The sequence below is a fragment of a genome, unplaced genomic scaffold, assembly GCF_019419815.1.
Source record: "Pyrus x bretschneideri cultivar Hongxiangsu unplaced genomic scaffold, Pyrus_bretschneideri_v1 Contig18, whole genome shotgun sequence".
Lineage (NCBI taxonomy): Eukaryota > Viridiplantae > Streptophyta > Magnoliopsida > Rosales > Rosaceae > Pyrus > Pyrus x bretschneideri.
In genome coordinates, this window is record NW_025999479.1 from 640895 (window position 1) to 712983 (window position 72089).

General features: G+C 36.1%; 2 protein-coding genes across 2 annotated transcripts; both read left to right on the top strand.

The window, feature by feature from the left end:
• The first annotated feature begins 23395 nt into the window (after positions 1–23395).
• On the top strand, positions 23396–27869 carry LOC125476164 (probable Histone-lysine N-methyltransferase ATXR5). Its single transcript, XM_048581936.1, is given in 7 exon segments — positions 23396–23949; positions 23951–24002; positions 24121–24207; positions 25794–26023; positions 26135–26235; positions 27003–27215; positions 27378–27869. Coding segments are annotated over 7 exon segments (1146 nt in total). The 5' UTR covers positions 23396–23646; the 3' UTR covers positions 27538–27869.
• An 8205-nt stretch (positions 27870–36074) lies between these two features.
• LOC103933958 (50S ribosomal protein L17) lies at positions 36075–39603 on the top strand. Its single transcript, XM_009343657.3, has 6 exons — positions 36075–36233; positions 36331–36385; positions 36748–36798; positions 38054–38145; positions 38228–38305; positions 39273–39603. The coding sequence occupies exons 1-6, from the start codon at positions 36178–36180 to the stop codon at positions 39415–39417; spliced, it is 477 nt and encodes a 158-aa protein (XP_009341932.1). The 5' UTR covers positions 36075–36177; the 3' UTR covers positions 39418–39603.
• Positions 39604–72089: the final 32486 nt, after the last annotated feature.

Genomic DNA, 72089 nt, shown 5'->3' on the forward strand with positions numbered 1-72089 from the left:
ATTAGCAAACTTTGCTAATCCCCGGCAACGGCGCCAAAAATTTGATGCGAACTAAATAAGCACACAAATTAAAACCCTCTTGTGACAATTGTAGTATATGTATAAGTAGGGATCGTTCTTAACCGGGGATTAGGAGGGATTGCAAAATCACTTGGAAACTGACTCAAAAACGTAAAATAAAGTTTAAAACACTAAACTAGACTCAAAGAATGCAAAACTAAACACTTGAAACACTGAAACAAACCAAAAGACTCAAACAGCACCCAAAACACTCAAAACTGCCTTAATAACACTTTCGGGGCAGTTTTGAGCACTTTGACTACTTTGGACGAAATTGGGTAATAAAATGAATCAAAACACTTAGAAACACAAACTAAGACAATTTCTAACTAAATTGGACACTAAAGTAAAGGGGGATTGAGGTTTTGACTAAATTAAACTAAATGCACAGAATGTAATTAAGGGCAGATTTTAAATACGAATGTGATGAAAATATGGATGAATGCTAGCTAGAAGGTTCTTCTCCACACATGTTACACTTGCATACAAAATGATTTTCAGTTGGTCTTTCGATAAATTATGAAACTCAACACCCCGGGTTAATTAGGTCCGCTTAAATTAACCGTCAAGTTCTCCTTAAGTTAATGAATTGGATGGATTAGCGCAACGCAATTCAAAACATTCTCCAAAAGTCCTTTACGTGAAAAGCACAATAAAGATACAATCAAAGATCATTAAGCATCATGAAAACTATAAGTGTTGACGAGGCATTCGTTACTATGATGAGCATGAAACTAGTGCCAAGAATTCATTCAAAGCGATTGTTTATAAGCAATCTCCACTACTTGTGAATATAAGTTCATAACTATTAGGTGAAACTCACTTATATTCTAGCGTCATATTCATGCATGAAAGTTAAGCGTGCACTCTCAATAAACATACATAAATAAGTTATCAATCAAACAGTTAAACAAATTGAATCCACAACTCATGAAATTCCAACCAAAGGTAATCAATTCATATTGCAAGCATAAATATGGTTTCGAATCACCCCCTAGCTAACTAGGGATTTAGCCTCTCATGTTCACAAAAAGAGAAATAAAATTGAATTTAAACATAATGAACAAAGGATTGATTACACCTAGAACGCCCAACGAATCCACTTGAATTTCTGCGCGTCTAGGCTCCTCTTTCTTCTTCTCCTCTGTGGCAGAGATGGTGTGTGGGGGTTTGGATGATTTTCTGGGTTGGGGATGGATTTAGGGTGGTTTGGTGGTGCGGCAAGGGTGGTAGGAAGGTGTATGAAGGTGTGGAAGGTGGCTGGAAGGGTGGAGATGGCTGCGGCACAAAGGGAAGTGGCTGGAATGGAAGGTTATGCACGGGTTGGATGGTTCTTGGGTGATGAATGTGGCTTGGGTGATCAATGTGGCTTTTATAATGGGAGTGAATGAATGGGATAGCATGTGAGTGATAGCTAGGGAGCATATATGTATGATGGTGGCTGAATTATATAATGAGAAGTGAATGAATAATGTTCTAGTGGTTAGGCAAAAGGTGCAGCTGATGATGGGGAAAATGGATGGTGGCTGAAAATTGAAAGAAATGAATGGAATGACAGCTAGGGAGTCAATGATGAAGAGTGCATGAATGGAATGACAGCTAGGGGGTGAATGATGAAAGGAGTCACGGCTATGGTGGGAAAGGTGTGGAAGATGGCTGGAATTGGTGGTGATGGAGGGGGAAGGCTACGGCAATGGTGTGTAATTGGGCTAGGGCCATTGTTTTGTGTCCTAAAGTGCCTACAAGGCCTTCAAAGTGGCTAGAAAATACGGACGTTTACGTTTAGGAAAGGTTACCAAAACGGGAAACCTAGGGTTAACTTTCCTACTTCAAGTAGGAATCCTTGTTTGAGTAGGATTCCTCGTTTTGGTAGGAATTCATCGTTGGAGTAGGAATTCGTCGTTGGAGTAGGAATTCATCGTTTCTTCAAGTCTTCAACTCATTCATTCCTCTTTCGCTCCAAAAGACTCCAATTTGCATCTTCTTGCACACTTTGGCCTTATAATCTGAAAATACACAAAAGTGGCCTTAAACACTAAAATAACTAAGTAAACACAACATAAATGCACGAGAACAAGCTAATTAAGTCGCATGAATATGCTCCTATCATTCTTGCCCTAATTTCACCAATTTTTTGTCCACTTTTGGGGAATTTCTATGGTGACTGCTTCGAATTCTGCAAATTCTTCTTTTCCAGCTGCTTCATCCGATTCTCCAGGCGATGTTTCTCATCCGTCTGTTACCTCCATCGCTTCAATCACTGCTCAGAATATCACTAGCATGGTACCGACCAAACTTAACCGTCAGAATTACATCACTTGGCACAGCCTGTTCATTCTTGTTCTAAAGCGATTCAAGCTTTTAGGGCTTGTTAATGGTACTAATCTTTGTCCACCTCCTCTTGTGAGCGATTCGTCTGGATCTCGAGTTCCTAATCCGGCGTTTGATCTTTGGTGTGAACAAGATCAAATTTTGATGATTTGGATTAACTCGATGTTTTCTGAAGATCTTCTCATTCTTACGGTTGGTATGGATGATTCCGGATCTTTCTAGCAATCTCTTGAACATCGCTTTGCTGGTGCCTCTCTCACTCATGTTCACAGTTTGCGTTCGAAGATTCAAACTATTCAAAAAGGAGATTCTTCAATGTCCGATTATCCCAACTATCTCAAAGAGATTTTTGACAAGCTAGCTGCAGCTGATGATCCAATCTCCGAGTCTGATCTGGTTGCGTATACACTTTCTGGTCTCTCTGATAACTATGAGTCTTTCATTGATTCGATTCAAACAAAAACTGAATCAGTAAACACTGATGAACTGCATGGCAGGCTTCTCAGTAAGGAAATTTCTCTTCAAAAGCGCAAGACCAGGGCTTCTTTATCTACTACACCTTTTCATGCCTTTGTTGCTCATCAAGGTTCTTCTGTCCCTCATTCCTACTGAGGTAATTATCATGGTCAATTCTCCGATCAAAATTGCTTCAATCAGAATCGTAATTTTGGTGCCAATTAGAATCGTAAAAATAACTTAGGGAGCATTCTTGGACCTAGACCTGGTTCTTCTTCTAAAATCAACTTCTCTGGTGCAATCAATAATAATTCTAATTCAGGACAATCCTCATTTCTGTCTGGCCGTAATCTTCAATGTCAATTATGCCTTCAATTTGGTCACGAGGCTCTTACTTGTAACAGACTTTCTCAAATTGCTTCTCAGAGGTCTCAACTTGGATCACCCATAGGCATGACTGCTGCAACTTCTCTTCCCATGAGTTATTGGCTGGCTGACAGTGGTGTTTCTCATCATGTCACTCCCAATCCAGCTTTTCTCAATTTTGATATCCCCTACATTGCAGTGAACAACTCTTTGTCGAAGATGGTAAAGGTCTGTGCATTTCGCATACTAGATTTGCTTTACTTTGTACAACCAATGCTACTTTTAAACTCAATGATGTGTTGCTAGTTCCTCAAGCCTCTCATAACTAGGGATGGCAATAGGGCAGATTGGGTTCGGATGTGCCATCCCCATAACCAAACTCATTTGTTTTCCCCGTACTCATCGTAAAAAACCCGAACGGGTATTCCTTGTAACAGAATCCGTCGGGTAACGGATTCCTCATTGGGTAACGGTTTTCCCGTAACTGTAAAATTTAACTGATTAAACAGTGATAAGGAGAGAAAGATAGAGCTAGCTGTTAGTTCTTTACTCTTATCTTTTATATGTTACAATCTATTTACAGTGTGCCTTTTAAAACGTATGACTTGATCTAGTGGTTGTGATGGAAGTTCTTTGAATATTTAAAGAACAAAAGAATGAGCTTCTGTTTGAAAATTTGTTTAAGAAAAATATTTAGGAAGAAGAGAAAGACAGAGAGATTAATGAGGAGAATGAGAACCTGAATTTGCAGGAGAGTGTAATGAGGAGAATGAGAGAAAGACTTACAAGAACCTGAATTCGCAGAGCACTTCAGGTTCTTGTACGACAGAGAGTGTAATAAGGTTCTTGTAAGCCTTGCATGATTCGTAGGAATGTTTCAACTTCAGCTAATGTCAGTAACCTTGCTTCGCAGAGCACTCCTGCAAATTCAGGTTCTTCAAAGAGTCAACGAACTAACAACAACCTCTTTTTTTTCAGTAATAAGGAGAGTGTAATGAGGGGAATGAGAGAGAGACAAAGAGAGAGACTTGCAGAGAAATGAGGTGAGGGAGAGAGCACGGCAATAAGAGAAAGGTGAGGGATGAAGGAAAGAAGATGGTGGTTTGGTCCTTGTTTTGCATGTGTGTACGAGTGCGTGTATGGTGCTCGAGGAAGGGAGAAGCACAGAGCACAAAAATAGGACTTTTGTAGTCTCAAGACTTTTGCATGTGTGGGTACGCGTGTATGTGTGTGCGATGCTCAAGACTTTTGTAGTCTCCCATGTAGTATTAAAGAACTCAAAGGTTTTAAATATAATAAATATTTATATTTTTTTATTAAAGAATGAAAACGGGGCAGTGTTGGGCATGGGTTCGAAGCGGATACCTTAACCATAACTGAACTCGAAAATTTTACCCAATGGTTACCCATAACCATAAAAAGACCCAAAATTTGCTCCTCGAAACCGAACTGTTCGAGCCGATTACTTGCGGGTATCGGATTTGACGGATTAAATTGCCATCCCTACTCATAGCTTGCTGTCAGTTTACAAGTTTGTGTATGATAATTGGTGTTCTCTGACTTTTGATCCATGTGGGTTTTATGTCAAGGATCTAAGCACTGTGAGGATGCTTTTCTAGGGCCCCTATGAAGGTGGCTTATACCCTTTCTACTGGAACGCATCCAATGGCATCTCTGGGATTACTATTTCTCCTCAAGCTTTAATGATTGATAAAACTGATATTCATACATGGCATAAATGACTAGGACACCCTTCTAGCCCTATTTTACATACTGTTATCAATAAGAATCAATTACATGTTATTGGTTCAGTTAGTAAATCTTCGATTTGTTCTAATTGCCAACTGGGGAAGGCATCTAGACTTCCATTTTTTTATTTGCCGTGTACTTCCACTAGGCCCTTTCATTTACTTTATGTTGATGTATAGGGTCCTTCACCCACACTTTCATGTATTAGATACAAATTCTACCTTATTTTGGTAAATGACTATACTAAATACAGTTGGCTTTATCCTATGCTCTATAAATCTAATGTGTATTCAGTGTTTAAAACTTTTGTTTCCAAGGTCCAAACTTTATTTGAATGCAAGATTCAATGTCTCAGATCCGATTCAGGGGGTGAGTTTTTAAGTAAAATGTTTCAAAATTTTCTTAATGATCACGGTATTACTCATCAATTAAGTTGCCCTCATACCTCTGAACATAATGGGTGTGCAGAAAGGAAGCATACACATGTGGTTGAAATGGGTAAAACCTTACTCTCTCAAAGTGGGTTGCCTCCTTGATTCAGGGTAGAGGCCATTCAAACTTCTGTTTACCTGATCAACAGATTGCCACCATATAATTCCACCTTTAGTCCTTGGGAATTGCTTTTCAATGCCACTCCTAGGTATCATACTCTAAAGCTTTTTGGGTGATCTTGTTATCCTTGGTTACAACCTTATTCCTCCAACAATCTGGATGTCAAAAGCAAGCAATGTGTGTTGTTAGGTTACAGCCTTAATCACAGTGGTTATAGGTGCCTTGATTCGGTGACTAACAAAATTTATGTTTCAAGACATGTGACTTTTGATGAGAAACTCTTTCCTTTCAATAATGGTGTCTTTTCATATTATCATTCACCCACAGTGCATTCATCAACGAGTACTTCACAAATACATGCTCTAGTTACTATCACTATTCCAGTTCTCTCATCATCAAATGTTCCAATTTCTTCACCAACAAGCATCTCAGCTACTTCATCATCACATCTCTCCTCAGCCACCACTCCTAGTCCAGAGATCTATACATCTACTTCTGAGCCTCAACAAGTCCCTATTCCTATAAATGCTCATCCTATGATTCAAGGGCAAAAACAGGGATTCACAAACCTAAGGTTTTTACTGCAACAAAACATCAACTTCCAGCTACTGTTGATTCTTTCACAAGACTTCCTCCTACTTCAACTACATTTTCGCAAGCTTCTAAGAATCCAAATTGGATGGCAACCATGCAGGATGAATTTCAAGCTTTACAAGCTACCAAAACTTGGGATATGGTTCCTTTTGATCCTAGCTACAACTTGGTCGGCTGCAAGTGGGTGTTTAAGATCAAGTACAAACCCGATGGCTCAATTGAACGATATAAGGTGCATTTAGTAGCCAAGGGGTTTCACCAACAAGAAGGCATTGACTTCTCTGAGACATTTAGCCTTGTTGCAAAGCCTACAACTATAAGGATTCTTCTGTCCATAACTGTCACATATGATTGCTTTGTTCATCAACTCGATGTGAGTGATGCCTTTTTACATGGTTCATTGAAAAAGACTGTCTATATGGTTCAACCCCCTGGCTTTGTCGATTCCACTTGGCCAAATCATGTCTGTAAGCTTAAGAGGTATCTCTATGGTCTTAAACAGGCACTAAGGGCCTAGTATGATGCTTTCTATTTTGCCATCTTAACCTTGGGGTTCTCTCCATATTCTTCTGATACTAGCCTCTTCATCAAACGAGATTCTTCCATTACTTTTATCTTGGTTTATGTCGATTACATAATCATCACTGGCAGCTCTACCTCAGTGTGTCAATCAATCATTTCTCAAATGCAGACTATGTTTCTTGTCAAAGATTTAGGTGACATTCATTATTTTTTGGGCATTGAAGTTCATAGGACTACCAAGGGGTTATTTCTGAATCAATCTAAGTATGCATTGGATCTGCTTTCCAAAACTGATATGGTTGGTGTTAAACTATGTTATACACCTGTTAATTTTGCAATGCTTGATAACTCAGGCACATTGCTCTTTGATCCTACTTTCTATAGATCCACTATTGGTGTCCTCCAATATTTAACATGGACCAGACCTGATTTAGCATTTGCAGTTAATCAGGTCTGTCAATACATGCATGCATCAAAGGCAATTCATCTGCAGGCAGTTAAAAGGATCTTTCGATACTTAAAGGGTTCAATTGATTCTAGTTTATGGTTTACTAAAGGGTTTCAGTACTTAACTGCTTGGTCTGATGCAGATTAGGCAGGCTGTCCTATTGATAGAAGGTCCACCAGTGGGTATTATGTCTTTCTTGGTCTGAATCTTAAATCTTGGAGTGCAAAGAAACAAAACACAGTTGCTAGGTCATCTACAGAGGCCAAATAAATCCCTAGCAAACACAGTTGCTGAAATTACTTGGGTGTGTAAAATTTTGCAAGATATTTCGTTTCTTTTGCTGAAAACTCATGCTATTTTTTGTGATAATAAAAGTGATATTACCCTAGCCTTCAATCCTGTCTTCCATGCTCAAACTAAACATGTAGAGATTGACTCACTACATTCGTGAAAAGGTTCTTTTTGGACATGTCAGTGTGCACCATGTTGCTTCTCTACATCAGGATGCAGATATCTTCACCAAATCCTTATCTGCTGATAGGTTTGTAGATTTGACTTATAAACTTGCAGTTAGATCACCTAACTTTAGCTTGAAGGGGTGTGTTAAGGATAAAGAAGGTCCACCAGATTAAATCTTTGCTTAGCTGTTAAGATAGAATTGTTAGCTCATAGAATGTGTTAGAGTTTGTTAGTTGTTATGGTGACTCAGCCAATATTGTAAGGTATTTATACATGTGTACTCATTCATTTGGATATATGAAAATACATAACTTCAATTACTTTCTCTCTCTACAATTTCCCCCTATCTCTACCTTCAGTTTTCTTTCAGAATCTTGAGTTTCTACAGCAACTTCAAATCTCCCTCTTTCTCAAATTCTATGGGAATATGAATTTTGGATACACTGGGTAGATTGCTACCGGTTGTGGATGTGGAGGTGGAGGTGGATGTTGGATGCGGGTATGGGTGTGGCGGTGGCTTCTTCATCTTGACGGAGTCTTTGTTGACTTTGAGAGGGGAAGGGCATGGACCTTGGAGTTGTACCTCCTTTTTGGGTGCTGGAAGAGGCCTTGTTGGGTTTATATTTTTTCTCTCTCTCAAATTATGTGGGAGTATGAATTTTGCAAAGAGAGAGCAAGTGGCAGTGGTGGTGGATTAAGGTAGGGGCTGATCAACGAGAACTAATTACTAGGAAGGAAGACTATTCTTTTGTTTTATGTTTTTTCATGACTTGATGCATATACACTGTTGATTAGGGTTTTTTATTTAGTGGTGGGAATGCTTATCCATTTACATAGTTCTATTAAATGAGTTTAAGTTTAAAATGGGTAAATTCTAATTTACCACTTCAAGTTTAGGTGCAATTGCAACCTTATGCAACATCTTTAAAGCATTTCATTCACATACATTACTTATTGTTTCATTTCAATCTGATACAACCGTTAATCAAACTGTCAGTTTGATTGTTATGTGATGACGTGGTAAATACAAAAATCTATATTTGTACTAATATGGCAGTCAACTTTGTCCACCTAAAATTAAAAGCAATTTACATAAAAAAATTGGGCCCACTCCCTACTAACCCATCCATCCTCACCCTTTTTCCCCAACTTCATCTGTCTCTTAACTCTTTCCCTCCCTCATTCTTCTCCGACCAACTTAGATAACAGCCACTCCCACACCTGCTTCTCCCAACAACCCTTCTCGACTCAACCTCTTAGATCCGTCGTAGGACCTCTCGCAGTCCTAACCCCTTTCATCATCCAGAAACTTCAAATCAGAAATAGAAATTTTCGACACCATGACTCCATTGGATGGCTCAAACAAGTTGTTAAAATGAGGAATTAAACTTCGTGCACCATGACCCGTTGTATTCATTAACGGGAAAAAGAGAACGGAGAAGCTCGAATTTCTCATTCACGACAATGAATCCATGGCCCCATATCTCCGACTTCAACATCTACAATGATAAGAAGGCCGTCAAGCGCAACACTTTTCTGGGCAAAGTCAAGATGCTAGGAAACACTTTCGCCAAATCGGATGCGGCTGAACTTGTTTACTTCCCGCTCGAGAAGCGAAGCGTGTTTTCTCAAATCTGGGTGTTCAAAATTTCCAAAGCCTTCCCACCTTCTTCAATGTCTCCAAAATCTCCAGAGCCGTCCCACCTCCCATGGGTTTGATTTCTCCTAATGATTCATCTTCTTCCTTGTTATAAGGATCCAAGACCCTTGCTTCCTTTTTTTTTTATTTTTTATTAATTTATAATATTTTGGCAAAACCAAATACCAACAACAAGATTTCCATTTCTCATATTCGGATTCACCAACATTCTTGAAATTCCTGTGTCAAAAATGAAAATTAAATTTTGGGCTTCTTCAGACGTTGTTCAATCTTAAAAACCCATATCAGAGTTCCCTCCATTTTCCATCTTCGATTTCCTTTTTTTTTTTTTAATTTGAACCATGTCAGTATCGATGACCTCATCATGGCAGCTGTTTCTCTAGTAAAAACAGTGATCATGGTGATAGTCGGCAATCGGGTCGCCATGCTCAGCATCTCCTTCTCCTCTTGGGCGATTGGGTCGATTGTGATGCCCTGACGGCGATTGGGACTGCACTCAGTTCTTCTTCTTCAACGTTATCTCTCCTTTTTTAGTGTTATCCTACTACGATGCTCAATTCAGGAAGAAAACCATGGTCGTCTCCCCTGCCATGTCCATCTGCTCCATCCTCTGGCCCTACCACGACTTCCTCATGACCCCAATCTAGTCCGCCATTATCCCGTCCACCTCCGACACCGTCTTCGCCTTCCTTAACTGCTCCATTGACTCCTCTATCCTCAACATTTGAATTTTGGGAAATAAAATTTCGAAATCCATGAAATTTTTGGGTTTTTTTTTTTCTTCTAATTGAGAGTGAAAATAGAGAGATTTTTTTTTTGGAGATTTAGGGAGGAAGAAGAATCAGAAGATTTGGGAGAATTAAAGAATGAGGGCTTGGGGATTGGGAGGGGTGGTGCTCTGGTGTTATGGAGATTAGAGGAGATGGAGGCGTAGTGGTTGAGTGGAAGAAGAGGGGGTGGGCCCTTTTTTATTTTGCTTTAATTTAATTTTGTATTTAGGTTTTTTTTATGATGTGATAGATGGATATTTACGTGTCCAAGTTTTGGAGGGAGTGGGCTGATGTGTAATGGGATCCTATCATGTTAGCTTTTAACAAACCAATTGATAGAAAACGTAACAGAGGTATTACATTGAAATAAAATAGTACGTGAGGTACGGAAGTGGAATTTTTTGAAGATGTTGTATGTGTGACAACCCGTCCCTAATTTTACGATAATATAAATTTTAAAAGAGTAATTTTACAAAAATGCCCTTAGAGGAAAGGATGTTTAACTTTCGTTGGCCATTTTCGTGACATGTACAAGCTACTCTTTTGCGAATTCTCGAAGTACTTGACGATATGAAGGCATGGGCACAAACGGAATGCAATTTGGAGTTATAACGAAAGAAGAGTTATTAATGAATGAAGTAGAGGACAAAATAGTCAATTGATTATTTTCTAGAAGGCTTCAGATTTCTGGAGCAAATAATTGTTATGCCACGTGTGTGGCAGTGATGGAAAGATCAGAAAAAGAAAAGAGGGAAATAAGGAGAGGTTGGCCAATGAGAAATCAGCAGACTAATGGGAGGAGAAGTGGAGTGACCAATCAGAAGGAGAAAGGAAAAGCTAACCTAGCCTTTCAACTTGACGCCCTTTGTGACCCAGTTCTAACCCAGACACCACGAGTGGTTTTACGGCTACATTGCGCCGTTTTTCTGGCGAATCAAGACTCTTCATCACCTGGAAACACCATTGTGCCCCTCCTTCTTCAGTGATCACCCAAAAATTTGATGGGATTTAGCTGTTTCGTGGAGTGAAGCGACAACAACGCTGTGAGTTTAGCAACAACGATCCTCCAATTCTGGAAGCCTCGCAGTTGACCACTACCACCGAGGAACTCCAAATGAACCCAGGATCAAGGCCCAAGTCTTTGTTGAGGTGTCGGAGTTCAGTAGGACATTGAATCGAAGGGCATTCTAAGGTTTCCAGCAAGTTTGAGGGAAATCGAAGCTTTTCCCAGCCAAATTGGACTTGGCCACAGGTATAAATCTTGTTACTCGTTGAGATCTTCATTCCTGTAAAATTTGAGAATTTTCGGAAATAGTTGAATTTTTCGACGAGTCAAGGCTGCCAGCTGCCGCATGTGGCGGCGCATGGGCAGAGACACCACTTGACCTCTCTAGGCTAAAATGGGTACCCCGATTCCATATTAGACATCTGATTGACAAAATTTCGTTCTTTGTTTATATTTCCGTTAAGGGCCGCCACTTGGTTATTATATGATTAGACGATCCGACCATTGGATCGTCACCAAACTTTAATACGTAATAGTACATAGTATTTAAGGATATTAGGAACTGACAGATTAGGAATCTGATGTACGGATCTTCCCGGATGGGTTTTCTAAATTTGTTTGTCTAAATGTCAGCCACCACTTAATTTTAGCGATTGGCGGAGATTTGACCATTGGATCGTTTCAAAACTTTAGGATGTTGTTCTAGAAACGTTTTGAACCCTACCGTCAACCTTTGACCGACAGTTGACTTTTGGTCAATGGGTTTCAAATCATTCTAGAACGTCTTTGGAGATGTGTTTTATGTAAGTTACGTGTTCTATTGATAAGAATTCTAAGACGTAATTTGATATTTGTTCTAGGCGACGATCATTCGTGACGCCTCGATATTCGTGTGAGGGAGTTGTAGCGCGGACTGCAGGTGAGTGGGTCTTTTCCTTTTTATAGTGTGTATATATATGATTGATAGTTTCCATTTATGCATTTGAAAAAAATTCTTACGTACGCTTGGATTAGACTAAAGTTTATAAGAATTAGCAAAATGATGGAATTTATGAAATATGCTACATCCTACGGGATGCACAGGTATGCTTATAATCTTTGATGCCATAATTATATCTATAGCTATGAATGTAGTCTGCTCATCATTGTTACACCCTGGTGTTAGTGCTCGCCCAGGACCAGGGCCAGTCATTCACGTGTATGTTCACTTCCGTACCATACGCTCACCTTGGATCTAAGTAGGTGCTAGTCCTGTCGTACAGGTTGCATTAGGCAACTCCGACTCGAAGGTGACCGCAAATAGCACTAGTCTTCACGTGATTGTAGCACTAGAGCATATATTATGATTACACCCAGTTCTGTTGTATAGGTCACATTAGGCGACTCCGACTCATGTGCTAGCATAGATTGATGAGCATCAATTCAGTCGTACAGATCACATTAGGCGACTCCGACTTGTGTGCTAGCATAAATTGATGGGCACCTGATTTTACTTATATTACTGTTGAGATTTTATGATTTTGGATGTTCTACCCTTAGTTACAAGATATTGTGCTGTAATGAATTCTTTAGATTTTGCAGGCAACGGTAAATATTTTTATACTATACGTAGTAAGTATATTTTGGAAACTATACTTGTTTGGAAACTATACTTGTTTTACAGTGAGGGGTTACAATGTTTTTAGAAAGGTTTTTATAAAACTTTATTTTCAGGCCCACTCACTCTTGTTTTTCGCCCCTCCAGGTTTTAAAAGCTGAGCTTTCTTATCGACGAGGATTCGTGGCAAATCTTGGTATTGGAGATTGCCTTCGATGGTATGATTCTCAATCCATTCTACAATACTTTTCTTATGCTCTGACATCACGTGTGAAATGGGTTCATTCTTGCTCACAGCACACTTTTATACTTAGGCATTTTTAGGTTTAAATTTACTCACATTTTCCCACATCACTATATTTTATGGCTTTGTCACCTTCTAGGTGTCAGCCAACACATCTCGATTCGGAGTCCAAGTGGACATTCCAGGTCAGGGTCTGTCAGTATGAGGTTGCAATAGATCTCAAACCTGAGGTAGTAAAGTGTAATTTACCCTTTTAAAAATTATAAATTTACTATACAGATTTTGAAATTTTAATTCACGAAACGATAATAAATTTAAATTAGTTTTTTTTTTTTTTTTGTTCTATAAACACAAGTCAAATCATATATTTAGAAGTTCGAAAAAAAAATCATGTATTTAGAAGAGTTAAAAAAAATCATTTTCAAAACAAAAAAAATATATTTACACTAAGGTAAGAAACAAAATGGTTATGAAATCGATAATTACAAAATGTGAAGTGTGTTTTTACCCCTATTGCATAATTATTGAAAAGTACAAAATAAAATTAACAATAAAACTAAACCTATCAATAAACTCACGCTCAATAATAAAAAAATTTATTATGAGGCCATCTTCTCCTACTTTCTATTCTATCTAATACCCTAAAACGCTCTCATAAAGAAAATAAGGTTTTTCTGACAGATGGATAATGATTTTGGATAGTGATTACGCAATCCAATCAATCGGATCAATTATTTTATGAACCCAAAACAAAAATCCAGTCGATATCCCATTGTTGAGTGTTAAAAGCAATTATTTTAAGGTTTTGGCTTCTTTCTTGTTGAATTTGTGGTAAGTTTGTCACGCCCTGATCCCGACATACGCCCATGATCGACATGTGACATCACCAAAACTCATATCTCAAACGTATCCCGCCTATGGGATATGGCAAATTACAACTCCATAATAGAATTTCGTAGTGATTTTTCGTAAACTTTATGGCTACATCTAACCTCCTTGTTAGACTGCCTACATACTCTCAATAGGGATCAAGCCATTTGTAGTTCGTCATACATTACACTCGAATAATTATCACATAATTCACTTTATCTTCAACGTGATACATCCACAACATGTAACATATCAAATAACCAACAAAGCACAATATTAATCTCAAGCTACCTTGATCAACTAAAATAATCATAATAATAATAACAATCATATTCAACGTCATTTCACAATTCCGTCAATTAATCAATTCATGAATTAAAGACGCATGATCTTAGTATTTAACTACGTTAATCAATTAATGCGATAACATATCATTTTATGAATCTAATTAAAGAACTCTATATAATTCCCAATTTGGATTATAAGTAATAAACATGGTAAATCTAATTTATATTCACAAGGTCTAGTGCGGGTAATTCCCATTTGCTCGAATCTAGGGTTCTAGACTAACCTTATGGAAATGAGCAAGAGTAAGGATTCCAGACCACTCAACGAAATCCAAAATATCAAGCGGTTTCTCATAATCTACCCAGACCTATCACATGTAAAATCAATGCATGCATCATGGAAATGGTACACTAGGCAAATCAGACACTTAGATAAACTGAGAGGCTCGAGTGAGTGACAATGATACAAATATGTGACATTTAGTCAAAACAGACCATCAATCACAATCTATAAACATCGAGTATAGAATCATGCTTTATGAAATTATAATCAAGTCATTGAAAACCCTGAAGGAGTCACCTAGACATCTAACGACTTTTCTAATTCAAACCACAAGATTCTCAAAACCATCATTCATATGTACATTAAAAACTAGGGCTAGAGGGACGCAGTTCGGCCAAGGCCTACATAAGTAACCAAACAGGAAGTGGCCCTCCAAAGCGGATTAGCCAAGCAGACCCACCCTTGAGAAAGTAACTAAACAGGCAGTGACCCCCTAACACGGATTAACCAAGCAGAGTCACTCCTACAACTGTTAAGAAGTGATCACCCAATGTGGATTAACTAAACATGATCACTCCTAAGCATACATGGTCATAAGGATCGCCCAACGCGGATTAACCAAGCGCGATCCATATATAGTATGGTCCCCCAACGCGGTTTAACCAAGCAGGACCACTAGTGACCTCACAATGTGAATTAACCAAGCAGGGTCAAGATAACCAAGTAGGTAGTGACCCCCCAACGCGGATTAACCAAGTAGGGTTACACCTACAAAACTATTAGGCAGTGATCACCCAACACGAATTAACCAAGCATGATCACCCATACGCATACATTGTCATAAGGATTGCCTAACATGGATTAACCAAGTGCGATCCATAAATAGTGTGGTCCCCTAACACGGATTAACGAAGTAGGACCATCCATGTACCACTGCTACATGGTGCAGACTCGATGTCACCTAACCCTGTGACACTAAGGTAACGGTCATCCACTAGCCCTTACGTTTAACAAACATTTCAATATGCACTTTAAATCACTTTTTCACAAATATTTCGAATCTATGAATCAGATCACATTTGACAAAAATAGATCGATGGCCAATTATAAAAATCACATTTTAATAGAAAACACGTTTATAAAACCATGTCATATCCACACAGGATACTAATATAAGAAAATAGGGTAGTAACCATATCACATATATTAAAGTCACTCATGGAGACAAGTACGTAAATCCTCACTAAGTCTTTAGTACTACTAATTTTAGTAATTCAAATGGTCCCAGACATGTTGACCAAAAGTCAACTCTCAGTCAACGGTGGGGTCCACACCCTGGCAAATTAATCCAGAAGATCCGCACATCAAATTTCAGATTCGTAACCTCTTAAGGTTTACAATATGCTTCTAAAACAACATGCTAAAATTTCATCACGATCTAGCGGTCGGATCTCCACTAATTACTAAGATTAGGTGGCAGTCAACAATTTATTTTACAAACTTAGAAATCCAATTCGGAAAGATTCGTACATCGGATTCCCGATCTGTCAGTTCCTATGGTCCTCAAATATTACATACTATTACATATTAAAGTTAGTGACGATCCAACAGTTGGATCGTCAAATCGTAAAATGATCAAGTGGCGTACTTCACCATACTAGGTTCAAACTATCGAACTATAACCAATGGTTATCAATTTTGAAATTATAACATTGAATTCAACTTATAAAGATATCATTGGCCCACTGACCATGCGCCACCCCGGTTTGCCAGAAAATCAACTATTTCCAAAGTTTACCAAAATTTACAGAAATGAAGATCTCAATGAGTGGAGTAAGTTTTATACTTGTGGCCAGTCCAATTTGGCCGGGAAAAGATCCAATTTCCCTCGAACCCACCGGAACCCTAGAAATGGTTGGCTTTCGATTTGACTTCTCTGATGCTCTGCCACCTCCAAGGTTGTTTGGACTTTTTTCTAGGCCTCAAGTGGAGTCTAATGGTGGTGGTAATTGGAGGAAAACGTTTCACATTTTTTGGATCACCGCCGAGCTCACTCGACCCGTTGGTGGGTTCTTTTGCAAAATCAAGGCCAAACCTGTTAGGTTTGGTTAGAAATTGAAGGGAAAGTGACGGGGAAATGTTTGGACAGTGGTAGGGAGCTTGATTTGCTCGGAAAACGCTGTGAGGGCATCGGAAATGGGTGTCAACCTAATCGCATCGGGTGAAAGAAACAGGTCAAGGGGATGGGTTTTTTATTAGGTGCCCTCCTTTCTCTCCTTTCCCCTCCTTCCTCCCGTTTCTGATTGGGCACACCACCTCCCTTATCTCCTTTCTCTTCTCTCCCTTCCACCACAACCACACACGTGGCTTAATCCCAGCCATTCCTGCTCCCACAAGGCTGGAGCCTTCAAGTATTGAAGGTTAAATGACAAACATGCCCCTGACTTAAATTGCTTATAACTTTTTCGTTACAACTTCATTTCACGAACGGTTTGTGCCTATACGTTCGTTAGATCGAGCTCTATTCGAAAATATAAATTGTGACCTCGAACAAGTTATGAATTTTAAATAATTAATTTACAATCTTCAAACTTCGTAACTAGGTAAATTAAAATCTAAATTCAAATAAATTAATATAAATTCTCGAAAAATAATACAAAATCTCGTTAATCCATTTACGTAGAATATAACAGTGAAATCCAGGAACGGAAGTTCACAAAGTTAGTAGCATGAGTAAAAAAATCATGTTATTAAAAAATTAATTAGCAACTTTTGAAGTGTAATATCATAAGAAATATTATGTTCACTTTTATGTGCACTTAAGAAGTTTATCATTTGAAGCTTATACATGGAAAATAAGAATATCAATCTTATAAATCGTTTCAGATGAAAATTACAGATTGATAAGGCGGTGCAACTTAGAAAGAAATAGAAAAATTAGATTCATGACTTAAAGGATTAAATAACAAGTAGCAATCGAGCCTCAAACTATGTTTGAAGTCGAATCCAACAATATTTAAACAGCAACTTCAAATCTCTCTCTCTCTCTCTCAAATTCTATGGGAATATGAATTTTGGAGACACTGAGTAGGTCACCACAAACTCTGTATGTGAAGGTGAAGGTGGATGTTGGATGCGAGTGTGGGTGCGGCGGTGGCTTCTTGATCTTGACGTAGTCTTTGTTGACTTTGAGAGGGGAATGGCGTGGACCTTGGAGTTGTACCTCCTTTTTGGGTAATAGAGGAGGCCTTGCTGGGTTCATTTTCTCTCTCTCAAATTCCGTGGGAGTATGAATTTTGGAGAGAGAGCAAGTGGCAATGGTGGTGGATTGCGGTGGGGGCTGAATAATCAACTCAAACTAATTACTAGGAAGAAAGACACTTTTGTATTGTTTTTCCATAACTTGACACCTGCACTGTTGATCAGGGTGTATTTTTCTTAAGTGGTGGGAATGATTATCCATCTACTTATTACTTGAGTTTAATTTTAAGATTTTTATCTATTCATTACATGGATGGCGAAATTTAAATTTATCAAACAATGATAAATTTAAATTATTCTGTTTTGTTCTATAAACACAAGTCAAATCATGTATTTAGAAGAGTTTAACAAAAAAAAAAATCATTTTCAATACAAAGATATATATATATAAACTAATGTAGAGAATAAAATAGTTCTGAATTCGATAATTACGAAATGTGAAGTGTGATTTTTATCCCTATTGCTTAATTACCTTAAAGTACGAAATGAAATTAACAATAAAACTAAACCTTATCAATAAGCTCATGCTCAATAATCAAACCTTATTATCAGACAATCTTCTTCTAAGTTCTATCTTGGCTAAAATCCTAAAACGCTCTCATAAAGAAAATAAGCTTTTTTTTTTACAGATGGATAAGGATTTTGAAGTTTTAAATAGTGATTATGCAACTTTTTTTTCTTATTTTTTTTTATTTTTTATTTTTTATTTCAATTATTTTATGAAACTAAAATAAAAATCCAATCAATATCCCATTGTTGAGTGTTAAAAGTGTTTACTTTAGGAATTTGGCTTCTTTCTTGTTGAAATTGTGGTAAGTTAGTAGCACGAGTAAAAAAATCATGTTACTTAAAAAAATTAATTAGCAATTTTTGAAGTTTAACATTGTAAGAAATTTTATGTTCACTTTTATCTGCACTTAAGAAGTTTATTATCTAAAGCTTATAAATGGAAAATAGGAATATCAATCTTATAAATCATTTCAGATGAAAATTACATATTGATAAGGCGATGCGAAACTTAGAGAGAAATAGAAAAATTAGATTCTTGACTTAAGGATTAAATAACAAGTAGAAATCGAGCCTCTAATATTCGAATTCGAATCCAACAATATTCAAACAACAACGTCAAATCTTTGAATTCGTAGAAATTTAAATTCGAAATCAAACTCAGTAAAAACCAAAATTGGGGAAATGCATCAATCATAATCTAAAACAAATTGATTTGGTTATTTTGCAAGAGTAAAAAAGAAGCCAAATTCAACAAGTTAGTAGTATGGGTGTAAAGCTAAATTTTCATATTGATTTAGACTTTATGAGGGTAGCTTAGGTAATAACTTTGGATTTAAAGAGATGTTGATAATTTAATAAAAATAATATGGGAGTAGAGAGTAAGTAGGCTTTAAAGAGAAGCTATATGAGTTCAAATAAAATTTCTCTTATGAAATTCAAACCTAAGACTATTTTTCAAGTGGAAAATTTCTTAGGTTTGACTTCCATATATAATTAGGGGTGGTTCGGTTCAAGAAACCAAACCAAAATAGCTAGTCTGAAAATTGAACTGAAAGGTTTGGGAAAAAGGAAAAATTGATACCAAACCGATTTTTCGGTTTCTCAAAATTCGGTAATACCAAAATGTTTTTAGTTTTTCAGGTGGGTTTCGGTATTGTGCCTTTAATCCAGTTTTGTTGGGCTTCTAACTTTAAGTTGGTTTTCACCTGGATCACGCCAAGCTTAGATTTCAAGTCATCAATCTCCTGGCAAGCGGTCTCAAGCTGCAGAGAAGTAGGGGCAGAGATATCAACCCCTTCAAAACGACAAGTTCAAACTCCAACTCTTTGATTTTCTTAGCAGTCAAACGAGCTTTAGCTACCATGAGTAACTCCATCTCCCCAGTAGCCTTGGCTTCATCTTGATCAACACACATGGACTTCGCTGCTAAGATCGCAGTTTTATGCATCAAGAACTTCAACTAAAATGGGTCATACGCTCAACAAAGGAACTCGAATCGATGAATTTTCCAACGCCATCAAAAACATAGCACATGCTTCTACATCCTTGAGCAGTCAAGCTTCAACAATGCACAAATATCAAGGAACTTTCCAGAGGCAGGCTTGATGGATTTCTCACAATCCCACGAGCAAACTCCTCATTCTCAGCATGCAAATTGGTCCCAGCAGCATGAAGAACAGGCCCAAGCACCATTTTACTTGTTAAATCCACCTTTCATGGTAGTAAGCCTTTCCGAAGCCGAGCCAGACTTAGCTCCAGATGGATGTCTCAATACAGACTCAGACACCGACAGCACGACAAAACCTACTACGTTGCACAATCTTATCAGCAATCGTTCTAGCCACATTCAAAGCAGCAGGCTTTACAAGTTCAGCTCCAATTACCTTTGGAGCAACAAGCATCACGAACTCAAAATCGGTAGCCTATTTATTTTCCTTGGAAAAATTTAAATCAATCACAAGCTTTTCAATAGTGAGCAGACCTTTACGAGCAGAAGAGGAAGTCTTCAACTTTTTCTTCACTGACGATTCTCGAGCAGGTGACGAATATCTCTTTCTTCCACCTTCATTGGCAGCATGCTTTACAATAGCAATCGAACGAGCTAGCGTTTCAGCCTTAATGCACTTGATCTCTTCCTTCGGGGGCAGTCTACTTTTCTCCCAGCAAAGAGAGCTAAGTAGCCAATGCCTCTCGCGATATTTAGTAAGGATACCCAAGGCAATGTACACCTTCTTTATATCTGGAGAAATCTTCGGAGTCAAGAAAATGTCAAGTCTACACAAGCAGTGGAGGACATTCAATCAATCAAAGAGCAGCTCAACAAAATCATAAAGCAGCTTAAAGTCTAAGTAATTCACTTACCATCGACAAAAGCAATTGAAATGCACAACTCCAGCGAGGAGTCTGACTCTCACTCTCCATTGATTTCTAGGGTTTCCCTGGCCTAGTCATGATCCCATTTGCTTAAATAGTCAAAGAGTATGTGGCAGGTTCTCAGCTGCCCAACTTCACCAATGTGGCTGATGTCGGAGAAATACCAGGACTCGTTGGCAGTCAGGTCCACGTCAAAGAACTTGCTTAGATTATGGAATCCCACCATCCCTCAAAAACGCATTTGGAGAATACTGAGCAGGAGCACATCTCATAGAGCAAATAACCTCCTGGAAGAATCGTGGCATGAGAAAAGTGAACACCAACACGAAGTAGTTAAGGTTAAACTTGATGGCTCTCCTAGACCTACACGGTTCACGGCTACTACCTTTCTTGGCTCACTTCATGCGGACTCCAGGCAAAATTGCGTGATTGCTTGATTGTACGCCTCAAAGAAGTCCCTAAATAGCTTATCAAAATTTACCTTGATGTGAGTAGCCTTGAAGTAGCCTAACTTATCTGCAGACTCGCCCTGGCGATACAACGACGGAATGAATTCTTCGTTTTTATGGCTTAAGGAAGACATGTTTGAAAAAATCTCACAAAAGCGCAAGGAAATATTAGACAGTTGCTCAAAAAGAAAAAATAAAATAATAAAAAGGGTCTCAAAACCCAACGTCTTGCACTAGGCCCCACAGTGCAGCAGCAGGGAGCCCAACTATGATGGTTATCAGCCTAATAGGCGCTTACGACCTAATCCAAAATAAGGGGCAGGTTCCCAAGCGCTTCCCTCTCTCTCTCTCTCTCTCTCTCTCTCTCTCACGTCTCTCACCGTAAAGGTCCGAGCCCAACGACCCAAACCTCAATGCCTCAACGCCCTAGCTAAAGCCAGCCACGCTTTGAGCCTCGAGCTTGCACTACCAACATTTGGCTCACGTTGAGCGGACCTCACGCCACGCCTATCGTAGTAGCCCGAGCTGCCATGATCAGTAACAGCACAACAACCCCACGATTGCCACATTTTGTCCTCACCTCGACCCCCCATCTAGCCAAAATTTAATCCTCGAGGCTCCAAAAAATTAAGAAGACAAAGAAAATTAAATTTTCTTACCTTGGTGTAGTGTGGAGACCAAGAAAGCATTGGAAGACAATTCTTTACACGAGAAAGCTAAAAAGATTGCTAGGGGAGGGGCTACAAATATCCTCTAGCTTTCTTTCTTTCTTGTAGGTATTTTAATTGATCTCCAAGTTTATTTAATCCCTTGCTTAAGACAGGCTTATATAGATTTTGGTGGTGGCTAAAATCCCTTTCCTAGAAGAATTTAATTCCAAGTCAAAGTGAGAATCTACATCAAATTGGGAAACAAATTTAAGCTTGCCAAGGCAACTTGGAATTTCTACACCCATTGCCCTTCCCTGCAAGCAGACCAGTAGGTGTGGGGGCATTTGTGGAGCTAAAAATAATCCCAAATAGTGTGAGGGTAACACATGGATTCTCAGCCAAGAAAGACAAGATTACCCTTATTAAGTGAGTAGGGCATCCCATGTGCAGCTCAACATCCTAGGACATGTAGGCAGTAGACTACTATTGCTCAGAGCTCGATTGCATGTGGAAAAAGTCAAAGGTATTTAAAGATAAGGATTATCCCTAAATCTTATCATTACCTATCAAGTAAATAATCCCAATTACATTTATTTAGGGATAATTACCTTAAATTCCAGGTTATTATTTACACAATATCTTGGGAATATTCTCACCAAAACCAACCCTAATGGTTGGCCACATCCTCTGTAAATACCCCATGTCACCACCGAAAATGGGAGGACTTTTCTACACCCAAGAAAACCGTAAACACTCACTGTTTTTAGAGAGACTAGCTTAGGCATCGGAGATCCATTGGCCAAACACCACCCCTAACCCAACTCATCGTGGGCATGTTAGACTTTTAGTCTTTAATCAAAGATATTGATTGTTTTACAGGTGCATTTTCGTCAAGACCAAAGACGCCAGAAATTTGCATCGTTAGCTATCAAATTAAATTTTGTCTTCCTGCTCCAGAAGCGCTTATACTACCCAAATCGAAATTAATTTCCACATCAGTGATCAGACCCAAATTGAAAACCCTAAGAAAGGGACAGAGAATACCATTCGAATCGAAACCCTTATTTTATTCAAAATCCCCAAATCCAAACCCTAGTTATAATTTAAAATCCCCAAATTCAAACGCTTATTCTATCCAGAATCTTCAAATAGACACCCTTATTACAATTCAAAAACCCAAATTGAAACGCTTATTCTATTCTAGAATCTTCAAATAGACACCCTTATTACAATTCAAAATCTCAAATCGAAACCCTATTTCTATTTCTGAATCCCCAAATCGAAACCCTACCCCAATTTCAAAAACCCCAATTTTGTGAAATTTCAAAAAATCTCCATTTCAGAATCCCAAATCGAAACCATAGTTAAATTTGACGAATTAAGGTTAAATTTCTTACCTTGTGCTATGCAGCTGTGGGTAGTCAGGTTTGTGAAAGACAGGGAGAAGTTGAGAGAGAGACTCAAGCGAGAAAGAGTCGGTGTGTGGTGTGGTGTGGTGTGTGTGTGGGGGTGGCGGAGTCGAGATTGGAGAGTAAGAAAGGAGTCAAGATCGAGATATAGGTGGACAGAGTCAAGAGAGAGAGAAGGAGACAAAATCAGAGAAGAAGTTGAAGTCGAAGAATAGAAGAGGCAAATGGCTGAATGAGAGGTGAGGTCGATGGTTGAGAGAGACCCCAACCTCAACCAACTCTTGAGATTAAATCTCAAACGTAATTCCACGACTATAATTACTAAAGGAAATGCTATTGATATTCCAAAAATCTCGTTCTACACTCTTTTCAAGTGTATTTTTTCTTTTTAAATATAGAAAGTTTGAAGTGTAGAAATAAATTTGGAGTGCTAATAATAATTCTCATTATTAATATATTATAAAATTCGGTTGGGTTTGTTTTTACCAAGCAATCATATTTATCAGACTGATTGCTACCCATACATTGAAGTTTTCGATTTCGGTTCGGTTCTGGTACGCATCAAGTCGGTTATTACCTTCCTACGCCTTCTCCCTAAACCCCGCGAGAGGGGAGACCAGCATTCCGAAAACGAACAACCAAACTCTTCCTCTTCCTCCTCCTCCGCCACTCTTATTTCTTAATTCTTAATTAATTCCTTGTCTTTAATCAACAAAAACTAGCATTTACCTGAATTTGTAATGGCTCCGGCCACCTCCTCCTCGGCGGCGGCTGCGGCTCCAGCTCAGCGGCTTATCCGCTTCAACCGGAGGACATCGGCTCCGCGCCAGCGTTCGCCGCCCGGGTCGCCGCCGCCGAAGAAGATGAAGCCTATGGCCGAGATAATGGCGAAGGCTAAATTCACAGTGGTGGAGAGAGGTGATTACAGCGACGTTACCTGCGAGCATTGTAGGTCGGGTGACCGATCCGACGAGCTGCTTCTCTGCGACAAATGCGATAGAGGCTTCCACATGAAATGCCTCCGGCCTATCGTCGCCATTGTCCCCTATTGGATCATGGCTCTGCCCTTCCTGCTCCGGACACAGACGAGTAAGAAGTAGGGGATTTTTTATTTTTATTTATTTATTTTTCCTTTGGAGTTACAATTACATTCATGTTTTTATTTATAAATTTTCATTTTATTTTGTTTGGTGTTGGTTTTGTTTTTGGTTCAGGTTTCTCGCAGAAAAAAATTATTGATTTTTTCCGGATTCAGAAACATAGTGATCATGATCCCAAGGACAAATGTGCGTCTCCTCAAGGTAAATTCCGGTACATATGGTCTTCAACTGTGATTAAAGTTTTCGTCATTGCAATTCGCATGGGTTTTCGTATCATTTCTTCTCGTGGTTGGTATACATTTCATGATCATTATATTTGTTAATCTTGTTCAAAGCTCCATGAAATTTAAAGACAAAGGAAGACATTGGGTTTATAATGTTCTTATGATAGGGAGTTCAAAATTAGAATGTGAGGACACGATGAAGATCGTAAACAAGATTGAGTTATAGAGTTGACAAATTAGAAAAGCTTGTTATACTAGTGATACTCGTTACAACGGCAGTTAACTATTCTGTTACATTGATTCTAACAAAAACGTCATAACATTTCTCAATGATATATTTATGGTATGTGTACTTTGATGGAATGGGTATTGAAATTATCCTGATTCTTGGCATACATACGTTTACTAGAGCATGGGTTTATACATACATACTGATGTAGTGCGAAGATATGTGTGCTGCTTAAGGAATTAACCAATGAACTGCACTACGCAATACAGCCCTTGACTTGCTATATAAAAAATAAAAGAGGAATGCTTTCCTCTGTGTTCTATCTCCATCCAAAACAATTTAGCAAGGAAATAAAACATTCTTGTAGTTTTCCATCGTATATAATATTTTGTCTTGCCTCCGACTTAAATTTCATGTAACTTGCTGCTGCTACTTTTTCAAACATATTTAAACATTTTAATATTATATGACGATTAAGTTCCCTCAGTGCATAAGAAATCTAGTGGTTTATTACTTCTCTTATAGCCCTTTTTCTTTGTTTTGAACTAGTGGAATCTATTCCCATGTTCTTGCAAAATAGGTAGTGAAAAGTAGAATACTTGAGATCATTACAGCGTATCCCTTTTAACTGTGAAGCCATATATAGGAGTGGAAAAAATAAATAGCATTATGTGCCTATGAGCGTTGAATAATAATAACGGCATAAAATATATTTGACAAATTGCAGTTCACTAGTTTAGTGGAGTTTAGGGTATGAAACGCTTTCATTCAATTGGTGAGAAAGGAAGTGGGAAGTTGGTGGGTTTTTCCATTCGTGCATCATTAAGGTTTCTGTACCGTACGTAACGAAAAGGCCAAATTAAGCATGAAATTGACTTGTGAAAATGGTCTATGATTGAAATGAATAGTATTCTGAATAACTTATTACTCTAACAACACACTAATATACATATTTAAAGCACAATGCATCCTGATAACCTAGGACAGTTCAGTTTGCTAACCATCTCCATTATTCGGAACTTTGTAAATTCTCTACCTCTTAATTGTATAGTTTTCTTCTATGAGCTATTTAGGGTTCTCAAACATGCATTTCTTTTCTTGCCAGGTTTATTTTTTTATTTATTCAAATCAGGAAGCTTTGTAACTTTTCTACCCTTATATTCTTAGAGGTCATGTGTATACAATATTTGATTTCTTCAGTGAATTGTTTTTTGTGATATGCTGTCACATAGATCAAAGATGTTAGGTTGTTTCTCTCTTGCATTATGTAATTATTTTTAAATTGATTCCTGTGCTTATTTTGTTTGCTCACTTGGTTGTTATTGTTTGAATAGATACCAGAAAACGCCGGAGGCGTTCAGGATCGTTAGTGTTGCAAAAGAGAAGAAGAAGAATACTTCCATTTGTTTCATCAGAAGATCCTGCTCAAAGGCTGAAACAAATGGGTTCCTTGGCTTCTGCTTTAACAGCATTGCACATGGAATTCAGTGACGATCTCACTTACATGCCCGGAATGGCTCATAGATCTGCAAATCAGTCCAAGTTTGAAGATGGTGGCATGCAGGTTTTCTATCTCTTATTCTAGTTTCCTCAAGGCTTATTAGTCACCATTTGTAAGGCCAACTGATATATCAACTCCATCATGTGATTTAAGTACTGGCATTCTTACTATTAGATTCTTTCCAAGGAAGATACCGAGACATTGGAGCTTTGCAGAGCCATGTGTAAAAGAGGCGAATGCCCTCCTCTTACAGTAGCTTTTGATTCACGCGAAGGGTAACGTATCTCATAGTACTTTGTGGTGCCCTCTTCTTACAGCACTAATCTTTAATTCATGTGAAGGGAAACAATATCTTGAATGATATTACAGTGCCCTCTTATATAATCTTTTTATTCCTCTGAAGGTCTTTATTAGTTTTGCGGTGCACTGAACTATAGGGTCAATTACTGCAATGGCCCCTGAACTTGTCATCGTGTTTCATTTTCATCCTTGAACCTTTTATTTTGTTGTATATGGTCCTCAAACAGTCAAACTCACTCTCTAGTAGCATTTTCGTTCTTTTTATTAACTCCATCCATTTTCTTTTAACTTCAGGGCAAATTTATTGGTGAAATTGGTTGAAATGATCAATGTACAAATCTGAATTGTTGAAATGATCACTTTTTCGTATTTGATCAATATATTGTCAATGTTTGATCGATTCAGCAATTGGGATTTGTAAAATGATAATTTCAACCAATTTCCCATTTATTAAGGTGGAGTATATCTTGATCTTTCCCATATAGGAGCTTAGGAAGGACTTGAAATTTTTGTTCTTTTCTGTTTTATTAAATTTTTTGGATGCAAAAAGTCCTATTTCCTCCTAAATATTACAGAAAAATGGATGGATCCAACGGAAATGATCAAAATGCCACACAAGATTCAGAAATGAATATCAAACACGGAAAAGTTCAGAGATCATTACTGTTATTAACCCCTGATTTGGATGCTACCTGCATATTGAGGAGGTTTGTGTTGAATTCATTCATTTATTTTTATGTAGTTTTACGGTAGAGGCTGATGAGCAGATCAAGGATATGACTTTTATTGCTGAATACACGGGTGATGTTGATTACATTAAGCATCGGGAAAATGACGATTGTGACAGTATGATGACCCTTCTGTTAGCAACTGAACCATCTAAAAGTCTTGTCATCTGCCCTGATAAACGTGGAAACATCGCTCGATTTATCAACGGCATCAACAATCATACCCTGTAAGCCTAATATCTTTTTTTCTTTCTAGTTCAACACTACTTGTTTGTGGCCTCCAATGAACTTGATATGATAAACTGTATATTTCTTTGTTGGGAATTCGGATCTATTGGATTGAGAATATCTGCATCCGTTGTGGTTAAAATGTAACAAATTTTGTGCAGGGAAGGTAAAAAGAAGCAGAATTGTAAATGTGTAAGATACAGTGTTAATGGTGAATGTCGGGTCTTTTTGGTTGCTACTCGTGATATTGCTAAAGGGGAGAGGCTATATTATGACTATAACGGATACGAGAAAGAATACCCTACTCAACATTTTCTCTGAGCTATCGTCTATAGACGTTAACGGCTTACCATCTAGCAATCCTAATTGGGATTTTATTTGCTCCTAATATTCTTCTTCTTTCCCTCTTTCAAGCTTTACTTCTTGTTGCAAGGTCAATAATTTTCTTCTAGTTATTCCATTGAGCCATTCATTGTAATTCCCTATAGAGCTGGCCTATTATTGGGCCCTTGGGTATAGAATTATAGAGTAGGCCAAGGAGAACTTTTCTTGGTAGTTAAGCAAACGAAAAGAGTTTTATCTTTTCGGATTATAACTTAAGGGAATTATTATTAGCACTATAAAAACTGCATTTCTCTCAATTTTTTCCACTATGGAGGAGTGCATGATCAAATTTTTAAGGACTGCAAGTAACAGCTCCCTAACTTATTAAACATCTTTCTTTGTAACACAGGTTTTAATGGAAGATTTTAGTTTTGAGTTAATCCTTGTTATTTCATGGCACCATTTTTATAATTTTTATTTTTTACCTTGGTTCTAAGGCCCCGTTTGGTATTGCTTTCTGTCGCCAAAAGCTACTTCACTTTAAAGTTAAACAATAAAAAGTGTTTGGTAAAGCTAAAATATTCTGTTTATTTTAAAAGTAATGACCTCCAGACATCAACTTTTAAAAGCAGTTGTAGGTTGCTTTTAAAAGCTGATTTTATAAAAATCGGAGTTTTGAGAATTTCATGAATTTCATGACTACCACAACCTAACACCACCACCCCCATTACCACCATCATTGTTGCACCACCAACACACTAAAGACGGAAGCTTGTTCATAGGCACTCAAAAACCTATCTTTAGCCATTTAGTACTATGGTTTAGTGGTATTCTTCTTCACTTGTAAATAAGAGGTCTTAGGTTCAATTCACGCAAAGGCGAATTTGAACCACATTATTGCTAGCCTATTGTGAGACTAATTCCACACTCTTCCCCACTAGTGTAAATAATGACGTTTGTTCAAAAAAAAAAAAAAAAAAAAAAAAAAACTCTGTCTTTAACCATGAAATTCAAAGCCGAGTAGGTAATGAACTAAGACTCAACTCAAGTCAAAAGAAAAGAGATGAGATTTGTTATATCTTTGTAGATTCCTCTTGGCATAGGCAAAGGCTAATCACCCAAGAGAGGGCCTTCATTCCATTGCTCCTTTACTCATTGGATTTGTGTTGGAATATGAATCTCCATGAACCACCAAAGTAGGTGGCCTCTAAGTCTCTCACCAAGCTTGACTTGGGAGAAGATGAGTGCTAGAAACCACTCACCATGGTGGCAAAGTTTTAAGAGAGAAGAAGGTGAATAGTTGACATACCCCGATCTTGATGTCCAATGCACATAAAATTGAGGCGTGTTGGCCATCACCAAGATGGGTGACAAAACCATGATATGCATGAAATCATAACTAAAATTACTAAATATTAAAATCTATCGAAAATTTGGCAGAACTTTCCCTAAAATAGGGATAAGCCCACAGCAAATCCCCTACAAGTAATCACATTTATTTCACACATCCCCGAAGGGTCACTTAATGGGTCTCCGAGCCTTGATCACATGGAAATACAAGTTCTATGAATATGTTGAGTAAGTACCATACTTCATGGAATATGTCAAAGCAACTGGAAAGTACCTCAATGTCAGATGTGATCACTGCTACAACTACTGAATCCTGAATGAGCGCAAAACATAAAAATTTGAGTGGATGAAAAATAAAGGTTTCTAAAACAATTTTATTTTTTGAAATACTAACCCTCTATTTTGAAAGCACATATAATACTATATATAATTTCTAAAAAGCCAAGAATGCCATAAAAACTTAAGTCTGATTTATATACCTAAATGCACTGAGAGCTGATAATTATATATGTATCGAGTTGATACTTATTAGTGACATAGCATACAATATCATCCACTAGTTGTAGCTAATGGAAGCTGGATAATATAATCATGTCATTGCTTAGTAATCTCTAGGCAATGGCAAGCTGAGAATATAATTATAATCATGTCATTACCGAGTAATCTCGAGGTAATGACAAGTTGAGAGTATAATTGGGGTACCTCAATACACATGTAAGCTGATATGTGTAATCATACACTAGTCGTAGCTAGTGGAAGCTGGAAATATAATCATGTCATTGTCGAGTAATCTCTAGGCAATGACAAGTTGGAAAGACATGTCCATAATGTGGACAAACAAAATAGTCATACACATGCAAGCTATGTCCTACAGTCGTGGACGTGGTACAATACTCTAAATCTGTATGGGTGTATGCATGCCACAAGATAAGTAATAAAGAATCCAACGTTCATAAAATCATCATCGTTATAAATCATAAACTATATATCATGAATCATACACCTGGTGGTAAAATCTCGAAATTTGTCAAACTCGTAAATCATAAGTCATGACTTTGAAAATATATCATGAAATCGGTGAAACCGTAAAATATAATTGAAATTCAATTTTATCTACACATACTTAGAATTTATATAAATAAGATATTTTTGAAATAAAAGTTCACTCACTGATCATCAAGGAAGTCTTCCTCAAGTTGGGTATGTCCTCTAGGGCCTTTAGAATTGATGGCATCTAAGCATATAAAATGACATATTAGTAAAATGCATCTAAAATGATTGAATTTGGAAAAATGGAATGCGAATTTGGAATCAGCGCGTTGAATTACCCTAGGATGGGTCTCGGACCAAAACTAAAAAACAGTCAATAGTCAACGTTGATCGGTTAAGGTTAGTGGTCAACCCTGACTCGACTCGCTTGAAACCTCATCGGTTTCTGGAAAAATTCACTAGGAAATTCATAGAATTTTTTCAGCTTCGTTCTCACTTGATTCTCATCCGAATTATGCAATCCATATATGAAAATTCATCCACTCGATGAGACGATCACAAATAAAGTGGTTTTAGGCCTTACCTCCACTAGAAACGACGAGAAACTCGCCGAAAAAAAAATGCCTACAATGAAGCTCCAAAAGCTGCATCTGAACTTCGAATTTCAAAAAAATGAAGTCCATGGTTGAACTTGTGGTGACGAGAGGAAGACAATGGTGATTTTAGAAACACAATCCATTGAGGATTTTGAGGTTGTGGTTTTTGTGTGTGTCATCGGGGAGGAGAAACCAAGAAACAGACAGAGCTTTCCATAAGTAAGGAAGGAGGTAGAAGGAAATAAAAATATCCCCTTCTTAGTGGGTCCCACTGCACCTATACAGTCAATTAGAACTCTCCATAAGTGGAGAGAAATGTACAAAAATGCCCTTGCATTTAACGATCCGTAAAATCTTTGTTTTAAGTCCAAATCTCGTTCCTCTTGTATCTATGCGTTCGTAGCGATAAGTATTGTTCAAATATACTAACTAATATGTCATAAGTGTCGCAACAAATAAAGTCAATGCAAGTCAACGCACCCTTGTAAGGGCATTTGGTAATTTTACATTAGTGAGAACGCTCTGCCTAATACAAATGTCTGTTCAAACTCTTGGTGCTTGCAGGTGGAGAAAGACATGAGAAAGCTCAAGAGCACTGGTTGGATTTTTTGGACAGTGGACACATACTGATCGATTAAACCCATTATTATAGAGTTTACCGAGGAAGTATTAAATTAAAGTCATTCACGTGTGCCGATTTCCTTATGGTCGATTTAACAATTAGGATACTGGTTTCACTGTACTTATAATTCATCTTTCATTATATGTAGGACTAAATCATTGAAAAATTAGGGACGGGTTGTAACTATCTACCTAACTTAAGAAAATTTCGTCCGCAAAATTTCTACAAGAAGTTGCTGAAACATATACAATACCGAGCTCGCATAAGTGCTTCAGTCTCCCAAATTGCTTCATCAACATGATGATTCCTCCAAAGAACCTTCACTAAAGGTAGGACTTTATTTCTCAAAACTTTATCCTTCCTGTTAAGGATAGCCACTAGTTCTTCTTCATAGCTCAAGTCTTGTCTCAACTCTAATGGTTGCGGTTGCAAAACATGAGACATGTCTATTACATACTTTCAAAGCATGGAAATGTGGAACATATCAATATATGTGACAACTCTGGTGGCAACTCCAGCCTATAAGCAACTGTGTCAATTCTCTCCAGATTCTTATATCGGTGACTCCACTTTCCCCGCTTCCCAAAATGGACTAAACCTTTCTAGGGCAACAACCTCAAAAATACAAAGTCACCAACTTCATATTTATGATCTCTAGAATGTATGTTTGTGATGCTTTTCTGTTGATTTTGCGCGGCTTTCAAATTTCTGTTTATCACTTGGATGTTCTCATCAGTGGCATTGACAATTGCTGGCTCCTCCAGTACTCTTTGACCAACCTCTGTTTAACATAGTAGGCGTCCTGTACGTTTTTCCATACACTGCTGCATATGGTGCCATACCAATACTTTAGTGATAACTATAATTGTAGACAAACTCCATTAAAGATGAATAATCATCCCAAAAAAAAGGATGCTTTTGGTGCTATGGGTCTCTTTCCAGAGCAAAAAATTACTACTGCATTGCGGATGCTCGCATATGAAGCATCTGCAGACTAAGTGGATGAGATAACGAGGATGGGGAAATCAACCATTCTTGAGTCCCTGATGAGGTTTTGTGAAGCAATCGAATCTATCTACACCGCAGGGTACCTCCGGAAACTTATTGACATGGACTTGCAAAGGCTTCTGAAGAAGGGCAAGATGCGAGGTTTTTCTGGGATGATTGGAAGCATCGATTGTATGCACTAGACGTGGAAAAATTGTCCAAGTGCATAGCAAGGTGCTTATGGGGATAGAAAATGAGCAAAAAGTTTCATTTTGGAGGCGGTGGCATCTTTTGATACATGGATTTGACACGCCTTTTTCGGGGTTCCAGGAGCTCAAAATGACCTCAATGTCCTTGCTCAATCCCCAGTGTTCAACGATGTCTGCAAGGAAAGGGACCAAAAGTCATGTACTGTGTCAATGAATGTATGTACGACGGGCCATACTACCTAGCAGACGACATTTACCCAAGGTGGTCAACATTTGTCAAAATAGTGCCACGTCCGTGAAGTGCAAAGGAAAAAGACTTTGCAAGCTATCAAGAGGGGTGCAGGAAGGATGTGGAGCATTGTTTTGGTATCATCCAAGCTCGCTGGGTGATCGTCAGGGGTGCTGCCAGATTGTTTGATGTAGAGTCGCTTCAATCCATTATGATGACGTGCATCATTCTTCACAACATGATTGTGGAAGATGAGTACGATTATGATGCTGTTGATGAATATGAGCCAGACACGATGAACAATTCAAGAACATGTATATATTGTGCTCATGACGCCACCAAAGAACCCGTGCAACATGAGCCATTAGAAAGGGGTGGACGTTACAATGAATTGATCATTCAACGATATACTGCACTTCAAAGGCCATATATGCACAATGCCCGACAAATTGATTTGATAAAGCACCAGTGGGAATTAAAACAATCTCAAGATACTTAAGTTCATTTAGTGTGTTTATTTATTTATTTATTTTTGGTGTGTTTATTTAATTTTATTTGGTGTGTTTATTTTTATTTTTTTAATTGGTGTGTTTCTTTTAGTTCATTTAGTGAGTTTTTTGTTATTTGGTATGTTTATGTAATTTTATTTGGTGTGTTTAAATGTCTTTTGAATAAAGATTCACTTAGTATAAATAAATTACCAAATTAAATAAAGTACTAAAATCAATAAATTGGAAACAACATAAAGTACTCTTTTCAATAAATAAGAAATTACAACCCAAAGTGATTGGAAAATTATGGGCTCCGATTACAAAAAAGTACTCTATTTATCATCACTTAACCAATTTGTGGTGCTAGGATGATTTTCTCTTGTCGTGCTAGGACCATCTCCTCTTACTCTCGCTTCTCTTGCACGCCTCCTTCGCACCATATCCGCTTTCTCCAACTTCCAAAAATATTTAGAATTTGGAGACTTCCCTTCTAAAGGCGTGTTCATAATGTCACGATCTCGTTGAGCCATTCTTTCTTCTTTAACCCATTCCCTTTCTTGCCTAAGTAGCTCTCTTTCTCTCTCATTAGCTTGAAATGCTTTCTCAACAGCTGCAGCATTTGCCTCCTCTCGAGCCTTATTAGCCTCAAATTTTGCCATTTCTTGCGCCAAAGTCAATTCACCTTGGCAAGCAAGTTGTTCCATATACTTTGCATAATCATTCTTCGAAGCACTCCCTTTTCTCTTTGAAGCCTTCTTACCTTCAGGTCTAATTGGATAACGGGTCAATCCTGACCCTTGTTCAGGGGGGTGTTTTGGGCACTTCTTCTGCTTCATCTTCATGAACATGCGAGCCATGATCAGGTGTACAGTGTAGAGTGGTGCTGTTCATGAAAACTTTTGGACCTGACATGCACAACTTTGAATTTAGGACAATCTTTGACAATATTTCAACATTCCCACTGGTTGAATGATTTATTTTTGGTTTTGGTTTTGGCACCATACCAAGCTTGTGCTTGAAGTTACTACACCATGCGGGATAAGAAATAATTATAATGAAAGTAGGTAACAAATAAATAATACAAACAAATAATTAATATATTGTTATTTTATCCACGTAATTTTCCCCACTTCGAATATTATTACTGGTTTGTGCCAAGGCGGCTCTCCATGTACTAAACGATTGGCTACGTAATTTCCAACGAGTAGACATTGATTCTTTGGTTCTTTTCCCACCCATTTTCTCAAGATAATTGGTATGAATAAGACTCCATATTTTTCGCAACTGCATCTCATTACCCGTAAGTGAACTATGAGTAATTTCAACCCAGCTAATACACAACGCAATATCTTCAAGAAGTGTCCAATTCGTACCTGCATCAGTAGTCATTTTGTTGAACAAAAATTGGATTGAAACTTTGAGAGAAAGATAGGAATTTGATTGAAAGTAGTTAAGAAAATATGAAATTGTGGTGTAAGGTAGATGATAATGAGAAGGTATTTATAGAAAAGTAAAAACAATTTTTTTTAAAAAATTTCAGATTTTTTACAATTTTTTTAAAATTTTTATTGAACTAATTAATCTTTGCCGTTGGATTTAAAAACAATTGAATTCCAACACTCCGGATTATGCCACGTGTCACAACGATAACTTTTCTTAATTTTAAAACAATTTTTTTTATTTATTTATAAAGAAGAATAATATCAACCGTTGATCTCAGATCCAACGGTTGATATTAAATAAGATTTTTTTTATTTTTATTACCGTTGCAAATTGGACAGTCCAATTTAAAGAGCCGTTGAGATCGAACGGACCGTTGGAAGCCACGTGGCTTCCCAACGATAACCTCTTCAGATTGCGATGCGGGCCCCATACGCTGAAAAGCTATCGGCTGACGCGTCCCCACGCGCGGGTGAGGTACACACGCTTGATAGAAAAAAATATAAAATTGGGCTGATGCCAGGATGACTTTAGCCCTTGCGTCACATCCACTTGGGCTCTCAGGCTGGCAATTCCTCATGGGCCCAGAGCTCGGCCCTCCACTCTCCCTCGGGCTGCCCACATTGGAGCTTCAAGGCCGAGCTACTTGGCCCTATTTGGTCCACTATCCCCCGAGCACCAGCCCACGCTGGAGTTGCTCTAAGAAAGAAGATGGTGGGTTTAGCCTCACAATGCGCTATCAATATAGTGGTTCAAATTTACCGTTGGCGAGAATCAAACCTAAGACCTCTCATTTACAAGTAGAGAAGAATAACTAGATTGTAGGATTAAGTGGTAAAGTCGAAGGCTTCTCCTTTTTTTTTTTTTTTTTTTTTTTTTATTATCTTTCTTTCTTTCTTTAGTACAAACTAGAATCTTGTTAGAAATAGACATTACGAGCATAACGGTTAAGTTTAGGGGATTATATGCTAGTGTTAATCCAAAGACATGATCTAAAAAATGTTTGAGGTCAAAAAGGGTTTTTACTCTCTGTTTATAATCGTATGGTCCCAATACGTTAGTTTTTAAGACAAAATTTGTTAGACGGGCGCTTATTTTTATTTAAGGAAAATATTAAACACACACTTGTTTAGCTTCTCAAATACCTATATACAATCACGTTAGTTGAGTTATTTGATTTATTTAATTCGATAATCAAACTTAAAAAAGGGTGATGAGAAGTTATAAGTGATGTGTGAAATTAGCTCTCTTTACTTAGAAACAAATTCCGAGTGCAAATTGACAGTAGGATAATCAGGCCCTTTATCCAAAGGGATTCTTATTTTGGGGTAAAAATGGGAACTAGTTGTTTTGCCCACTTCGTATTTCAACGATCTGAACCCTCTACATTTTGTAAGTGTCGATTCATAAATCATTCTTTCAAAAATTCAATTTAATCTAAAACCATTTGTCTGTTTAATTATTACGATGAAATTTCATTATTTCTTGTAAAATAAAATGTTCGTTAATTTTTTTGAATTCAATTAGATGTCTCAAATTTTTTCAATTTGGCTAATATTTTATAAGAATGGGTATGGACCCAACTTGATAAATAGACGGTTCAGTCCTGGGTCGTTCACCGAATTTAAGCCCAAATCCATAACCTAGCGTTTTTCATTTCCAAGGTCTCCTCTGTTCTTTTCACACTGTCATTGTTCGGACGCGAGGCTCGCGAGGGAGGAGGATGACGAAGTTCAGGAAGCTAAACCGACCCACGGGTCACCGCATGTCCATGCTCAGGTACCTAATCTCACAGCTTTAGGTTTCGAAAGCCAAAATAGTTATGTAATTAGTTATTTATTTTTCTAAAAAAGAGTTATGTTGGTTTGATGCGCAGGACGATGGTGTCGCAGTTGGTGAAACATGAGCGCATTGAGACCACTGTTTCCAAGGTACCTCTTTCTCTTTTATCTCCCTTCTCATTCTTCTATTTACTTGTTGGGATTGTCCCTTATTTTACAATTTTAGGGGTTTTCTGGGTTTAGGGTTTTAGTTAGTTTCTTTGACTGAAACAAGCAATCTGATTATGTATTCTGCTCTGTTTTATGATTTTGTATTTTTTGTTATAGTTCTATTATTATTATTTTTTATTTGGTGCCTGAACCCTGATACATTTTTGGTGCCATGGTCCTACAAATGTACAAGGACAAAAATTTCAGCATTAGCTTCAGAGTTTCGGGAAATTTGAATATGGTTAGAATCAACAAAAAGTCATTAACTTTACGTTTAAATGTTTTGTTTGTTCTATTTGCAGGCCAAAGAGATCCGACGCGAGGCTGATAAAATGGTGCAGCTTGGAAAAGATGTATGTATTGATTCTGCTATAACTGTGTTTAAATATTACATTTGTGGGTAGTTTCTTGCAAATCTCTACATTTTTATATTTAATAATTAAAATGAACATTTCGTTGACAGAGATTTATGTGAGCTATAGTCCATTGAAGAGATTCTTAGAGTGACTGTTTCGGTTAACTTATAGGCCCTGCTTCTCTTTCAATTGCAGAAATTAATAGGTTTGAAATAACCCACCTTCTGATTTTTTGTATGAGGAGCACATGCTTGAGTAACTTGTAGTTGCAAGTTTGTAAATTCTTTAAATTGTGACGTTATTTCAATTTGATAGAGACTTTTATGTAATCTTAGATAGGCCAACATGAGATTGAAATGTGAGTTTAAGTATTGGAGTGAGGTTGAGTTGCATGAATTTGCTCATGTTATCCTTTCTCATGGGATCAAGTATTGAGATTTTTGAAGTTCGAAAACATGTTAGGTGCTTTTATTTGGTGGTCTATAGATGTTCTGTGGACTTCCAAATAATCTCAAGATAGTGAATCTTTGATGATTCCATCGCCCAGTGTTCTTTAGTTGTTGGGTGTGAAACATAGTGAATGTTTGATGATTCAATCACCCTTTGTGTGTTTGCTGTTGGGCCTTGCATCAGTTTTTTGAGGTTGCATCAGTTTTTTGATAAAAGCCTCACTAGTTATTTGAATGAAAAAGGCTAGTCAGACTATTGTTTGGGTCAAAATATCTTCCGAAATGGGTATGTTAATATTTGGGTAAAGAGATTACATATACCTTTTTATTTTCTTTTGGGTTTGGGAGAAGGGGGTGTAATTGTGGGATGTGAACCAGTATCTGCCAACAGAATCTACAAGCAAGATAGTATCTAATTGAAATCCAAGATACCCAATGCCCAATAAATCATGCCCCATAGAACCCATACTGTCAGTCAGCTTTGAGCTTCATGATAAATATCACTTATTTGAAAGTCTTCTATATTAACCAGAACTTGGTAGTTTGATACAGTTCTTTGACATTCGTGAGTGAATATTTTTATGTAATTTTCTTTTTTTTTTTTTATCTATAAACACTTTATGAGGGTAGTTACCAAAGTTCTAACTCAATGTTTGGCTATATGAACATGATGAATTGGAGTTTGAAACATGCTTCTGTACTCTAGTTGTGCGGTGCAAAGTTCTGGAAATATCTTTACTGTAGATCCACATTTTATGGCTTTTTATCTCACGTGATTCTTTTCTCTTTCAATATTGAGACAGGGCTCCTTGTGTGCCGCAAGGCGTGCTGCTGCTTTTGTGCGTGGGGATGATGTACTTCACAAGCTATTTACAGAACTGGCTTATCGATACAAGTGAACCTCAAACCCCTTGTTTTTTTTTTTTTTAAGTCTTCTGTATTTTCATTTGTTACATTTATTGGATATTATTTTACAGGGATCGAGTTGGCGGATACACAAGACTACTTAGGACTCGTATACGAGTTGGTGATGCTGCACCTATGGCCTATATTGAGTAAGGCTGCTATTTATTTGTTGACTGACGTATGTTTGTCAATCTGGCCAATTTAAAGACTTGTAAAGGTGGTAGGTTCTACCCATGTCCAAATGCCCAGCCTAAGTAAAAGAGTGTAAGGCCACCCATTTTAACCTTTGGATATAAATGGCCCATTTACGACTGTATAGATTTGAATATATAGGCATAGACAAATCCACCCATTCAGAACTGATCAATTCAAATCCAAAACAAAATCAAGTGAAGTCAAAGAAATGTCAAATGAAATCAAGCACCAGAATGAATTATTAAGAATATTCTCAAAGAAAAAAAATTCTTGAGAAAAGAATCAAAAGTGGTTTGATATAGCTTTTTTTTGGGCCTCTGGCCCTCATATGTACCAAAAGGATATTTATTGGGAGTATGATGATTAATAAATAATCTAAGCGCATTTGGTGTGTGTGCATGCCTTCATTTTATGTCGGTAAATGGTAATTTTGCATTTCCTCTGCAACTGCCTTTTTTGCATCTTTGTCTGCTCGTCTGCCATTCCGAATTCTTTTCTAGTAGTGATTGTTTTGCTTAAAAATTTATACGGACATTGAATGTCCAATATGTGATGTGATGTGAAGTGATGCTTTCTAAATGTTACCCGGACATTGAATGTCCAATATGTGATGTGAAGTGATGCTTATTAAATGTTACCCTCACCATTCTTGGGATGGAAAAGCAAGAGGAAGAACACCCTTTTCATGGAAGAAAATGGGGATTGAAAAACATAAGCAACACGGTTTACTTGTCTAGTACAGCTACCTCATTGATTAAATAATGCACTTTCTTCAATATTTTTGATAATATTTTTAGTAGTAACGAGTGCAATTCTATCAATTAGATATCTCTAGTAGCTCACAATGGTTCATTGACTGTTTTGATCAATACTGGTTGATGTTGGGCCACATTTTGACCATGTGTTGGCATACTTGTATAGGTTCATCGACAGAGAAAATGAGCTCAGACAATCAAAACTACCAGCCCCTCAACCACCAGAGAGAGTTCCTTTAGATCCTTGGGCAAGATCCAAGCTTTGCAAGCGGTTTGCACCTCCTAAAGAAGATAAGAGCTCTGAGATTTGATTTGCTGTATTGAGACTTTATTTCTATAGTTTACTAAGTCGCCGATATCTTATGATTCCGTCGAGAGAAAGTCTTCGATTTTTCGTGGTTCTCCTAATAAGAAGTCTCTGATTTCTTGTGAATCGTAGGCGCAGATTGTTCTGATTATTGGCATGCATCATAATGCAATGATATACAAATTTGTAAGCTGCCCTTTCATCAAATTACTTAGGAATGAACAATTGCGTCGGACTCGGTATGCATTTGGACATGGAGTCGAGAAGTTGATGCACATCAATTTTTATTTATTTTGTCATTAAAAGAAGTTGATGGATCATTGAAGTCATCGTTATGTGCATGTGGCAAACAAATTTACAAGCATGTCACCTGTTTGTTTTGGAATATTCTTATTCACCACCCGAGGGTGATGCTTGTCACTCTATTTATTACTATTAAATGAGTTTAAATTTTGAGATTTATGTAGTAGATTGACACAAATTTCAAACTATCCAACGATGATAAATAGGGTGGTGAGCAAAAATGAACTCCACTTGTTCTGCATGATAAACTTTTACGTGTCCTTGTAACACTTGATGGATTATTCTTTGTCACGTAGTGGATTATTCTTTGTGTTACATATCGATGGATGATAAGGTTGATATGTTCCAATTATAAGGCATATTAAAAATAGGGTAAAATGTGGTTTAACCCTTTGAACTATTAAACCAGTTGAAATTGACTCCCTAAACTAATGTTCTAGTAAATTAACCTCTTGTTGTTAGATTCCATTCATCATTCCGTCGAATTCAAGAGCAAATTAGTTATTTCATCATCAATTCTTGTTAATGATAATCACCAATAAAATTATGACATATGGACACAAAATAATGGGTAAAACATATAGCATAATAAGAAACATAAAAAAAATCAAACATTTACATAACGGATCATTTCTTATTGCCATTACACCGTATTAAGTAAAAATTGATGATGGAAAGACTAATTTATCCTTGAATCTAACAAAATAGTGGATGGAATTTACCAACGAGGAGTTAATTGGCTAATTTCAAATAGTTCAGATGATTAATTTACCAAAAAAAAAATAGTTTAGATGGTCAATTTTAACCAAAGTAATAATTCAAGGATCAAATAGCAGTTTATCCTTAAAATATATATGACTTGGTCGATAAGGTCAATATGTCCCGATTATAAGGCACATTAAAATATATATATATATATGACGTAGCGGATACATATGATTCAAGAATTGATAAGCGTCAAATTTGATAGCTTAATTTGAATTCCATCAGCGATTTGAAATTCACTAGAAAATAGAAAAAATTCTAAAGTTTAATTGATAGTAATATGAATTGATTACAAATCTAAGGTCAATATGACATATTTATTATGTATCTTCTTAACCCTACGAATCCTAGGATTTCAAAAACGAAAGGAATTAATAATAACAAAATATCAAAAGTGTCGCAAAATCTTAAAATCCCATTTTGCGATAGTAAATAATATAATTTAGCTGAACTCTAGCACGTCTTTTCGTTTTTCTTTAAATACATATATTATGGGCTCAAATTTGGCATGACAATTAATCCGCATAACTTGAAAAGTCCAAGATATCTATTTACAGGGTATGGCTGCAGAAAATTATCTATTAACTCTTGAATTGTTAATTCTCTAATCACTTTTTTCATTAAATGTTATCTCCTGCTTTTACTTTCATTGCATGTGAAATAATGTGATTCTTGTCCTACATCAGTCTCTCCCACTTGTAAATAATTCACTGTCAAGTTCATTTTGAAAATATTTTTGGGTTGACATGAATATTCTTGGTGTTTAGTTAGAATTACAAAGGAACTAATACCATACAAAAGATTAGAATGTGCAACTTGATAATCTAACCTCTTCTTGGCTGAATCTTCTTGCATCCAAATTTAGTTGTTTCCTGTGACTTACAATTTAATTCCATATTCACCTGTTAAGCCTTTACCAAATCAGCTACCAAATCAACATTATCTACAACCATGTCAATCATAATATTTTCAGATACGACAATATTTTGATTTTCATGGAGATATTCCTGTGGGATTTTTTAACGTGCATGATATTTAATTCTTCAATCTTGTTCTCTTTTCTCATATTCTTCTCCACTTGAGAAGAACTCGACCTCTAGTTCTCTTGTATTCGAGATGCCTCTACTTTGGTTGTTTGTTGCTCATCTTCTTTTTGTCTCTCATTCCCCAACACTTGTGGAGTTTCTTGAGGATATCTTCTTCAAACCTGATAGGATCAACAACTTCTTTTTCTTCAACGTCTTCCTCCATCTTTCTTGGCATATGGGATCATCAAATAATTTTTCATCCACTACTTTTTCTTTGAAAATAGCGTTTTACATTCTTAAAAGATACAAATAAAATTCAAACAGGACCTATACCCTTACAATAACTCTCTTCATTCTACGACAAGATCAAATATGATTTTTTCCTTCTTTCTTTCATACCTTTTACAAACCATCCAACTTTCTGTGTAGTAATTACAAGTGCGTATGGAAGTGACTTTAACATGCTTAAAATCGTTTATTGTTGAAAGTGTTTTTAGAACAAATCCTTAGTAAAATGCTAGTGAATCTTAAAAAATCACTTGAAGTGTTTCCTGCAAGAAGCACATTACTGATGCTCTTCCAAAATGACTTTCAAGTGCTTTTAGAACCTAAAACACTTTCCCCAAAAGCGTTTTTCAATCATGTTACATGTTAAAAGAACTTCCAAACGAGTTATAATTTTTCAACCCCGTCATCCAATCTTTGAATATGTGGGTTGTTTTATTTTGTTGGGCTCCATAGATTGAAGAGATTTTTTAGTGGGTCGCATACACGGCCCCGTGCAACATGTGTGCAATATAATTGGTTGGAATTTTTTGTTTTTCAAATTTACAACTAATTATATTATTATACTTAATTATCAAACTATGTTCTGGGCACATTAAAAAATAAGGAAAACTAACTAAAAGGGTTTCAAAACTTTGAATTTTAACCAAAAATCATGTTGTAAGTTTATTTAATGGTTAGTACAAAGCCCACTTTTAAATGAGCCCAACTGAAATGGCCCAACCTAAATAACAAGCTGATTTGTCAATTTTGCCCCTAACAGTTTTAGGTTAGGCTACGCTAATTAATCTGTTAGTTTAGTTACTTTGAAATTAGCACAACCTATTGGAAGGGCACTTTTTTGCTAAAATGTTGCAGAGTTCTTGAATCTGTAGATTTTAATTTTTTTCGTGAACTGGGTGAAGGTTTTGAGAGTCGATTTTTTTGAAACCCTGATCTTTGTCTTGTTCATTTAGGTCTTTCGAAGTAAGTATTATTCTTCAATTGAAGGTTTGTTGAAGGTTTTGAGATTTTTTTTTTTTTTTTTCCGAAACTAAACGTTCTAAGATTTCATTTTGAATTTGTGATCTACGTTGTTGTTCATTTTTTCACTGGAGTTCCGTAATTGATCGCCGTTCTTCATAGTTTCGTTGTTTGGAGGTAATTGACACCGTATTACAGGTTCTAAATTCTAGTTATATTTTCGAGTTTTTGCATTGACTGATATATTTTGTATTAATTTATGTTTAAATTACAAGATATCAGGTAGTTGATTCCTTCTCTTTTTTTTTTTTTTTTTTTTTTTTTGAATTTTTCAGTTTGGATCTTACTGTCTTGAAGAATTTGCATGTAAGTCTTGATTTGTTCATCACGCTGTTTTGTGTTTAATTTTTCATAAATAGTGGATGTAGTATTATAATAGTTTATGAAACAGTTGTTATTATAGTACTTTTTAGCTTTTTAATTTTGTTTGTGATGTTTTGTTTTAGAAATATTATTAGTTTTTGGTTCATTGTATGTAATATGATTTATGAAACAATTATTGTTTTGTTTTACAAATATTTGGTTTAGTTTTGCAATAGATTTCTAAACAGTTTTGGTTGTGTGCTACATTTTATCGTTGTGTGTTTAATTTTCATAAATAGTGGATGTAGTATTATAATAGTTTCTGAACCAGTTGTTATTATAGTACTTTTTAGCTTTTTAATTTTGTTTGTGATGTTTTGTTTTAGAACTATTTAGTTTTTGGTTAATTTGATATGAATATGATTTCTGAAACAGTTATTGTTTGTTTTACAAATATTAGGTTTAGTTTTGCAACAGATTACTAAACAATTTGGGTTGTGTGTTAAATTTTGTCGTCGTTTTTTTTTGTTATATGTATATAATATTTGTGTGCTGATTTGTAATTGTTTGCTTTTTTGTTCATTAGTTATGAAGAATGGTAAACTAGCTCAGTTTACATATGGTGGTTTATCTGTTGTTTGTTCTAATTCATCAACTTCTACATTCAATTAGATTTGTATTGATATTTGTTTTAGGTTTAAGGGTTTAAGACTTGGTTATTTTGAGTTGTGATATGCTTTGAATGAAGATCCTACTTGTCTCCTAGATTGTGATGCCGATGTTATGAATATGTTGACGGTTCTTGATGTTGTTGGAAAATCCATCATAGAAATATTGGTTATGGATAAATGTGATGGTTCTATAGTTCAATTACCTATGGAAAGCATATCTTCATCTTGCCGTACATCAAACTCTATGAATGTTGTTAGTGAAAATGATCATTTAGGGAAGTATGGTTCTCATGGTATCCATAATTATATGTCATGTGAATGAGATAGTTATATAGAATCTGAGAGGCAAGTTTTTAGGGGAGGTTATGTTGATTTCTGAGATAGGTTGAAGAAGTTTTCTGTTGAATGTGGTCTTGATTTGAAGTATTTGAAGAATGAGAAAAATCGCATTAGTGCTGAGTGTTTTAGGAAGGAATCTAATGGTTGTCTTTGGCGTGTGTATGCATCCAACTAGGATATTAATGACTTTTTCATTATTCGGAAGTTGCATAATATGCATACATGTAAGGGTATAATTCAAAAGAAGAAAAACAAAGTTGTTGGACGACAGTTTGTTGCTTCTTTCATCAAGGACAAAGTTCAATCAAATCCTCTTATTAAACCGAAGGAGATTATTTCAAGCTTAAAATAGTTTTATGGATTAGATATTAATTATGCTACTGCATACTTTGGCAAAGAGATGGTAATTTTTGAACTAAATGGTGATGATGTCGATGTTTATCACCCTCGTTTAAGCTTGAAGTTGTATCAAAGACCAATAGATTTCTTCGTTTGTTTATTGCTTATGATGCATGGATAAAAGGTTTCATGTTTTGTCACCCGATGTTATTCATTGATGATACTTTTATCACGAGCAAATATAAGGGCACATTTCTATCTTGATATGCAAAAAATGGGAACCACAGTGAGTTAATACTTTCTAACTTTACATTCAATATTATCTGTTTTTGTCTTTTTTTTTCTTTTTCTATTTTTTTTTTTTTTTTTTTGTATATTGTTGTACAAAAACTTTTCATAAATAGTCGAAGCACAGTTTTATGAAATAGTGCCATGACATTTATATTAGTAGTTCTATCACAGTTTGATAAGTAGTTGATAATTGACTTTATTTATTTCTTTTTGTTGTGCATATATATTTGATTTTATTATTAAATAAAAAAAAAAAGTTGCAGATATACTTCAAACACATTTTAAGAAATAGTTTATATTTTGATAGTACATTTTCCTTTTTGTTGCGTAGAGATTTTTGAGGTTGCTTATGATGTTGATTCAGAAACGATAGCAAATTGGAGATGGTTCTTATCAATATTATCTGGTATATTGAGGCCTCAAGTGAGGATGATCACATTTATGTCTGATAAACATGATGGTATTTTGAAGAGCTTTGCAAAATTCTTTCCCGAGTCTCCACAATCATTTTGTATTGTTCATTTGAAACAGAATGTCAATACTTTATTTCCAAAGGCGGTTAGTGAGGGACTAAAGAAGAAAATGATGAATCTTTTAGCAAATTGTATGTATGCATGAACTCTATCTGATTTTGATGATTGCATGATGGAATTCAAGGATAACGGGCATGGACATGTGAAGAATTTTTTGTCTAATTTATCGAAAAAGAACCATGTTATTGTCCATTTTCCTGGTAAATGAGCAATGCACTTTCAGAATCTTTTAACGCCATGGTGTCGAATAGTCGTTGTATGCTGAGTTATGGATCTTTTTGAAGACATTAGAGTTCGACTGATGGTTAGTATAGCTGAGAAGAGGATATTTGGTCAGACTATTCATACAATTTTGTGTCCAAAGAAAGAAAATGAGATGACGTTGTGTTGAAGAAGGGCATGCATTGGAGGATTAGTCGTTCTGATGTGGATGCTTTTGAAGTTAGGACTGAATGGAATTGGTTTGTTGTTTGTTTGGACGATAGGACATGCTCTTATGTGCAATGGCAACATAATGGTTTTCCATGTTCTTATGCATTGCAGGTGTTGCAACATGATAATAGTGATGTATTTGAGTATGTTTATCATTACTTGGAAAGCAAGCTTTTATCGGGAAACATATCAGTTTGTCATGTATCCATTTTCAGATTTGGATAAGCCAAATATTGATACTATCATAAATGGTGTGAGGCCTCCAATTATGAAGATTTCGTTTAGAAGACCAAAGAAAAGTAGGATGAAATCCGCTGGTGAAATCAATGGGACTAAGAAGACCATCACTTGTAGCAGGTGTGGATGTTCAGGACATAACAAAGTTTCATGTAAAGTTGTTATACAAGATGGTTGATCTTTTGAGATATGAGAGTTTATTAGTGATATGTAACAGATTTTTATTTTGGAAATTGTTTATTTTTGTTTTGAATTGATGTTTTGGAGAATGTAATTCTGGTTTTAGAACTTTGTTCGGGTATTATATATGAATGCAATGTTTTGAGTATTTCCAATTTTTACAAAATAGTATGTTGAGTTTGATAAATAATTAGTACATAGCCAAGTTTATGGCTTTGTGGTTTCAATATTTGTTTACTATTTTGTTTACATTTGAAATTAGTTGATAGTTATGTGCAATGACTTTAACTTTATATAAACGCACAGTATGTAATAGGAAGTTTATTGATTTTGATGAAACAGATTTTTCCAGTTTAATAAATAGTTGTTATTTTTTTACAAAATAGTGTTGCCAGTTTCATCAATAGTTTCCTATGAATGCAGAAATAGTGATGCTTATTTTTAGAAGGAAAAAAAAAAAACCCCATGTTTATGGCTTTTGATGTTTCAACATCTTATTAATGTTAATTTGGTATATAATTTGTGGCCATTTTGTTGTCCAACATACATTTATACAAAGAAAACTAGATGAAACTTTAGATTATTAAACGTATGTGAAACCACATTAACACTAAACTTGAACAATAACATTCAGATTTAGTCACAACCCCTCTTCCTTTTTCAAAAGTCCACCTTAACTTGATATTATTAAACTAATTAACTAGCTAATGATCCAAGCATGATGTTAACTAATGATTATGACTCGTTTATTTTCGAAATGGCACCTCTATAAAGTATACTTTTGTATTTGATCAAACCGTTGAAATACAATTTTAAGATTTAGTCATGGAATGTTTTAATTGGCATGTCGTTTTTAATGGAACACATCGAGATATATTGTTATGGACTGTAATGATGTATGTACAACACCATACTACAAACTTAATCACTGGTAAAATGATTACCTTACTACTATTACTACTACTACTACAAAAACAAAAACAATAAAATAAAATAAAAATAAATAAATAAATAAAAGAAAAAAAAATAGAAAGAGAGATCAATATGCATATTGGCATCATATCGAACGATTGATAATTATTTTCCATATTGATCTATTGATACTTCTTATCATCATGTTAATTTGTAAGTTATGTGACACGTTTATGGCTTTTGGATGACAAACTTAATCACTGATAAATAGTTGTTAATTTTTTTACGAAATAGTGTTGATAACTTCAGAAATAGTTGCCTATGGATGCAGATATGCATATTGATCTCGAGTAGTCAAAGTAGTCAAACTAGTCAAAGTAGCTAAAGTACACTTATTACACAACAGTGCCAAGTTCGTACGTCTAAACTAGAGAAAATGTCAGAACTGCCGAGATTCCTCGAGTGCCACAAAGAGTACAGCTATTTAGGTCCTGGAGGGACGAAAAACAAAGTTGAATGGGTCAGCAAAACAAGCTTATACGAAAACCTTTATCTTTGAATATAGTAATCCCTCGCCGTAAAACAAGTTTAGTTTCCTTTAAAAGCATACTAAGTAAGTATGTAACCACAAATCTATATCCATATACTAAGAGAATATGCCAAGTCAATGATATATCAATGCCACAATAATAATAATCATGTGATAATCAAGTATAAACAGTTTGCTCATCATCTAAGCTAGTACATGAGTCGAAGTTGCCTAAAGCAACCTATACGACAAGACTGGGTGTAATAATGCGCTCTAGTACTATAATCACATGAAGACTGTGTTGGAAATGTGCCCTAAAACCAATCATATGATGATACTTTATGGACATTTCACATGTTAAACTAATCTAGTTTAATATTAAGGGCAAACATTATTGTTTGAGCCGTCTCATATAAATGTTATATGCTTAAACGATAAGTCCAAGGAATATGTGATTGGAAGAATGCGATCTAAAGAAGTTAGATTCATGAGACCATTCTTTCGTAGACACATCCTAAACGTTCCTGATCATAGGATTGCCAATTGGGCATTGACAGTCCGTTAAGATCAGTACGTGCTGTGTCTTCTCTCAGGGAGAGTGACTAGTCTCGAGTCATTGGTGTGAATGACACCAAGACAAGCATGTAGGTGCTCAATAGAGAATGAGTTCACTGAACACGATCAACGAGGAGTTCTCATATTCATGTCACATGAGAACTCATGGTTGGGATAATGCAAAGTAGTCCTTTGACCTAAGGCATCACAGCTGTCTTGTGGTTAGGTACTTGATCTTTGATTATGTCAAAGTCACTCTATCAGGGTGTCCACGGCATCGTCGGGGTTAAGCCACTTAGCCATGGAGGCAAGTGAATGCGCAACAAGGGATCTCTAACCTTCAAACTGTTTGAGGGAGAATACTCTATGATATGATTTAGAATCTCTAGCCAGAGTATGAATGAGATGTTGGAATGCGTTCCAGATCACATTCAAGGTAATCATTTAAGTACAAGATTCACATTGGATAGTAGACATGAATAAACTATCAAACCAAACAATGTGGTCAAGAGTATTGTATTAGAGAAAGACCGTATTGCATTTGTAATCCTAAACTGAATAGGTTCTCCACCTCTTCTGATTAGCTTGGGTAACCATGATATGCTGCTAGGTGTCACTCATGGTTTGTGGAAGCCCTAAATGTGTATAAACACTAAAGGGAGAATTGAAAGTAAGTTTCAATTCACAATCGATTTGAAAGAGTTTCAATCGCCCACTGCCTCGCTAAAAGGAACCTAATGGATCGTACACCGTGTAAGGTAGAGATTGAAGATTCAACGGAGATGAGTAAGAATAATTAAATGGTTTAATTATTTATGGCAAGGATTAATTAATATGTTAATTAATCAAACGAATAAGTTCGTTAAAGACCTCGGGATAGTTTTGGACCTTAAGGCTCAATGGGCTTCGAACGTCAAGTCCATTGACTTAAGTTGTATGACAACTTAATGAATAATGATTCACAAAGGCCCAAATAGCCCAATAAATCCCCTTAGGCCGGCCATTTAGAGGAGGGTAGTGAACTTGGCTTAATTACAAGTTTGCCACTCCATTGTGAGGTGGTATAAAGACATCTTTATAGCCATTTCATCCTTAGGGTTTTCTTGGGAGAAAAGATGAGAACACAAACCTCCCTTTGCTCTCAAAGAGGCCGGCCAATCTAGAGGGGAAAATCTAGCAATCTTACTTCCTCTAGGTCACTCATTTCTTCTTCAATATGCCTTGGTGTGGAGACTTAGAGGTTCTCAATTTTGGGAACTTGGAGAAACCTTTTCATCCATCCAAATCCATGGATCTAAGATGCAAGGAATGAAGGCCCTCTCTTTGGGTGATTAGCCTTTGCTTATGCAAAGAAGAATCTACAAAGGTATTGATTTCTCAACTCACTTTGTTTTGAGTTGAGTCTTGGTTCACCTATCTACTAGGCTTTGAAGTTCATGGGTTAAGTTTTGTTTTTGAGTGCATATAAACATGATTCCGCCTTTAAATTGTTAATTGCATGTTGTTGATGTTGCTCAAATGAACTTGTTTTCACAAATCTTCCTTCAAGTGGTATCAAGAGCCTAAGTCTAGTAGTTGGTGAATCCTTTTGGGTTTTGTAGTTCATAGTTTGTGATTTGAATGTTGTAATTGTTACAAGCTTTATTCTTGCTTCTTTGAATGTAAATTTTGTTAGAAAATTTGCCATCTCAAATGTTGTAGATGTAGTTCATATGAGCATGAATTTTGGAGCTAAAATTTGGTGCCATGTTTTTGGGGAAATTCGGCCAAATCCAAAGGGTGGATTTTTGGGTTCTTGTTTGACTTGTTAAAAGTGTTTTAAAGTGACTTTTGGAACCCCTATGTACCCTAGTATGGTTGTATGTTATTTCCCTTAAGTTTGAGTGTTTTTGGTATGTTTTTTGGGTGAAGAATGTTCATGGAGCTCTTATGGGTTTTCATGGATGTTCTTCATTGTTCTTGATGAAGGAATATTTGTGAAAAACATGTTCATTTAAGCAACATCAATAGCATGCAATTAACAATTAAAGGCGGAATCATGCTTGTATGCACTTAAAAACAAAACATTTACCCATGAAATTCAAAGCCTAGTAGATAGGTGAACCAAGACTCAACTCAAAACAAAGTGAGTTGAGAAATCAATACCTTTGTAGATTCCTCTTTGCATAAGCAAAGGCTAATCACCCAAAGAGAGGGCCTTCATTCCTTGCATCTTAGATCCATGGATTTGGATGGATGAAAAGGTTTCTCCAAGTTCCCAAAATTGAGAACCTCTAATGATTCATCACCAAGGCATAATGAAGAAGAAAATGAGTGACCTTGGAGGAGTTTGATTGCTAGATGATCCCTCCAAAATGGCCGAAATTCTTGAGAGAAAGGAGAGCTTGTGTTCTCATCCTTTCCCCAAAAATAACCCTTAGTAAATTTTAGGCTATAAAGTCCTTTATATAGTCCCTTCAAATAAGTGACCTAATGGACCAAAAGCCCTATTCTTTTACACATGGCCGGCCTATAGGTTTATTGGGCTTTCAAGCCCTTTGTTTATTCAAGTTGTCATACAACTTGAGTTAATGGGCTTGACATTCAAATCCCATTGGGCCTTGCGGCCCAAAACTAACCCGAGGTCTTTAACGAACTTATTCGTTTGATTAATTAACATATTAATTAATCCTAGCCTTAGATAAATAATTAAACTATTTAATTATTCTTACTCATCTCTGTTGTTTCTTCAAACTCTACCTTACTCGGTGAACGATCCATTAGGTTCCTTTTAGCGAGGCAGTGGGCGATTAAAACTCTTTCTAATCGATTGTGAATTGAAACTTACTTTCAATTCTCCCGTTAGTGATAATACACTTTTAGGGCTTCCACAAACCATGGTTGACGCCTAGCAGCATGTCATGGTTACCCAAGCTAATCAGAAGAGGTGGAGAACCTATTCAGTTTTAGGATTACAAATGCAATACGGTATTTCTCTAATATAATACTCTTGACCACATTGTTTGGTTTGATAGTTTATTCATGTCTACTATCCAATGTGAGTCTTGTGCTTATATGATTACCTTGAATGTGATTTGGAACACATTCCTAAATCTCATTCATACTTTGGCCAAAGATTCAAAATCATATCATAGAGTATTCTCCCTCAAACAGTTTGAAGGTTAGAGATCCCTTGTTGCGCATTCACTTGCTTCCATGGCTAAGTGGCTTAACCCCAACGATGCCATGGACACCCTCATGATGGAGTGACTTTGACATAATCAAAGATTAAGGACCTAACCACAAGACAACTGTGATGCCTCAGGTCAAAAGACTAATTTGCATTATCCCAACCATGAGTTCTCATGTGACATGAATATGAGAACTCTTCGTTGATCGTGTTCAGTGAACTCATTCTCTATTGAGCACCTACGTACTTGTCTTGATGTCACACACACCAATGACTCGAGACTAGTCACTCTCCCTGAGAGAAGACATAGCACGTACTGATCTTAACGGACTGTCAATGCCCAATTGACAATCCTATGATCAGGAACGTTTAGGATGTGTCAACGAAAGAATGGTCTCATGAATCTAACTTCTTTAGATCGCATTCTTCCAATCACATATTCCTTGGACTTATCGTTTAAGCATATAACATTTATATGAGACGGCTCAAACAATAATGTTTGCCCTTAATATTAAACTAGATTAGTTTAACATGTGAAATGTCCATAAAGTATCATCATATGATTGGTTTTAGGGCACATTTCCAACAATCTCCCACTTGCACTAGAGCCAATCAGCTTAGTCATCAGTGATGATACCTCTTCTGTAGTCATTTCATAAATGGCTGAGTAGTAGGCCTAGACAATGGATATCTATATGTTATCCATAGAAGCAACCTTGAGAATAACGACGTCACCATTATACATGATTCTCAATCATGTGGTTCAGTCTCTCATTTGAGTTCGGACCTTGATGAGACCTTGATTCCCTGACTTGAGCTATCGCCCCATTAGTGTCATACACTTTCTGGTTGGAACCGAATGGAGAGTTCATGAATGAATTTTCCCATCCAAACAACAATGTTGTAAACTTCTATATGGCAATATATTTTGCATACATGATGGAACACATTAGAGTCATTTACTTTTAACGTTTCCACCCAAATATCTCTTTAGTCATAATAAAGAGATATCTCATTATCACTTCATTCATAATGAAGAGATATTCTATGATGGATTAGATTCATAATCTAATACATTTACGCTTCCATTACGTTACTCTAATTCTTCCTCATTCTTGAGGAATCCATCCTTAGTATTTCTTAAATACCTAAGGATTCACTTGACAGTTGCCATGGTTTTGATCCTGGGCTTGCACTGATATCATCTTGTACCGTTCTAGGTACAACTTATATCAATGTTTTCATACAATATGAAATACATAAATCACCTTTCTGCGTATGCATAAAGGATTCTATTTACGCATTATTTCTTTGGGAGTCAAAGGGTACATTCCCTTTGAGAAGAACAACTTCCTAGTCTCACTAGAATTGTCACTCTAATTGAAGTTTATCATCATATGAGAAATTTCCTAGCATCTCTTGTCTATTTTAGGGATTGATATAATCCAATTATATCTTGAAATCTATCATTATAGATTTCCATCCCATGTATATAGACTATGTCTCCCATATACATTCTATCATTATAGAATGTTTAAAGTCATAACTTTAACGATGAAGAATTCCTTTCATTTTCAAAAATTAATATATATATCATGTATATATATATATTCAAATTTAGGAATATGATCAACTCCCACTAATCTTTTGTAAACCTAGTAAACAAAAGATTCATTTACATCTTTATGAGAAATCAAACAATTGATCTTTTCTCACAAGATGCTTATAGCTCCCACTAGCTTGCTAAGATCCATGATGGATGGATCTCTACAACTAACCTGTCTTGTGATTTATAGTTTTAGACATATATTATCAAGACTATCTTAATAATGGTTTCGGAAACCCATATTATGTCCAAACCATTCAACTGAGACGGTTTATAAATCCTTCTGGACTACCTTGGAGCTTGTGGTATAGGAACTAGGTTGTCTTAGAAGTATATATCATATATATATATGGGTAATTGATAATGTCCAACGAACTAAATCTTATTCATGTTCATTCTTCTCCTAATGGAGAAATTCATTATCTTACGATGCTACTTTCCTTGATATTTTTCAAGGAAATTAATCTAAAGTGTTACTTTTACCTTGGATCAAATCTAAGGAGGTAAATACTTTAGACGTCTTACTCATCTACTTACATTTCTTGAATTCTTTGAAACCTTTTGCAAAGTATTCGGACTTGTGTTTATTCAAAATAAACTTTAGTCCAACCGAGAGTGATCTTCGGTGAATGTCATACAACATGAGTAGTATTATGTTGTAGACAAGTGCCACTAACATCTAAGTGAATTAACCTCAACAACTTTGTGATTCTTTCTTCTTTCCAAAAGAATAAAGATTCGAACATTTCGCCTCTATACAATTTAACAAGAAGGTATTGGATCCGGATCTAACGATCCAAAGCATCCATCTATGACCAACTTGTAACTTATGTTTTAGAGGTATCACAACTCAGTTGGGATTAGTCACTACCTTGCAACCTTTTGGGTTTTAAGCATCGTTATATTCTTAAACAGTTAACACTACCACATCATCTCTACTACAGAGACAATTAATTAGATTACCATAATCTAATCATTCATTAATAAAGAACAATGTTTTGTCAAACAAAACATTCATCCATCTCTTCAACTGTGACGGAATTATGTTCCTTTAAAATTGGGACGTAAAGACAATCTTTGGTTTTTCCAATTTCTTTGGTAGTTTATATGAGGAAGTAAGTACAATCTGCTTTCGCAGAGATCTATATTCGATTCACGTTCGGAATGTGAAGTACTTGCTCTTCTCTCATTAATCTTCTACTTCTTATTAGCACACTTTTACAACAATTGTAAAACATAGTTACTAATATAGAATCATGCATTCAAGTAGAAGAACCAACTGTTATGAACTTTTCAAGAACATTTTACAACACCTTCAAAAGGTGTGTTCTTGACACTTGCAAGACATTTCTTGCAAATACCCCTTCCAATGTCCATCCTTTCATAAAGAAAGTTTGTTCCCTTGGAGTTATTTTTGCTTTCTTCATTTGACTTCCCTTTTGACTACAATAGTCATGGTCCCTAAACTCCCACTATCTCTCTTGAAACTTATTTCAAATGTGTTATACACATCAAACGATTTGGAGAGCGTGCGGTTATTGTTCACTATATAGTTTACAATAAACTTAGTGAACCATTAGGATAGGGACACAAAGGTGAAGTCCTTGCCTAGTTTCCGTCTCGTTAAGTGGTTTAACGCTTCAACACTCAATGATTCAAAATCATCATAAGTCCATGTTGATGGACTATTTTTGTCAACCAACCATTATGTTCTAAACATAATAACAAACTTTCAAGAGTTGTTCAAGGCAACTCTCATTTCTTCATACAACAATTTGTAAGTGAGGAATCATGGCACATAAAGTGTCCATGCCCTTGTGCTTACTTCTCAAGTTCCTTGTTCGTGTAACAAAGAGACAAGCACTAAAGTTTGTGTTGATTAAGGGTTGTTCAAAGCAATTCTTATTTCTTCATACAACAATTTGTATTTGAAGAATTATGACATTAAAAGTGTTGTCCTTCTCATGTTAGACTTATCTAACATATTCTTCCAATGATACATTATCAATAGGAAGATTGTGAGGATGAGACTACTTAGTTACATCTACAAGCCATTAAAGACAATCTATGGGATTGTAGAACTAAGTCCGGAAATTAAAGCATTTAGCTTTTCTTTGTCAAGTTTTGGATAGCGTTTGCAAATATATTGGTAAACAAATACATAACGAATATAAATTGATTGATTTTAAGCCATTTGATTCGGGTCTTTAAATCAAATAGCACCACCCACTATTTTTAGCAAATTCCATATCCCTCATCTGAATTCGAGAGTTTTGTTGAACTCTTAGCAGGGTATGGGAGACTCACCATTACCAAGCCCACCTCAGAATTATATCATTAATAATAATGAGAGAGTACGCTTACTCATTTGCATCTCTTGCAAGTACCCATCTTATTTGGCCTCTAGAGAATGTTGCCTCATAATGATATGATATCGGCGCCATTGCACTTAGTTAAGTTATTCCCACCATGCTTAGTTCATGAAGGGGTTCAAGAATAGCCTCACAATGATATGATATTGGCCATCCTCGTTGCCTACACTCACCTCATCATATGCGTATAGACTCCTCCTGAGTACTCCCCCATGATAGGGTGAAGCCGGTGTACAAGTCACAAACGATTGGAGCCTACCACGGTGGAAGGCCACGAAGAGATATTCAAAGCATCTCTCGCTTATCAACTTAATAATGGTTTGGTTGAGGGTTTTAGGTCTCATCACATATAAACATACATTTTAATCCAATTAAAACATTTTGGTCCTATTACAACTATTGGTCCATATGATTGATTTAGTAGTATATAATACTCCCACTATGCTTTTAAAACGGTTTTAAAAGCAAGACTATATGGTACTACTAACATAAGATTTGCATTCATTGATGGACTATATAGTTGCCTTAGGGCCTTAGGATGACTATGAACCTTTGATTAGATCCAACACGAGCCTTGTGTTGAATCTCGGTCTAGGGATGGTGATTGATTTTAGTTACGCGTTTAATCACATTAAGGTGTGTTGTCTTATTGGGCGTTGGACCCAACTACTCCAATTTCATGCATATCGAATAAAACAAGAAAGGAGTACTTCAAAGTAAATAAGAGCTTATGCTCTTTTACAACAATTGATCAAATCAAATTACTTTAAAGTAAAGAAGAGCTTATGCTCTTTTACAACAATTGATCATATCAAATTACAACCAAAATTTAATCTACACATTCCCATGGTTCAAACAAATTTGAAACGGCCTTTCACATAGCTCAATTATAGTAGGCTTAGGTTCATAATCACCCTTTCTTTAATTAATTAACGCTTTAACTAATTAAACTTGAATGCAACATTTTCATTTCGTTTTTGTATCCATAGAATTGATTTAAATGGAGCTAAATGAAATGAAAATCCAATTCTCATTTAAAGAAACAAAACAATTTTTGTTCTCTACCTAATTTAGGCCAAAATGCTATGACCTCAACTTGTTTGGGCCATAGTGCAATTAACCTCAACTTTTGGGCTATTTTGCAAAAACTTAAACTTTTGGGGTCACTTTGTAAAAACACAAAAGTCCACTACTTCATGTAATTATAACTAGAACCCAAAAATTTCCACAAAAGCTAAAACTTCATTAAAGGAGCAAAACAATTTGTCCTTTTAGTGATTTTGGACCTTTACGTAAAAACGTAAACTTTTGGGTCAAAATGCAAATACACAAAAGTATCAAAACTTTATATAATTGCACAAAAGCCCCACAAGGACCCTAATTGAGTAGGGTGGCCGGTTTTGAAGCAAAGTAATAAAAAAAAAATTCAAAGTTTTTGTAAGTGGGGTGTGTGTAATGGAATAAATCATTACACACCTACCCACTAAAATTTCTTTAATTTTTCAAAACAAATATCTAAGATATTTAAACATAAGAAATATTTCAAAACAAAAATTTTATGAAATAAATCAAAACTTTGAATCAAAACACCAAACCTTTTGTTCTTGGCAAGAACATATCAAGAACAATGAAGAACATCCATGAAAACCCATAAGAGCTCCATGAACATTCTTCACCCAAAAACATACCAAAACCACTCAAACTTAAGGGAAATAACATACAACCATACTAGGGTACATAGGGGTTCCAAAAGTCACTTTAAAACACTTTTAACAAGTCAAACAAGAACCCAAAAATCCACCCTTTGGATTTGGCCGAATTTCCCCAAAAACATGGCACCAAATTTTAGCTCCAAAATTCATGCTCATATGAACTACATCTACAACATTTGAGATGGCAAATTTTCTAACAAAATTTACATTCAAAGAAGCAAGAATAAAGCTTGTAACAATTACAACATTCAAATCACAAACTATGAACTACAAAACCCAAAAGGATTCACCAACTACTAGACTTAGGCTCTTGATACCACTTGAAGGAATATTTGTGAAAAACATGTTCATTTAAGCAACATCAATAGCATGCAATTAACAATTAAAGGCGGAATCATGCTTGTATGCACTTAAAAACAAAACATTTACCCATGAAATTCAAAGCCTAGTAGATAGGTGAACCAAGACTCAACTCAAAACAAAGTGAGTTGAGAAATCAATACCTTTGTAGATTCCTCTTTGCATAAGCAAAGGCTAATCACCCAAAGAGAGGGCCTTCATTCCTTGCATCTTAGATCCATGGATTTGGATGGATGAAAAGGTTTCTCCAAGTTCCCAAAATTGAGAACCTCTAATGATTCATCACCAAGGCATAATGAAGAAGAAAATGAGTGACCTTGGAGGAGTTTGATTGCTAGATGATCCCTCCAAAATGGCCGAAATTCTTGAGAGAAAGGAGAGCTTGTGTTCTCATCCTTTCCCCAAAAATAACCCTTAGTAAATTTTAGGCTATAAAGTCCTTTATATAGTCCCTTCAAATAAGTGACCTAATGGACCAAAAGCCCTATTCTTTTACACATGGCCGGCCTATAGGTTTATTGGGCTTTCAAGCCCTTTGTTTATTCAAGTTGTCATACAACTTGAGTTAATGGGCTTGACATTCAAATCCCATTGGGCCTTGCGGCCCAAAACTAACCCGAGGTCTTTAACGAACTTATTCGTTTGATTAATTAACATATTAATTAATCCTAGCCTTAGATAAATAATTAAACTATTTAATTATTCTTACTCATCTCCGTTGTTTCTTCAAACTCTACCTTACTCGGTGAACGATCCATTAGGTTCCTTTTAGCGAGGCAGTGGGCGATTAAAACTCTTTCTAATCGATTGTGAATTGAAACTTACTTTCAATTCTCCCGTTAGTGATAATACACTTTTAGGGCTTCCACAAACCATGGTTGACGCCTAGCAGCATGTCATGGTTACCCAAGCTAATCAGAAGAGGTGGAGAACCTATTCAGTTTTAGGATTACAAATGCAATACGGTCTTTCTCTAATACAATACTCTTGACCACATTGTTTGGTTTGATAGTTTATTCATGTCTACTATCCAATGTGAGTCTTGTGCTTATATGATTACCTTGAATGTGATTTGGAACACATTCCTAAATCTCATACTTTGGCCAAAGATTCAAAATCATATCATAGAGTATTCTCCCTCAAACAGTTTGAAGGTTAGAGATCCCTTGTTGCGCATTCACTTGCCTCCATGGCTAAGTGGCTTAACCCCAACGATGCCATGGACACCCTCATGATGGAGTGACTTTGACATAATCAAAGATTAAGGACCTAACCACAAGACAACTGTGATGCCTCAGGTCAAAAGACTAATTTGCATTATCCCAACCATGAGTTCTCATGTGACATGAATATGAGAACTCTTCGTTGATCGTGTTCAGTGAACTCATTCTCTATTGAGCACCTACGTACTTGTCTTGATGTCACACACACCAATGACTCGAGACTAGTCACTCTCCCTGAGAGAAGACATAGCACGTACTGATCTTAACGGACTGTCAATGCCCAATTGACAATCCTATGATCAGGAACGTTTAGGATGTGTCAACGAAAGAATGGTCTCATGAATCTAACTTCTTTAGATCGCATTCTTCCAATCACATATTCCTTGGACTTATCGTTTAAGCATATAACATTTATATGAGACGGCTCAAACAATAATGTTTGCCCTTAATATTAAACTAGATTAGTTTAACATGTGAAATGTCCATAAAGTATCATCATATGATTGGTTTTAGGGCACATTTCCAACACTTGATATGTTCTTGCCAAGAACAAAAGGTTTGGTGTTTTGATTCAAAGTTTTGATTCAAAGTTTTGATTTATTTCATAAAGTTTTTGTTTTGAAATATTTCTTATGTTTAAATATATTAGATATTTATTTTGAAAAATTAAAGAAATTTTAGTGGGTAGGTGTGTAATGATTTATTCCATTACACACACCCCACTTACAAAAACTTTGAAATTTTTTTTATTACTTTGCTTCAAAACCGGCCACCCTACTCAATTAGGGTCCTTGTGGGGCTTTTGTGCAATTATATAAAGTTTTGATACTTTTGTATATTTGCAATTTGACCCAAAAGTTTACGTTTTTACGTAAAGGTCCAAAATCACTAAAAGGACAAATTGTTTTGCTCCTTTAATGAAGTTTTAGCTTTTGTGGAAATTTTTGGGTTCTAGTTGTAATTACATGAAGTAGTGGACTTTTGTGTTTTTACAAAGTGACCCCAAAAGTTTAAGTTTTTGCAAAATAGCCCAAAAGTTGAGGTTAATTGCACTATGGCCCAAACAAGTTGAGGTCATAGCATTTTGGCCCAAATTAGGTAGAGAACAAAATTGTTTTGTCTCTTTAAATGAGAATTGGATTTTCATTTCATTTAGCTCCATCTAAATCAATTCTATGGATACAAAAACCAAATGAAAATGTTGCATTCAAGTTTAATTAGTTAAAGCGTTAATTAATTAAAGAAAGGGTGATTATGAACCTAAGCCTACTATAATTGAGCTATGTGAAAGGCCGTTTCAAATTTGTTTGAACCATGGGAATGTGTAGATTAAATTTTGGTTGTAATTTGATATGATCAATTGTTGTAAAAGAGCATAAGCTCTTCTTTACTTTAAAGTAATTTGATTTGATCAATTGTTGTAAAAGAGCATAAGCTCTTAATTACTTTGAAGTACTCCTTTCTTGTTTTATTCGATATGCATGAAATTGGAGTAGTTGGGTCCAACACCCAATAAGACAACACGCCTTAATGTGATTAAACGCGTAACTAAAATCAATCACCATGCCTAGACCGAGATTCAACACTAGGCTCGTGTTGAATCGAATCAAAGGTTCATAGTCATCCTAAGGCCCTAAGGCAACTATATAGTCCATCAATGAATGCAAACCTTATGTTAGTAGTATCATATACTCTTGCTTTAAAAACCGTTTTAAAAGCATAGTGGGAGTATTATATACTACTAAATCAATCATATGGACCAATAGTTGTAATAGGACCAAAATGTTTTAATTGGATTAAAATGTATGTTTATATGTGATGAGACCTAAAACCCTCAACCAAATCAATATTAAGTTGATAAGCGAGAGATGCTTTGAATATCTCTTCGTGGCCTTCCACCGTGGTAGGCTCCAATCGTTTGTGACTTGTACACCGGCTTCACCCTATCATGGGGGAGTACAAAGTGCATGCTTACACTCAGGAGGAGTCTATACGCATATGATGAGGTGAGTGTAGGCAACGAGGATGGCCAATATCATATCATTGTGAGGCTATTCTTGAACCCCTTCATGAACTAAGCATGGTGGGAATAACTTAACTAAGTGCAATGGCGCCGATATCATATCATTGTGAGGCAACATTCTCTAGAGGCCAAATAAGATGGGTACTTGCAAGAGATGCAAATGAGTAAGCGTACTCTCTCATTATTATTAATGCTAGCCGATATCGTATCACCGTGAGGTGGGCTTGGTAATAGTGAGCCTCCCATACCCTACTAAGAGTTTCCTCTAAAACTCTCGAATTCCGATGAGGGATATGGAATTTGCTAAAAATAGTGGGTGGTGCTATTTTGATTTAAAGACCCGGATCAAATAGCTTAAAATCAATCAATTTATATTCGTTATGTATTTGTTTACCAATATATTTGCAAACGCTATCCAAAACTTGACAAAGAAAAGACGAATGCTTTAATTTCCGGACTTAGTTCTACAATCCCATAGATTGTCTTTAATGGCTTGTAGATGTAACTAAGTAGTCTCATCCTCACAATCTTCCTATTGATAATGTATCATTGAAAGAATATGTTAGATAAGTCTAACATGAGAAGGACAACACTTTTAATGTCATAATTCTTCAAATACAAATTGTTGTATGAAGAAATAAGAGTTGCTTTGAACAACCCTTAATCAACACAAACTTTAGTGCTTGTCTCTTTGTTACACGAACAAGGAACTTGAGAAGTAAGCACAAGGGCATGGACACTTTATGTGCCATGATTCTTCACTTACAAATTGTTGTATGAAGAAATGAGAGTTGCCTTGAACAACTCTTGAAAGTTTGTTATTATGTTTAGAACATAATGGTTGGTTGACAAAAATAGTCCATTTATATGGACTTATGATGATTTTGAATCATTGAGTGTTGAAGTGTTAAACCACTTAACGAGACGGAAACTAGGCAAGGACTTCACCTTTGTGTCCCTATCCTAATGGTTCACTAAGTTTATTGTAAACTATATAGTGAACAATAACTGCACGCTCTCCAAATCGTTTGATGTGTATAACACATTTGAAATAAGTTTCAAGAGAGATAGTGGGAGTTTAGGGACCATGACTATTGTAGTCAAAAGGGAAGTCAAATGAAGAAGGCAAAATAACTCCAAGGGAACAAACTTTCTTTATGAAAGGATGGACATTGGAAGGGGTATTTGCAAGAAATGTCTTGCAAGTGTCAAGAACACACCTTTCGAAGGTGTTGTAATATGTTCTTGAAATAGTTCAAAACAGTTGGTTCTTCTACTTGAATGCTTGATCCCGTATTAGTAACTATGTTTTACAATTGTTGTAAAAGTGTGCTAATAAAAAGTAGAAGATTAATGAGAGAAGAGAAAGTACTTCACATTCGGAAAGTGAATAAAATATAGATCTCTGCGAAAGCGGATTGTACTTACTTCCTCATATGAACTACCAAAGAAATTGGAAAATACTAAAGATTGTCTTTACATTCAAATTTTAAGGAACTTAAATCCGTCACTATAGTAGAGATGGATAAATGTTTTGTTTGACAAAACATTGTTCTTTATTAATCAATAATTAGATTATTGTAATTTAATTGGTTGTCTCTATAGTAGAGATGATGTGGTAGTTTAACTGTTTAGAATACGATGATGCTTAAAACCCAAAAGGTTGCAAGGGAGTGACTAATCCCAACTGAGTTGTGACACCTCTAAAACATAAATTACGAGTTGGTAATAGATGGATGCTTTGGATCGTTAGATCCGGATCCAATGCCTTCTTGTTAAAATTGTATAGAGGCGAAATGTTCGAATCTTTATTCTTTTGGAAAGAAGAAAGAATCACAAAGTAGTTGAGGTTAATTCACTTAGATGTTAGTGGCACTTGTCCACAACATAATACTACTATTGTTGTATGACATTCACCGAAGATCACTCTCGGTTGGACTACAGTTTATTTTGAATAAACACAAGTCCGAATACTTTGCAAAAGGTTTCAAAGAATTCAAGAAATGTGAGTTGATGAGTAAGACGTCTAAAGTATTTACCTCCTTGGATTTGATCCAAGGAAAGATAACACTTTAGATGAGTTTCCTTGAAAGATATCAAGGAAAATAGCATCATAAGATAATGAATTTCTCCATTAGGAGAAGAACGAACATGAATAAGATTTAGTTCGTTGGATGTTATCTATTACCCATATATAGGATATATATATACTTCTAAAACAATATGATTGTCAATGAGAAGATCTTCCAAAATTTTCATAACTCCATAAGATGTAGTTGGAAAGAAAGACAAATCTTAAACATGTTAAGATTTGGGGTTGTGTGCTAATAAGCAATATTTGTTTGACATGATCAACAAAAATAACAACCTAGTTCCTACACCACAAGCTCCAAGGTAGTCGAGAAGGATTTATAAATCGTCTCAGTTGAATGGTTTGAACTTTATGACTATGTCATAGAGTTACACCTCTTAATTCGAAAGAAATAAGAATGAAAATCCTTATGACTACACTGAGTGTATATATATGACATATACTCAAGGAAATGGTAAAATACCATTTGAATCGAAATAATGAAACCTTAATAGCTAATCGGTAGCTTAAGGTGACTACACTCAAAGAAAATGGTTGACTTTGAAGAAACCGTCTTTGACATAGTCTTAGTTTCAATTAATTTGAAGATTGCTAGAAACAACTAAATGGTGATTCAATGTTTGGACATAATATGAGTTTCCGAAACCATTATCAAGATAGTCTTGATAATATATGTCTAAAACTAAGAATCACAAGACATATAAGTTGTAGAGATCCATCCATCATGAATCTCAGCAAGTTAGTGGGAGCTATAAGCATCTTATGAGAAAAAGGATCAAATCGTTTGATTTCTCATAAAGATGTAAATGAATCTTTTGTTTACTAGGTTTACAAAAGATTAGTGGGAGTTAATCATATTCCTAAATTTGAATATATATACATGATATATATTAATTTTGAAAATGAAAGGAATTCTTCATCGTTAAAGTTATGACTTTAAACATTCTATAATGATAGAATGTATATGGGAGACATAGTCTATATACATGGGATGGAAATCTATAATGATAGATTTCAAGATATAATTGGATTATATCAATCCCTAAAATAGACAAGAGATGCTAGGAAGTTTCTCATATGATGATAAACTTCAATTAGAATGACAATACTAGTGAGACTAGGAAGTTGTTCTTCTCAAAGGGAATGTACCCTTTGACTCCCAAAGAAATAATGCGTAAATAGAATCCTTTATGCATACGCAGAAAAGATGAAATCAGTGCAAGCCCAGGATCAGAACCATGGCAACTGTCAAGTGAATCCTTAGGTATTTAAGAAATACTAAGGATGGATTCCTCAAGAATGAGGAAGAATTAGAGTAATGTAATGGAAGCGTAAATGTATTAGATTATGAATCTAATCCATCATAGAATATCTCTTCATTATGAACGAAGTGATAATAAGATATCTCTTTATTATGACTAAAGAGATATTTGGGTGGAAACGTTAAAAGTAATGACTTTAATGTGTTCCATCATGTATGCAAAATATATTGCCATATAGAAGCTTACAACATTGTTGTTTGGATGGGAAAGTTCATTTATGAACTCTCCATTCGGTTCCAACCAGAAAGTGTATGACACTAATGGGGCAATAGCTCAAGCCAGGGAATCAAGGTCTCATCAAGGTCCGAACTCAAATGAGAGACTGAACCACATGATTGAGAATCATGTATAATGGTGACGTCGTTATTCTCAAGGTTGCTTCTATGGATAACATATAGATATCCATTGCCTAGGCCTACTACTCAGCCATTTATGAAATGACTACAGAAGAGGTATCATCACTGATGACTAAGCTGATTAGCTCTAGTGCAAGTGGAGATTGTTGGAAATGTGCCCTAAAACCAATCATATGATGATACTTTATGGACATTTCACATGTTAAACTAATCTAGTTTAATATTAAGGGTAAACATTATTGTTTGAGCCGTCTCATATAAATGTTATATGCTTAAACGATAAGTCCAAGGAATATGTGATTGGAAGAATGCGATCTAAAGAAGTTAGATTCATGAGACCATTCTTTCGTAGACACATCCTAAACGTTCCTGATCATAGGATTGCCAATTGGGCATTGACAGTCCGTTAAGATCAGTACGTGCTGTGTCTTCTCTCAGGGAGAGTGACTAGTCTCGAGTCATTGGTGTGAATGACACCAAGACAAGCATGTAGGTGCTCAATAGAGAATGAGTTCACTGAACACGATCAACGAGGAGTTCTCATATTCATGTCACATGAGAACTCATGGTTGGGATAATGCAAAGTAGTCCTTTGACCTGATGCATCACAGCTGTCTTGTGGTTAGGTACTTGATCTTTGATTATGTCAAAGTCACTCTATCAGGGTGTCCACGGCATCGTCGGGGTTAAGCCACTTAGCCATGGAGGCAAGTGAATGCGCAACAAGGGATCTCTAACCTTCAAACTGTTTGAGGGAGAATACTCTATGATATGATTTAGAATCTCTGGCCAGAGTATGAATGAGATGTTGGATTGCGTTCCAGATCACATTCAAGGTAATCATATAAGTACAAGATTCACATTGGATAGTAGACATGAATAAACTATCAAACCAAACAATGTGGTTAAGAGTATTGTATTAGAGAAAGACCGTATTGCATTTGTAATCCTAAACTGAATAGGTTCTCCACCTCTTCTGATTAGCTTGGGTAACCATGATATGCTGCTAGGTGTCACTCATGGTTTGTGGAAGCCCTAAACGTGTATAAACACTAAAGGGAGAATTGAAAGTAAGTTTCAATTCACAATCGATTTGAAAGAGTTTCAATCGCCCACTGCCTCGCTAAAAGGAACCTAATGGATCGTACACCGTGTAAGGTAGAGATTGAAGATTCAACGGAGATGAGTAAGAATAATTAAATGGTTTAATTATTTATGGCAAGGATTAATTAATATGTTAATTAATCAAACGAATAAGTTCGTTAAAGACCTCGGGATAGTTTTGGACCTTAAGGCCCAATGGGCTTTGAACGTCAAGTCCATTGACTTAAGTTGTATGACAACTTAATGAATAATGATTCACAAAGGCCCAAATAGCCCAATAAATCCCCTTAGGCCGGCCATTTAGAGGAGGGTAGTGAACTTGGCTTAATTACAAGTTTGCCACTCCATTGTGAGGTGGTATAAAGACATCTTTATAGCCATTTCATCCTTAATGTTTTCTTGGGAGAAAAGATGAGAACACAAACCTCCCTTTGCTCTCAAAGAGGCCGGCCAATCTAGAGGGGAAAATCTAGCAATCTTACTTCCTCTAGGTCACTCATTTCTTCTTCAATATGCCTTGGTGTGGAGACTTAGAGGTTCTCAATTTTGGGAACTTGGAGAAACCTTTTCATCCATCCAAATCCATGGATCTAAGATGCAAGGAATGAAGGCCCTCTCTTTGGGTGATTAGCCTTTGCTTATGCAAAGAGGAATCTACAAAGGTATTGATTTCTCAACTCACTTTGTTTTGAGTTGAGTCTTGGTTCGCCTATCTACTAGGCTTTGAAGTTCATGGGTTAAGTTTTGTTTTTGAGTGCATATAAACATGATTCCGCCTTTAAATTGTTAATTGCATGTTGTTGATGTTGCTCAAATGAACTTGTTTTCACAAATCTTCCTTCAGACTGGGGTTGAGGCACGGTCACATACGAGTCGGAATTGCCTAATGCAATCTGTACAACAGGACTAGCACCGAAACTTGGATCCAAGGTAAGCAAACAGTGCAGATGTGAACACACACGTGAAAGACTGGCCCTGGCCTTGGGCGGAGTACCAACACCGGGGTGCAGCAAAATGAGCATATACATATATGTATAAATGTCATGACAATAATATCCCAACTATATAGCAGCATTTATCATAATTATATCACAACATCGAATACTTGGCAATATAAGTGTAAAACTAAAGTAACCACACATTCACGGAAACTATAAATATGTATAGGTATAAAAGCAAACTGCCCATTCACAAGTACGTCATTGGATCGTAGCCCCCGAGCCTAGCCTGGCCCCTTAATTCCTCAGGATATGTTTCCTCTATATGTGAAATAACTATAATTAAAGCACATATACGGAAACCTAAATAAAACCACCATAGTTTGCTCAAACCTAAGGTTTAAATACATGAAATCGATCTACTCGACGTCACGAACATCCCTAAATTTTTAGAAATAATTTTGGACCTTACTCGTGCCCCCATGTGCGGCTCAACCCTAACAGAGGCCTAACGGCCGTTAGGAATATTCCGTTAAATCCTTAACAGAGGTTAACGGCGTTACCTGACGCTGTTAGAATAAACAGTAGAATATTCGGTCAACCTTGACAGAATATTCTCCTTATTCTCTGGTGAGTCCTATCGTCCGCTGTCATCGTCCACTACCAGCGCCGCCGTCTGCAACTCAATTCTTGTCGGTTTCTGGAAAATTTTCAAACGGCATAATTTCTTCATTTCTCAACCATTTTTGACCTACTTTATATGGATTTGGAGCTCATGAAGAGTAGAATCACGTTATGCCTGTTTGGAGTCCAAAAATGGATGGAGGTGGTCAGAAATCACCTCGAAAGTTCCGGCCAAAAGTGAACTCCTCGAAACTCGGTTGTTTCGACGTTGATTCTTCACCCAAAACTTCACTAAAGACCTCAAGGAGTTGAATAGAAGCCTTTAAAGTTCCTAAAAGCTTGTAACTCGGTCACAAACATGTCGAACTTAAAACACTGAGTTTGGACCTCACGAGTTCAACGTTGAAAACTCGTCCATTCTAGGTTTTAATGGTATGGTTGTGCTCATGAAGGTGAGATGAGCACAAAGAAGTGGTTTTTAGGTTCAATCTGCAAGCTTTGAGGCTTGTTTGTGGTGTTGCAGAGAAGAAGAAAGTTTACGGAAGAGAGAAAGAGTGAGATATTTTCTTGCTTTTTCTGATTGGATGCCGTGTAAAAGGAAATGATGGGATTGGTGGGAGATTTGAGGGAGTTGATTAGTGAGTGACACAAAGGAAAGGGCACGGGTAGGATAAATAGAATACTAGGGATAAGTTTTCTGATTTTCTACAGTAAAAGGAAATCGAAATCTATTCGTAACAGTGTTTCTACACTGATAAAAATCCATGTACACTCGTAACAACGTGTACAACTTAAATGCGATAGCGAGAAATAAAATAAAAGGGATATAAAAATGTCCACATCACTTGTAAAAAAAAAAAGGCATAATAGTCAATTCACATACTTAGGGAGAAATTACATAGAAAATTAGGGATGGGTCGTCACACTTTTTATGGATATAGAACAATATAACCACACTATTTATATGGAAATGGATCAAAACCAAAAATTATTTCTGGAATTTAAGCATAATAACCTAACTATTTTGTGAAATTGAAGAAAAATAACCCCAAAATTTTTTGAGATGTAACAAAATATAACTATTTATTGATCTAAAACAATATAACCGAAACTAACTGTGGATTTAAGGTAAAAATAACACACAATATTGCTTGAACTATCCTAAAGTTAAACATGAAATTGAAGAATAGTAGTAAACACACAAAATTTCAATTTCAAAAAAAAAATTTGCTTAGTTATAAAAATGCAGTAAAAGTAAAACTAATTGATTAGTTAAACATGAAATTGAAGAATAATAGCAAACACATAGAATTATATGGAATCATGAACATGCAAACAACGATTTCATTTTAGTACCTTTTGTTTGGAGGCAACTTGTTGCTCGTTGTGAACTTGTTGCTCGTCAAGAATTTGTTGTTTGGTTGGAATTTGTTGTTCTTCTGCCATTATTGTGTAGATTTTGGTTTGTAATTTGGAATTTGAAGTTGGAAATGGGTTTTGCCGAAAGGAATTCGAATTGGTTTCTTTTTGCTGGTTTGTAGGGGGTGGTTGGTGCAATTAATGGCGGTGCAGTGGTGAATTGAATGTGGTAACCGTATGTTTGTAATGGGCTTGAGTTAAAGTTCCGTCAGGGTCATTTTTGGAATACTAATTGTTATGAGAGTTGGACATTTATTTGAGCCCGCGTTTTTTGTTTTTTAAAGGCTTGGTTTATGTCCTTATGATTAAAACTTAAGCCCTTTTTATTAAATAATAATTGGGGTTTTTTTATTATCACTCCACATTATGTTGAATACACCCCATTTTAAAATTTAATATTTAACGAGTTATATACCTTAATGTAAATGACAATTTCGACCTTATAAAGTTTTAAAAGTAAAATTAAAAAAAAAAAAAACACTAAATACACCCCAAATCACTTTTAACATATATATCCTAAGATTAATTATCTTCAACTCTCAAAACCACTTTTACCTTCCTCTATTAGATGTAACAATTTACCGTGTTAAATTGTTGTCTCAAGTTTTGCAAAGAGACATGGCTATCTCATTCACCAGAAACCTGTAGCTTTGTAACAAGAATCAGAAGAAGAAAAAATCGTTCTTATTAGACTTGTACAAAAAGCATATAGTTTTCAATTTGCAGATTTTTAAGATTAGTTTGGGCTTACTTTCTGTCAGACCTTTTAAATACCTCGGAATGTTCATACAACAACAGTCTTTTATATATGTTTTATTTTATTAGTGGTTTTAATAAAAAAAAAAAATTGGGTAAACATGGTTTTAGAGTAACTAAGTTCTAATGGTAAGGGAGGAAACTAATATTAATGCTTTATTTCTTCTGATGTGGCTAGAATTTTGTAAAGCAATGGAGGGAAGTAGCAAATTTTAAAAGGTTTAGGCAATCTCATGCAAAATATTATAGTAGTTTTCTGTAGCTTTTTGCCGAAAATTTTCATGATTTTTTCATTATCAAAGAGAAGGCTAGCTTCTGGAAAAGTATAAAGCAATCCAAAAATAGAATTCATGAAGTTAATGCAGGACCACTATGCTATGCATTTATAGATCCCTTTACAAAGTGATGGATTGTAAAATATTTTTTTCCGTTAATGGTGGATTCTCAAATATATATGCTTATTTTTTTAAAGCAAAGAGAAACAACATAGAAACCACCTATTCGAAGAAACAAGTAAGATATTTGGTTGATCTTATGTATTTGCACCTAGATGTGAAGAGTGTGGGGTGTATGTAGAAAATGTGGGGTTTATGTAGGGAATTTAAGGTGTATGTTGAGAATTGGGATGTGAGGTATTGTGGGAAAACATGTGGGGTGTATTAAGATACATTTTAATTAAAAAGCAATTATTGAGTGCATTCAATAATATATGAAATGTTAGTATAACAAATCATAATAATTTATAGTACTTTTTGGTTAAATTAAAGTTAGTCTAAACCCTTTTCGTTAACGCATCCTAAAAAATTTCTCCTTAAATTAGACTCATTCATCAATAGCCTAAGAAAAAAAACTTCTTTTAAGCCGGCCCACAGTAAAAATTGAATTTTGAATGATGTGTGTGTGTTGTGTGTAGACGGAATGTAAGCAAAAGAACTTTGATTGGTATAAAAATCTCTCATTCTCTCCGGTTGCCCTTCCTCTTCCCTCTTCCCTGCCGCACTCTCAGTCTTTCCAAAATCCAGAGTTCACAAACTTCTTTAGACAAAGGGAGTGATTCAAATATGGCAAACTCCTATAGGCGGCAGAGGTCTCCCATCGCCCTCTAGGGTTTCTCTCTAATTTCTGTAAGTACTGTCTCTCTACTCTTCAATTCCTTATTTAGGGTTTCCTAATTATTCATCTTTAACGTTTCCTTCTCTCTGTTTCTGTATGTTTGTTTCTTCAATTCAGTGAATAGGGCTTAGGGTTACATTTTTATAGCTATGTTTTTGTGCTTTTAATTGTATGAGTGAGAATCTTACTATGTTTTGTGGGTAATTGAGAATTTGAGTTGGGTTTTTGATAGGAGCATATTCATGCTACTTAAATGGCTAGTTCTCGTGCATTTACGTTATGTTTCATTAGTTATTTTAGTCCTTTATGCTTCTTTTGTGTGTTTTCAGGTTCTAAGGGCAAAGTATGCAAAATGATGCCTTTTAGAGCCTTTTGGAGCAAATTGGAGAGTGGAATGGATTGGATATGCTTAAAGCCAAGTAGATGGACGAAATTGAAGACCAAACCATTCACTTATCACTTATCAAACCATTCACTTATCACTTATCATAACCATAACCATGCATTCCATCCTTTAATTCACCCACATGCACTCATAATCATTCACACCTTGTAGCCACATGCATTTCCAACCTAATCACTCACCCACACAATCTGCCATCATTCACATAAACACCATCATTGCCGTGCATCCCATTCCATCTCCCATTTCAGATTGCATTCCATTCATTCCAGCCAAGCCACATGCAATCCCTTTAATTAATTCAACCTAGCTGTCATTGCACATGCATTCATTATTCACTTTGCATTCCCTTTGCATTCAGCCACATGCACTTATTCTTTCATCATTGCACCACCAATTCAACACATGCACTCCCATCCTTTACCATTTCAGCACATGCACTCCCATCCTTTACCATTGCAGCCACATGCATTTCCCCCCTTTCATTTCTGTCAAAGCACATGCACTCCCACCCTTTAATCACATGCATAAATCAGCCACATGCATCTCCCATCACCATTCCAGATTTCAACCAAGTTCCTAGCTGTCATATTCCCTCATTTTCACCTATAAATAAGTATCCATTGCAGCCACAATTCATTCATTCCCATTCATACACAATTCACTCTTTCATTATTCAGAATGTAGACCATCAAACCACCTTTGCCGTGCCCTCCCTACCAATCCAAACACCACCAGAAATCATCCCATTGCCGTGGCCTCCCTCATCCATTTCCATAATTCCCCAATCCATTCAACACACCAAAACTCACCTTAGACCTTGTGCTACAACGTAGAGGAGGAGAAGAGTGCCTAAACGTTCATACAATTCAAGTTTGAGTTGTTGGAATGTTTAGGTGTTTCTTTTCCTCGATTCCAATGTTTAATTTCAATTCTCTTTGTTTTGTACGTATGAGGAACTAAACCCCCCCTTGGCTAGGGGGGATTCGAAATATATGTTTATGCTTGCATTTTGATTTGATTACTTCTAATTGCGTTTCATAAGTTGTGGATTCAATTTGTTTAACTGTTTGATTGATAACCTATTTATGTATGTTTATTGAGAGTGCACGCTTAATTTTCATGCATGAATATGACACTAGAATATAAGTGAGTTTCACCTAATAGTTATGAACTTATATTCACAAGTAGTGGAGGTTGCTTATAAACAATCGCGTTAAATGAATTCTTGGCAAGAGTATCATGCATTCATAGTTACAATTGCCTCGTCAACACTTATAATTTTCATAGAACATAATGATCTCTCATTGTATCTCTTCTATGCATTCATGTTGAGAACCATTGGAGAATGATTTGAAT

Coding starts and splice junctions, on each gene's coding strand:
- LOC103933958 (XM_009343657.3), top strand. CDS start 36,178: ATGACGAAGTTCAGGAAGCTAAACCGACCCACGGGTCACCGCATGTCC. Junction 36,386..36,747: donor TTGAGACCACTGTTTCCAAG/GTACCTCTTTCT, acceptor TTCTATTTGCAG/GCCAAAGAGATCCGACGCGA. Junction 38,146..38,227: donor GAACTGGCTTATCGATACAA/GTGAACCTCAAA, acceptor ATTATTTTACAG/GGATCGAGTTGGCGGATACA.